Source organism: Ochotona curzoniae, unplaced genomic scaffold (assembly GCF_017591425.1).
Source record: "Ochotona curzoniae isolate NIBS_2020 unplaced genomic scaffold, NIBS_Ocur_1.0 scaffold_3835, whole genome shotgun sequence".
In the NCBI taxonomy this organism is placed as follows: Eukaryota; Metazoa; Chordata; class Mammalia; order Lagomorpha; family Ochotonidae; genus Ochotona; species Ochotona curzoniae.
Genome location: NW_024467114.1, coordinates 33,672,175 through 33,744,263, shown reverse-complemented (window position 1 = coordinate 33,744,263; position 72,089 = coordinate 33,672,175). Strand labels below are relative to the sequence as shown.

Here is a 72,089-nt window from a genome sequence, read left to right as displayed (position 1 = left end):
GAGGGCTCACTTAGAGATTGTGCCTTGCCCTGAAGTTATAAATGCAAGCTACCTTTTCTGAATTCAATGCATAAAACAGAGACAAGCACTTAAACACATAATTACAATACAGGGTTTTTTTTTTTTTTAAGGATTGATTGATTTAGATGAAAGGCAGAGATATAGAGGCACAGGAAGAGACACACAGAGAGAGATTCCCTCCACTGGCTCCCTCACCAAATGGCTGCAACAGCCAACATCTGGCTGGGTCTCCTACGTGAGTGGCAACCAAGCCATCTTTGGTTGCTCTCCCAGGCACGTGAGCAGGAAGCTACGTCGGAAGTGGAACGGACAGAACTTGAAACCAGTGTTCAAGGCAACAGTTTCACAGAGTGCACAGCAATGCCAGCCCCACAGTATAAGTTTTTAAGGAAATGCACAACACAGAAAGAATAATAGGATTCAAAGTTCCTAGTGGAAGTTATAAAAAAAAAAATTCAAGTGGAGTGAATGCCGAGCTGTGCTTTGGGGACAGACAGTGGCAATAGGTGACAAAGACTAGAAGGTGGTGTGTGGGAGAGAGAGGCACCAAGTCTGGAGGAGGTGAATCTGAAAATAGCACTGCAGGGGGTGGGAAAAAAGGTAGGAGTTGGAGCCACTCTTCCTGTGGGTCAGAACTTCTGAAAAGAAACAGAGGGAGGAGGGTGGGACATGTATTTGGCCTAACGCTAAAGACACATACATCCCTCTTCAGAGTGCCCACGCTGGAGCACCCATCTTTGGCCTCTGCTAATGAAAACCCTGGGTGGCAGTGACGATGGAAGTGACTGAGGTCCTGCTATGCATTGGACCACCTGGAGTGAATGCCTTCAGCCCAGTCCCAAGCATTACAAGCACTGGGGAGTGAAGCAATGGATGGGGTAGTTCTCTCTCTCTCTCTGTCTCTCTTTCTCCCTCTCTCCTTCTCAAACAAATAAAGAAAACTTAAGATGGAACTAAGAAGAAGGAATAAAAATAGACAAAAGTGAAGATGGGAATGGAGGATCCAGGAGAGAAGAAAAGCCACAGAGGGTCAGGATACCAGGGCGCCGGGAGCCACATCTGCTCTATCTGGGACCCCATGAGAAGTGGAGTGGGCCAGGGAGGACCCCAGACATCTCATGCTTTTTCCTCAGAACAGAACTGATGGACTCTGTTGGTTTACAGCCCTGATTATGCTGCCTTTGTGGCTCTGTCTAGTCCTCCTAGACAGAGGAGCGCACAGGAGCAGGAGCTAGCTCAAGAGCAAAGCTGCAGCCCAAACCCAGTCACCCCCCATGGGGAACAGGCACCCCACAGGGTGTCCTAACTGCTACGCCAGCTATCCACCTTCATATTGTATACATTTTGAAAGATTTGTTTATTTTATTGGGTAGTCAGACTTACAGATAGAGAATAGACAAAAGGCTGCATTAGGCAGAGCTGAGCTGATCTGAAACCAGGAGCCAGGTGCTTTTTCCCCGGATCTCCCATGTGGGTGCAGGCACCCAAGGTCTTGGGCCAACCTCTGCTGCTTTCCAAGCCGGAAGCAGGAGCTAGCTGGGAAGAGGAGCAGCTGAAATGCCAACTGGCACCCAAATGGAATGCCAGTGCCACAGGCTGAGGATTAGCCTGCTGCATGCTTTTGAAATGGAATAAATATTTATCAAGAATGTTTTAACTGTCCTGCAACTGACCGTAGTAGTAGCATCTTACACTTTTTTCAGCTATTTTGGTGTTGGCTGCTAATCATGCCATCTGCCCATAATGATAACAGTATTTCTTCCTATCCAATATTTACATTTTTTGTATTGTATATTGTTATTTATTTTTCCACCAATGTACAATTTCAGCCATGGTTGTAATTAATCTGATACTGCTCTGACAGGAGTTTAGGATCTGATGTATAACCAGGATGTCTGTCATTGTCTTACACAGACCCTCTGGTTTTCTCTCATCCCTTGACATCTTAGATGAGACTGGAGTGGATGTGGCTCTCTTATTGCACTTTTCTTAATGTGGATCCAGTGATGACCCCAGCCATCATGTCAGTAGGAACTCATTCGCAATGTGAACTCACTTAGGCCCAACAGGAGCAACCTGAAAATATGGAGAGATCCAGGCTGTTGACTGTCAAGGTCTGGGGCTGTGGAGTGTTGAAAGAGTCGTCCCCTGGTGACCCAGTTACCTCCTGCTGGGACTCACCCATGCTGTCTCGGATCACAGTCCCAAGTAAAATGCCCACACTTAAGCCTTTCTCTTAGACTCTACCCTTGGCTAAACATCTCTGCTTTTCACATGAAAGGTTCATCTACTTCCATGGGCATTTATGATGAATCCATAGATCTTGTGGTTGCTGGCTAGGTTTATAAGAGCTGCTCCTATGGCTAGGGCACCTAAATATGTATGTTGCTTTTAGTTCTTTGTAAGCAATTTTCTTATTTTCTTTGTTACATAAAGTACATTTGGAATACTATTCAAGCTAGTGGCCTTATAGCCACATACACTTTTAAAATAAAGTCTGCCAAACTTCTAGTCTTTTCCCACTGATTGTGTCCTTTAAAATTTCAGCGTTTCAGGAGAATCCTAGATGAAGAAGAAACGAATCCTGTTTCCCCATTTCTTCACACATATTATGAATTCTGATTAATTAGCCAAACATCAGCAGATGCAAAGACCTACTACTGAGCAGAAGCAGTTGGTTTTTTCTTGGTTTCCCACTTGGACTCAGAGCGTTTGTGTCATGTGCCACCCAGAGGCTTGCCGAAGACTAGTGGATCATGAATATTGGGGGCTTATCTTCATCCCAGGAACTTACATCAGAAAGGCAATCCACTTCCCCTTGTGCATGCTTTGGTCAACACAAAATTCTCCATGTTTTACTTAAAATTTCAAAACAATCTTATCTTTCAAAAATTAGAGCAATGTATGGCTACCTTGGGAGGATTTTAGCTATGTCTATACACGGAGTAGGATTCAACCCGGGTGAACCTATCTATGTCCTCCTCAAACAAGTAACATTTTTTCTTGCTGAAAACATTCACAATCCTCTCACCTGGGTTTTGCTTTCCAGGAAAAAACAAATGCACAAGATATCAGCATTATGCTGTCACCTACCGCGCAACAGAATCCCAGAACTCCTTAGTCCTGATCTGTTACAGCTAAGTACTTGTTGCAAATTCCCCAACTCCCCAGACTGGTAACCACCATTATACTCTTAATTTCAGTGACATCTTTTTTTAACAAAGTTATTTTGTAACCAACCTGTTTATTAGCAAGGCCACAGGCATGTGAGGGTGGGCTGTAGAGCACGGCATCCTGGGCTTGGCGAATGATGCTGCTGCTGCCTGCATCTTCCCAGCAGCTCAGCATGTAAGTGAACTTGCTCCTGGTCTCTGTGTCTATGTGCCCAAGAAGCTGTTGTCTGGTCTCCAGATCTGTACCATCATCTCTGAGTTTTCAATCCATGCCCATAGCAGCACTGACAGGAACCCCAGAGGCTTTTAAAAACGTGTTCATACTCAACAGGGCAGCAGTTCCCTTCTCGCTATCCCCTTTTCTCACAAATGGGTTGTCTTATCTTGTTTGTTCACCTTCACAGTTGCGCTTTATTGCTTTTTATGAAGATGTATTTATATATCTAAAAGGCACAATTAGGAAGAGAGAGATAGAGAGAGGTCTTCCATCTGCTGGTTCACATTCCAAGGGACCATAACAGTCGCGGTTGGGCCTGGCTGAAGCTACGTGTCAAAAACTGCACCTGTCCAACTGTCTCCATGTAAGTGTCCGAGCCAAGCATTTGGGCCATCTTCTGCTGCTATAAAAAAATAGTAAATTTCTTTATCCCAGAAACTTCCTGGCACTCTTCTATAGGCAATTACCTTTCACTGAGGCTACCGGGATTCCAATTTTTCTCACTGTTGATTGGTTTTGCTTGTTCTTGATAATTATATATACATATAAAATTTTACATAGATAATCTTACTAATATCCTCATTGGGGCCTGACTTCTCTCACCAAATATGTTGCTAAGGCTCCTTCCTGTTGCTGCGTATGTCTTCAGCGTATCTTATATCACACTTATTAGCAATCTCCTGCATGAATATCCTATAATTTATCCAATCTACTGTACATAAACATGTGAATTGTTTCCACTTTGATTTATTATTAATAAATCTGCTTTAAAACTTAAAAAATAAGATCCAGTCATCTCATCCACTCAGGGTTAAGCCCACTCCACCACTGCCAGCAGGCATGGCTGGGACACAGCTGCCTTGCATCCCACATCCCCCGCTTCTCTCTATTCCAACAGGGGTCCCTAACAACCTCCAGAAGGTTCTAAATTCCACCACAGTTCTTCCTTCCGGAGATCGGTATGTAACCAGGTTAATGGGTATAGTGCACGCTCTATCCGTTACTTGGGTGCGGGGGGGGGGGGGAGGGGAACAACTTTTTTTTAAAGATTTGTTTATTTTTAGTTAAAAGGCAGATTTATAGGAAGAAGGAGAGACAGACAGAGAGAGAGATCTTTGTGCTGATTCACTTTCAAATGATCACAAAAGCCAGAGCTAAGCCAATGCAAGGCCAGGAGGCTAGAGCTGCCCCGGGTTTCCCACGCGGGGGCAGAGTCCCAAACACTTGGGCCATTCTCTGCTGCTTTCGCAGGTGATAAGCAGGTAGCTAGATTGAAACTGGAGCTGCCAGGACACCTATTAGCACCATATGGATGCTGGCACCACAGGCAAAGGATTAGTCTGTTACACCACCACATTGGACCCCAAAAATAACTTGTATCACTCAGTTGTTCCATTTAAGAAAATGAGATGTGTCTGACTTTCTTTGGATCTTATCTGTTTCTTAGCAAACTCCTCTTCATAGAGGGTTTACAGATTTCTTTTTTAAGGTTTTTCCCAAGGATTTTTTTTTTTTTGCAAGCACCAATTTCTCTATTCTTGTTCTGAAGTTAAGTGCTAGATAAAAAGTGTCAAAGTTATTGGTTATTTATTTATTTAGCAGGCAGAAAGAGAGAGGGAGAGAGAGGATTTTCATCTGCTATTTCATTCTCCCATGCCAGAGTCAGGAGCTGGGAATTCACTGCAGGTCTCCCCCATGGACAGCAGGAACCCAGCGACTTGACCCATCACTGCTGCCTCCCCAGGGTGCAGGGTGTGCAGCAGCAGCAAGCTGGAGTCAAACCCAACAATGGGGATGGAACTTACAGCCAAGGCATTCCAATATGGCTGCCTGATGTCAGTCAAATCCACCAGGCCAAATGCCAGCCCCAACATGATGTACTGAGTCACATATGCGTTATGAAGACAGTAAATCTAATCAGCAAATGTATTCCATTACATAGTTCCCATGTGTGTGACAACACCATTCATGCTTCCTGTATATTTTTAACACAGTAGTCTCATTAACCATCATCAGCATGGTGGATTTATTCTTCCTACTTAGCTATAATTCTCTGTCCTTCTTCTGTTTATGAGATTTGTAATGCCAAATATATTGTATGCATAAGTTATTGGGATAATCTGATGGCAAGATAGTTTACACACCAAAGTTAAGATGTTTCAAAACTTAAACAAATCTTGTTCTCAAGAATAAGATGCAAACAAAAAAAAATGAGATTGATAGTGAACTTTAAGACAAATTGGTATGTGTCACGATGACCTTCAGCACTAGTGGCTTTGCCGGGAAACACTTTTGTGGTACTCCTTTGGCTATCACAATACGTGGGGATGAAGTTGATGATGATCTCAAGAAGGTCCTTGTCAACCAGCTAGGCAATGCTTCCCTGTCCAACTGGCTTCCTAGAATAATGCAGAAAGCTTAAGCTCTTGTAAATTTTTCCAGCAATCATTTTTGAGCTCTAGGATATGATATGATATCCTCTATCAAATGACTTTTTCTCTAGGCTCTTTATGCTTAACGGGACAAGGATGCAAATATTTATTTGTTACTGTATTTGAGAGACAGAATCACGGAGTGAGATCTCCAACTCGCCACTTCACCCCTTCCACCCCACTCCCAAGATGCCCTCAATGGCTAGAGTTGGGGCAGACCAAAGATGGGAGCCAGAAACTCAGTTCAGATTTCCCATGTGGGTGGCATAAGCCCAGCCATTTGAGTCCTCATCACGGTCTCCCAGAGGATCCCCCTCATCCCCAGAAGGTGGGAGGCCCCTGGTCTCCTTCAACACATTCCTTTTCCGTTTCATGTCTAGTGGATTCTATTCGATGCAGCTGAGTACAATGATGAAAAGTTAAAGCTTCCAGGCTCCGGCTCCATGCCAGCATGTATTCTCATGATGGGGGAGCAAATACTGTGAGGAAACCTAAGGTTTATGATCAGACCAATTGTCTGCACTCCAGAGCCAGGATGCCAACCAAGTAATCTGACTCCAACCCTGGAGCCGCATTTCATTAATGTTTGTTCTTCTAAACACTGTTGATCCCTATGGCAAGAACTTGATGAAATTCTAAACAGGCGCTATGCCAGCCAAACAAATAGCCATTGTTAGACTCCAATACAGTCCATGTCTAAATCAAGCATTGTTGCCGAAAATGCAATTCTCAGTCGTGGAAGAGCCAATAAACTGTCTGATGAGAACCACACGGGTGGCGCTCAGAAATGTCCGATGACTTCCACGTCTCAAGATTGGTCATGCCTGCATTTCATAGCCCTGGCATGTGATTGCACTGACTGGGAAAAGGGGGAAAGCCGGGCGATTTTTGAGACACACCCTTATTGCTGTCCCCCAGGGATGACAACAGAGTTTGACTGTCAGTGTGCTCTAGCTGTGGCTGCTCTTGGTCACACACATGTCTGGGTAGGGTAAGCATTTTGCAAAGATAGCTGATTGTGGAGACACCTTCCAAACAAATGAAAGCTGAGAAAGGTCAAAGTTGATGATGAGAATCCGGTGCTTGCACGTTATCTAGCTGTAGGAAGTTTATCTTTCAGCCATAAATCTCTGAGTCTGTAAATCATTTGACACAGGGACATGCGTTGGCTCAAGTTTTAGATGGGTTCAAACTTTGCTAATATAAAGTAACTGACCTCAGCTATAGGCACCTGCCTAGGTTGCTTTGTACCTAGACAAGTGTTACACTGCTGGGAGAAAAGCCACCAGGAACTGATAGGCATTTTGTGCCTAGTTAATGTCAGTATAGTTGCTTATACTGCTCTTTTTCTACGTGGGAAAGGGGGGAACTCTGAGGCAAACACACTATCCCAACCTCAAGTTGGAGGGCCTGAAGATGGTCCATGGAGGAGGGTTAAAGTGGGAGCAGCTTAGGGCATGTTTGACAGGGGAGGAATGACTTCTGAAGTCTTCCACAGAACGGGCCACTGTACTCACTTGTAGGCAAGAGAGTGGAGGTGGACTGGTTTAAAAAGGGAAAAGCTGAGGACATGTCTGGGTCTAGCCAAGGAACCCATCCACATGGGAGACATGGCTGGACTAAATAGCATTGTCCACTGCCTGCGGGTGTGTACAAAGTCTGGGGATGGGTGCACACATGACTGAGATAGGCTTTAGCACCTGCTCATAAGTGTTAGAACATGAAGTGGGCCACGTCATGGGCCATGGCACCCATCAAAATGCAGGAGAACCATTCTGGGGGCAAATTCTGTAGGGACTTGTGGACTTGCCCTCTGTGGGACTGCAGTAGTTTGTACAGAAAAATAGGGTGGTCCACAAGTCCCTACAGAATTTGCCCCCAGAATGGTTGTGCAAAGGCTGGGTTTGGGAGAAGTTTGGGCAGAACTAAGTCATAGCATCCATGGGTGTTGATGGAAACCAGATTGGATGTGTGCTGGGCCAGGCTGGGCAGCAGCAGAGGCTGACATGCACAAAAATCTGGACTGGAGTTAGGCCTGATAAAGGTTATCGGAGTTTGCCCCAACTAAGCCGTGGAACCTGCTGGTGTTCATTAGGACCAGGTCTGTGGTGAGCTGGCTGGGCTGAACCACAGCACCCATCAGTTTGTGTGCGATACAGGGCTGGGGCGGAACTGACCAAGCAGTTGCATCTACCAATATGTACATTGGCTCGTGGAGGTGACAGATCAATCCTGACCCTGCACTGGTTGGCACACACAAGAGTCAAGTCTGAGGTCATCCCAAATGAGTTTTCTTGGGGAACTTACCAACTAAACCACTGGGCTTGGACCTTGGACACAGGGAATTCATAAGGTGTGTTGGACAGTTTGGGACTGGTCTCCCTCAGCTGCTGAGGCCTGCTGCAGTAGACAGCATGCTGAGATGCACACAGCCAGCTCATGTAGGCCAGTTGAAGATGTCAAGTGCCTCATGAGAGAATGGAAAGCAGAACAGGTTAGGCTACTCTCCTGGCCAACCTTTGCAACGTGTTTCTGGGCCTGTGGATGCACTATGGTGACTTGATCAGCCAATAGACTTTGGAACGATTATCTCAATCCTGGTATAATGAAGCTGACAAACATCTCAGAACTATCAAAAGCTGGAAAAGCAGCAGAGGATATTCAAATCCTGGACCCCTGCACCCAGAGAAGAGACCCAGAGGAATCTATCTCCATCTCCTGGCTCCTGTTTTTTTTTTTAAGATTTATTTTATTTTTATTGGAAAGGTGGATATACAGAGAGGAAAGACAGAGAGGAAGATCTTACGTCCGATTCACTCCCCAGGCGGCTGCAGCAGTTGGAGCTGAGCCAATCCGAAGCCAGGAGCCTCTTCCGGGTCTCCTGCGCAGGTGCAGGGTCCCAAAGCTTTGGGCCGTTCTTGACTGCTTTTCCGGGCCACAGGCAGGGAGCTGGAAGGGAAGCGGGGCTGCTGGGATTAGAACCGGCGCCCATATGGGATCCCGGGCGTGCAAGGTGAGGACCTTAACCACTGTGCCGTCGCGCCGGGCCCTGGCTCCTGGTTTTGTATCGGCTCAGTTCAAGCCAGGAATAAACCAGAGGATGGAGGATCTCTGTCTGTGTGTCTTTCTCTCAATGTAAAATCCACTTTTCAAATAAAAATAAATATATTTTTTAAAATCCTGCATATACTTTAGATGAGAAAAATTGGATACTCACTCCACTGATTATTTTGAGTAACCTTTACCTATTGGACTGTGGTCATTCAACTTTGCACTTGTTGAATTCTTTAATCAATCTCTGACTACCATGTAAATGAAAATGTGTGATCTCAGACAAACAGCAAGCAAAACATGTCTTACATGGAACAACAGACCTGTCCCACTATTTTTGAAAAGACAGGCAATGTGGGTTACAACGGGCAAGTTAAAACATTACAAAGCAGCGAGGTAAGAATTGCCGGGCAGCTACTTCGTTATTAACTACAAGTGTGCTGGGCCGTTTATGGCTGACTCTACCTTAACAAAACAACCCCAAACAATGCAGCACTTCTCTGTGCCTTATGAATATAAATGAAGCCAGTTCATGACAGAACAAGTCACTGGCTGTGGCTGTCAAACAGCCAGAAGGGAATGATTGATTGCTCCACAGGGTCTAAAAGTGCTTGAGCCTGATAAAACGCGAGACATACACTCACCATGTTAACCCAGGACCAGGGGCCCTGGAGAGCCACTCTTCAGCTGTCCTAACTTAAGCAGTACTTGGAATACTTCCTTTAAAGACCCATTCCTAAACTATATAGACTAGAAACTAAATTGGATGAGCTTTACAAGCCAGCACGTGATGGCTTTCATGAGTTTGTTTTGTTGTTGCTGTTGTTGTTGTTTTACGATTAAGTTGATGAAAGCAAAGGGTTTATTTTGTTTATAGTCAATTAGGAAGATGTTCTCCCCTCCCAGAGTGAGTTGACTAGTTTTTCTTATTTATTTAGATTCTAAAACGAGAAGTTCTCATAAATAAGTCACTTTATTACTGTGAGCCCATTTGCTGAATTTGTAGCTCGTTAGAATTATTTTGGAGGAATGAGGTTACTGACACTTTTTTGGTTTTGGGTTCCCCCAGAAGTTGGGCACAGCTTCTGTGACAGGCTTGGCCTCATGGCATTTGCACAGAAGGCAGGGCCAGACCAGGTGGTGGGGGGGGGGCATGGGAGGTGTGGTTGGCTGCTCTAGACAAGGTGTCCATGCAGCCAGGCCTTCCCACACTCAGCGCCCTCATCCTGCACTCAGAATTCAGATGCTCACCACCATTCCTCTCCAGAAAATAGTAGCAGGGGACAGGGACCCCCCACACACACAAAACACATGTGCATTCGCAAGTAGGGCAGGTCCCGTGGCCCCCAAGAAAGCCCTGGGGCAGAAAATCAAAACTCAATCTTGTGCTTCACCAGGCAGAACACCCAAGTGCATGCACACTTTGGCTTCTGCGTAACACTCCTATTGCCCTAAGAGACTACCACATCACCTCCCCATAAATAGTCTTTTTAGGGGAGTGGTGTTTGGCCTAGTGATTACAACACCCACATCCCACGTCTGAGGGTTTCCTTGGAAAGATGCAAAGACATACAGGATGTTGCTTTGGAATGCACACACCATCATGTCCACACTGTTGTTGGCCACACGAGGCTGGGTCACAAAGGCATGAATACCAGGAGGGGCCATGTTGGATCCAGCGCAGAATCTGAGTGTCCAATAAGCAATTACAGTTAGGGTGCCTATAGCACTGAACACTGTGAGAGGGCTCCAAAACTTGAGCACACACACAAATTGAAATCTGTGCAATTTCTTTGTAATATGCGCTGTCTCTGAACTGTTGGAAGTATCTTCACACAGATAAGAGCCTTTTTTGTTCTGTTTTGTTTGTTTTTTTCCAAAAGAGCTCAAGTTGGTCTTTGCTTCCTGTTTCAACACAGGGGGAAATGCTACCTTATCGTCATGCCCTATCCTTGGAGGTAATGGGTGAAACAGAGATGTAAGCGGGCAGTCCTCAAGCAGAATGGTGCTCCAGATCCCATCCCAGAAGGGCTGCTATGCGTGTTTAACCAGAGTGCAGGTGCAGCCTTGAGGAGAGCACTGGTTCCCCACCTCACCACCCCCTTCCCACCGTCTCTAGTCCCACACGTTGAAGGCCACCTGCCTGACACCCAAGGCCATGGTCATTCCTGCCTCAAAGAAGCTGAGTGAAAAAGGGGAGAGGGTCCAGGGAGAGAGATCTTGAAGCACACGCACTGGGCGGTCCCACTTCGCTGTCCAGGATCCCACAGGATCACACAAAGGTCTTGGCCGTATGGCAAAAGCTGGTTAGCATCGGGCAAGTGAGGGGAGTTAAAAAACACAAATGCAAGAAAGTGGAAACTCCATCTCAGGAGGTCTTTCGAAGCAGAAATGATTCTAATCTGCCTGGAAAAAATTTAGGTGTGGTTTCTCTGGAGGGTAAATGAGTTGGTGTATTTAATGTCTCAGTTTCCTCTGAGTCTTTTGAAACCCACCCACCGTCCCATCCTTCCAGGGGAAAGCTGTCCCTTTTCCCGGAGCCCTGCACACTGAGGGCCCCTTAGGTGTAGAGCAGATCTCGCCTGTATCTTGTGGGAAGTGGGAGCCCACCCACACTGAGCAGTGATCTGCACATCTACATACTTGGCTTGCTGGAAATTGCCTGTCATTACATTTTCCCATTGGTCAAGTTATTTTCAAAGTCTGATCATTAGTACTAGGTCTTTTTTTTTTTTAATTTTCCATTATTATTTTGTATCTCTTCTCCAAATAAGTATTCCCCATGCCAAAAGAGTATAATTATCTTTTTAAAATATCCAACAATATATGTATATTTTAAAAGCGTAACCCATTGAAGGAAAGGAGAAAAAGGCCTCTGTAATTTATGCTTTCTCCAAGCCTCGTCACTTGCAATGTGTGTGTTCTCATGTGAAGAAATCCAATGCTTCCAACATAGTCTTTGAATGTTATGTTTTCTTTTCTAAGCAAACAATGTGATGATCAATTTCAATCTTGTGCCCACTTCTATACAAGTGTGTTTCCCATTAGAGTTCATCATAACTTTTCCAAATGCGTTTTCTAAACAAATCAAGAGTCTTTTTATCCCTACGTAGTTAAAAAGCCTTGATTTAATTTGAGAAAAATGTCACACAGCAAAGGTCAAGTCTGAATGCCCCTGTGAAAAATCTGATGGCACTAACGGAAAGATAGAACACACAGGCCCTACATACACACAATCTACCAAGTTCCTAGCTCTGAGTTTCCCTTTGAGGTGCTCTAACAGCCTATGTGTTTACCCAGCAAATCTCAATTTTTAAAACTATGTTGTCTAGGTCTTTTGGGGGGAATCAGTTTTCGCAGTAAGATTGAAAACAATTAGCCAGTCTTAGTCTGATAAACGTAAAACTATCGTCCCTACCTCCAGAGCCTGACATACAGTCCATCCTGTTATGTTACCTGTGTGTCCCTTCAGATATCTTGTCTGTTTATATGAGCTTTATATTCTGTGCATGAGATTACAAAGGTACCAGATTTTAAAATAATAACCACAGGACTGGCACAATCGTTCAGCTGGCTAATCCTCCACCTTGCAAGTACCAGCATCTCATATGGGCACTGGTTCACATCCCGGCTGCTCTGCTTTCCATCCAGCTCTCCTGATTATGGCCAGGGAAAGCACAGAGGACTGCCCAAGGCCATGCTCCCACATGGGAGACCCAGAAGAAGCTCCTGGCTCCTGCCTCCAGCTCAGTTCAGCTCAGTTCTGGCCATTGTGTCTGTGTGGGGAGTGAATCAGCAGATAGAAGATCTTCCTCTCTGGAAGTCAGCCATTCCGATGAAAAAAATCAATAAATCTTTAAAACATAATACTAATAGCGACAACAATGGATTAGAACATGCCACACATGAGGGAATGCTTGCATTCCCAACAAAACTTTAACAGAAATGTATTGGTCACCCTCAGAGGTTTCAAGTAGCAACTTCCTCGCCTTGTATCCACCCGTTTCCCATATGGGCACTGCTTCATAATGTTGGCTGCTCCACTTCCCATCCAGCTCTCCGCTTGTGGCCTGGGAAAGCAGTGCAGGATGGCCCAAAGCCTTGGGACCCTGCACCCACATGGGAGACCCAGAGGAAGCTCCTGGCTCCTGGCTTCAGATTGCCTGAGCTCTGGCTGTTGTAGCCACTTGGGGAGTGGACCAGTGGATGGAAGATCTTTCTCTCTGTATCTCCTCTTTGTAAATCTCTATTTCCCATAATAAATAAATCCTTAACAACTAAAAGACTCCTGTCCCCTCTCAAAAATTGCACTAAGTCAAAACTGAAAACACACAGAAAAATACAGACAATAGAAGCACATGAGAAATGGTACCACAAGGAAGCAATCCACTAAGCGCATTGAGGGGGTACCATGTAGGACCAATCAATTGGCTTATTCAACTGCTAAAGGATATTACTATGGTATCTGGTGCCCTGGCATAGCAGGTTAAGTCTTTCCCTGTAGTACCAACATCCTGTATGGGTACACATTTGAGTCCCAGCTGCTCAACTTCCAATTCAGCTTCCTAATGATTACCTGGAAAAGCAATGATAGAAGGCCCAAGATCTTGGACCCCTGCTGCCAGGAGACCTGGAAGAAGCTCCTGGCTCTAGGCTTTGGACCAGCTCAGTTCTTGCCATTGTAGTTCATGGCTGCCATGCAGGAGGGTTCTGGGCTTATTTCAGACCAGACACATCACTCCAGCCTCAGCCCAGAAATGGAAAGGGTCACAGGAACCAGACACGTGATTGGACTAGCAGGGCTCCAGCCAGCCAATGATGAGCCTAGGCCACATCCCTTAGCTTAATAGGGTTCAAGCAGAGTCTGTGCCAACACCCAGGTCAAGACCGGTCTAAAACCCTCACCCGCACCATTCTGCCGGCCTTCTCTCCACACCTTTCTCGGGGACTGAGATGGGGCCTCAATAAAAATCTCTGTACATCTTTTTTACAACCTGCTGATGCTTTCTTTCCGCAGTAGGCATTTGTAGAGTGAACCAGCAGATGAAAGTGCTCTCCTGTTCTAACACTGACTTTCAAATAAAAACAAATCTTATTTTAAATGCAAACTACGTAATTCTATAGTGTTCCTTTTCTCTCTCTCACCCACAGGTTGCAAATTAACATTTAATGGGTGAAGAAAAAAATAAAATAGGCCAAGGGTAGAGAGGTGAAAGTTACTGGGATACCCAAGGGCGATAACAAACAGAGGGAAGAGGGGACCTCAACAACCTCCTCTCCCCGAAGCCCCAGAAGTGATAGCTCCCCGGGCAGATTCTGCCTGTTGCTGAGGCGGGCAGAGCAGGAGAAGCTGGGAGGGTGCAGAGCCAATGCTCTCCCCTGGAGCGCACAGCCCTCCGCCAGGTCCAGGCCGGCACATGGGCGGCCCCACCAGCCTCCCGAGACGAGCTGGCGCTCTCCAGGCGCGGAGGCCTCCGGGGATTGACGTCCTGGGAACGCAAGCCACAGCTTCCCTGAGGAAGCCACCAAGTCCCCCGGGAAATTTGGCAAGGACCTCGGCTTCGCAGGGGGTCTCGGGGAGGCAGCAGGGAAATGAGGTCACACGGTTTTAGGAAGAGGCAGGATTCAAGGCTGCTGAACAACAACAACAACAAAGAGGAGCCTGGCAAGAAAGCGTGGAACCAATGCGATGAATGGGGCAGAGGGAGGGTTGCCCGGTGTGCTGATCCCAGGGCGGGGAGGGGACGTGCCTGGGCAGGCAAGGTGCCTGGGACATGCTGAAAGGGAAGAGGAGCAAGCAGAGAAACACAGGAAAGTTGTGAACGGGTCAGAGGAGCAGACTGCGAAGATGCAAGCAGGTGCTGCTGAGTCTATGGAGTCCCTTCCTACATCTCTAATTGACCACCCACTCCCCACCAGTTAGGCTTTTTTTTTTTTGTAAAATTTTTATAGATTAATTTCATCAAGTTTCTCGTTTCCGTAGGTCACCACATTCTACCCAAAAGCATTTTTAAGAGTTATTTATTTTTATTTGAAAGGCATATTTACAAAGAAGAGAAACACAGAGAGGAAGATTCTTTAGCTTCTGGTTCATTTTCCAAAAGGCTACAGTGTCCGGAGCTGAAGTGACCTGAAGCCAGGAACCTCCTCCAGGTCTCCCAAGTGGGTGCAGGGGCCAAAGGACCTGGGCTATCCTTCACTACTTTACCACTGTATAAGCAGGAAGCTAGATGGGAAGTGAAGCAGCTGGGACACGAACTGGTTCCCATATGAGATGCCAGCATTTACAGGCAGAGGATTAACCTGTTGAATCACCATGTCAATCCCTCATAAATTTCTGTTATTTACGGAACAGCCAGGTTGTCTTAGGAAAATACTCAAGACCACTAACTTGCCCAATGGAGAATCTGCTGATAGAAGAATATAGGAGAAAAATACCAATGGGGCAGAATAGAAACCACAAAAGGAGCCCAAACATGTCAAGCTAACTCATCTTTGACAAGAGAACTGAAAATAATACATAGAAAAGGCTGATTTCTTCGACAAATGCTGTTGGGAAAATTGGACAACAGCCTGCAGAGGTAAGACGCAAGACCTCCTACATCTGTCATCTTGTAAAAAAAAAAATCAGCTTTAAATGGATCAAGGACTTAAATCTGCACCCAGAAACCATCCAACTATTAGAGGAAGAGATGGGAAGAAACGTTACCAAAAGCACAGTCAAAGCTAAAATAAACAATGGGGCTACATCGTGCTAAGAATCTCATGCAGTATGGGGGGAATCAGGAGCAATCCCAACAACCTCTTAACAGGAGGTCGTATGCACAAAGCGGGGGGTTGGGGGGGGGGTCCCAGAATGGAGCAGGCAGACAGGAAGAGGAATGTATCCCAACCCTGAAGACTCCTAGATCCTCACCAAGGACTATCACTACGAGGACTGCATGCCAACCGCCAAGGAGACCACGGGGAATTGGAGTGCCTTCAGAGGCCGAGAACTCTGAGGTCACCCACCTCCATTTGTATCTCCCACATGGGATGGAAGAAGCCCATATCCTGCCTTGCAGGATCCAAGGTCATCAGAACGACAACCAGGAACACTGAGCAGTGCGCAGAAACAAAACAGTAAACTTCCTTCGGGACTAGGGAGAGGAGCTTTCTCTGGTTCTTGCCTGGTTCTGACTTTGGGTCCCCACTCTCTTTCATAATGACCATCAGGATTGCTCCAGAAACCCTTCAAAACAAACTAACAAATAAACAAACAAAAAAACCTGGAATAGATGGAGAAAAGCAAGGAAAGCTTAGAAACAGGAAATGGGCAGTGGGGATGCACTTATAACTCACTGGGTGGGACACGAAGATTAGTTACTCCTCACTAGGGTATTGAAGATTTCTCTGCACACCCCTCCTAAAACCGCTCACCTAAACTGTTGACATATGTCTTGTTACAGTTATAGAGTTAGACTACCCGAAAAACAGCCAGGTTCTGCAGAATCATGCTTCAACGCTATGAACTGCTAAATACTAAAATTAAAATAGACATGAGACAGCAGAATAGTAATCTATAGTCATTTTAAGGTGTATAGAACCCAGCTGTATATAAACTAATAATTGTAATGTCAATGTCGAAGTCATAGGATGTGGTTCAGAATTTGCACTCTTTTTTGTTTGTTTGTTTGTTTGTTTTTTCTCTCTCTGTATTTTTGAATAGAAGGTGGACTGCCAATGAAACTGTTAAGTATATCTTGACAATAGGATGCTGGACTTTATACCGTTGTCTATACCTACACTGTCAGTATATATTTAAATAGAAGAATGATGGACTTGTGATTGTTGTTGAGGGACTATACTGTTGTTACAATATAGGGGGAAATAAAAACAGTGTGTGTAGGGGGAGAGGGGGCGGAAGGTGAAATCCCTGAGCCTAAGGAACTGTATATTGGTAACGACCATTCTGGGATGAAAAAAGGAGGTGGCCTGGGGCCTCTCCCACCCTGGGTTTCCTTTAGAGGTCAGGGTTGAGAACCATGGAAACTTGCCTCTCATAAGGTCCTAGGATTGTTCCAAGCACCTGGTGGATCTTGTGGAGCTATAGGATGGAACAGCTCTAGGAGCAGGCAGGAGGCAGCTGAGTCTTTCATCTGATCCCAGATTGGGCTTCACAGAAACTGTACCTGGCCACCATACCATTTGGGCACAGCAAGGAGGTCAGGGCAAGTGCTGCTCCTTGAGGACAAGGAATGCCATTTTGTTACCGGTATGAACAAAAACGTCATCAGCACACGGAAGCTTTACCCTGCTGGCCTGAGGGCTGTCTCTTACAGGGTCAGAACATAACCTCAGCCTCTCCCTACAAGTTACATGAGGTTTGAGGGTAGCAGCCAGCTGCCAGGTTGACCTTGAGTACTCTTTGCACCCCCAGCATCACTCACAGCTTCCTTGGGCAAGCTTCCTTGAACATCTTTGGAAATTATTTGAAACAAAATCAGGTCGGGTTGTTCTGAGTTGATCAGTCGTGTCTGAAGGCTGAGCAGTCCAAAGCATCCCTGAGAATTTTGGAGCTCTTTGAGCTGTTGCTTCTACGGAAGGGCCCTCCACAGAGCTAAGCTCTGCCCAGCATGGCCTGTGACTAATACATTTTCTCTCCTCTGTGATTACTTCCTAGTTTTCTCCTGCTAGTGATGACACCTTAAGGTGGGCGGTTGGCTTGCTAGTTAAGATGCACATGTCTCATAGCAGTACATTTGGCTTTGATGCCAGCTCAGGCTCTTGGCTCCAGCTTCCTGCTAATGCAGGCCTTGGGAGGTGGTGGTAATGGCCCAAACAGTCAGGATCCTGTCACTCTTTTAGGAGACCAGCATTCCCTTCCTGGCAGCCAGTTTCAGCTGACCTTGCTCCAGTTGTGGGCATTTGGGGGCGTGAATTAGTGGATAAAAACTGCCTGTTTCTCTTGCATTCTGTCTTTCTCCTTCTCTTGCTTTTCCTTTCCATATCTCTCTCCTTCCTTCTCTTTCTATCATACCCTACCCAAAAAAGGCATAAACAGTGCAATCGTTTTTAGTCAAGGTCATCACACACTGTGAAAGATAAGAACAAGTGAACCAGGCCAGATAGGGTAGACCCTTTCTGTCCCTCCGACAAGCTATGTGACTCTGGGCCAGGTACTTAACTCTCTGGACACCAGTTTTGTGCTGTGTAACACGGGCCTGCTGTGGAAAGTTTTCTGGCAATACCTCAACACAGACAAGAACAATGCAGTTAAGGAAAGCACTCAACAGAAGTCTCTTGGCATTAACTCCTAAATATCTACCTATTCCATTGCAAAGTCATTTTCAGCAAAAGAGGTCCAGTTCTCAAAAGAGGTTCATAGTTGGAAAAAGTGAAGAAGTCACTTCAAACTGTTAGCGTTGATTCCTGTTACTTGAGATGTTGGTGGTGGCGATGGGGAAGGGTGGTACATATTCTCTGGTTTATGAAAACTACGCCAATCAGCTATACTGTGTGTTGCAGCAGGAGGCTGCTATACCCATCCTGGTGCTTGATTCTAACAACCCCCCCATTCATGTCCTGAGTGGAAAGCACTCTCTCTTGCTTTGCACACAATGTTTTCCCTATCAGCTTGCTTCTGAGAATAAACTGTCATAAAGATTGCATCAAGTAGTTTTAACTCTTGATGGAGCAGACAAGACTGCCACTCAGGAAAACAGTCTCTGGGCTGAAGAGGCACCAAGGATAACAGAGCCCGACGTGGGTGCACACGGTATCCATACAGACCGTGAGGGCATCTGGTGACTCAGGACCTGAACACAGAGCAGGGAGCAGGCTCTTGGAGAATGAACTTGGCCCAGGGAGCAGGCCCTAGCAGAAGGTGGTGTTGCAGCTCCTGCAGTGGGAAGAGGGCATCCCAAGGGGATATGGCAGACAGGAACAGACTGTCTCCAGGTTCAGTGTGGGGAGCATCCACCTGCTAGACACCTGCAGGAAATACTGGCACCTGTGCAGCATGCAGAGAGCATGCCTCCCAGCAGGAGGCCCATCGTGGTATCTGAAAATGTTCTATCTATTCCAACCCTCCCCCCAAACCTCTCCAGTTGGGCTAAAGACCATGCTGGATCCTGAGGGTCAACTTAATTTGCAAAGCCAGTCTGAGCTGACCCAGTCCTGTCTCCAGGTGACCTTGGAAAAGGCCCTTTCTGTGTGTAAATAAATAGCCCAAGCTGATTAAGATAGCAGTCCTGGAAACATTACAGCACATCACCCATGGAGATGATATGGTGAAACAGCTGTTAGTCACTGTTTGTGACATCAACATTCCATATGGGCACTGGTTAATGGTCCAGGTCCTCCACTTCTGCTCCCACTCCCTGCTAAAGGTCTAGGAAAAACAGCAGAAGATGGCTCAGGCACTTGTGTTGTGGACTAGGCTTGGGCCTAATTTTTATTTCAAGCTTCTTGCCTCTTACTTAAAAAGCACTTTGAGTACAGGCACCAATACACCTCCCAAGGTGATGAGGTTTATTTAAATGGTGAGGAAGTCACAGTCAAACGAGGGCCATGTTCACGGATAGAGTGGACCAGGAAGGGAAAGGTGGTGGAGAAAATGGTATCCCCTTTCTGTCTGCTATGTCTGCTATGTCTGCAGAGAGAGCGCACACTTTCCTGGCTTCTTATGAACTTGGAAAGGGTCACAGATGAGGAAAAGTACTTCCTGGGGAAAGGGTTGCAAGTGGATAGTGTCACCGAGAACAGGAGAGGTTGAAGCTTACAGCTCACGAAACCAAACTGGCAAGCCCATATCACTTGGGCCTCTACTACCCATGTGGAAGACCCAGAAGAAGCTCCTAGCTCCTGACTTTGGCTGGACTCAGCCTCTGCTCTGATAGTTTTGCCCAGCTGGGGAATGAGCTGAGCCAGTGGGTGCCTCTTGCCTCTCTATATAACTGACTTCCATATAAATGAATAAAAATCTCAAAAAAAAAAAAAAAAAAGGAACCCAAAGAAGTAGAGTTGTAGAGTTCTCTGGCTCTGTTCTTGAATTTCACAAAGAGCAAGGACTTGAGAAAGCAAACAATCCTTCCGCTCAGTCTATAAGGACTGGTGAAAAATGCATGTCGGAGACCTGGCAGGGATAGGAAGGACTGCAAAAGTCCATCTCTGTCACTGCTGTGCAGTAGAATACAGTGCAAGGCAGTGGCTTGAAGATCGGTCATCTTTTCCCACCAACATCAATTCCAATTATGTACTTTCTTCTCCTCCCAAATGGAATCCTCTCCTCTTTGCACAGTGGCCTCACAACCTGTCCAGACCACGTAACTGCAGGAAAATGAGTCGTGGTTGCCTACAGATTAGAACCATGCCATTCCTCCGGCAATATAGTCTCTCCTTTTCCTCTCAATGGTGGCGTGTCCATTTTGAAAGTTGGAAAATTGCCATTGTTGTCTTATAACGGCAACCCAAAAGGATGTCAACTTACAGGAGAAAAGACTTAAAGCTAGGAGAGGTTTGCAAGTTGTAGCCCTGATTGTCTGAAATATAAGTCCATTCTCTCCCAAAACTGTTCTCCCTTTTTGGCTTCTTGTTAATCCAGGTGAGAGAATCCAACCCCCCTGCCTCCACCCCACCACCACCAAAATTGTTTAGAAAAGTTCTCGGTGTCTGGAGATTGTAGTGGAAGACAGACCCTGAGTGGGAACAACACTTTGACTCTCAGGTTAGCACATATCTCTGCTAGTGACTTAATGCACAACAAAATCAGAGGGATTTAGAGCTTGGGCTTTTGCAGAATGAAACAACTATGTTAAAGTCAGTCTTCATAGCATCCAGTGCTTAGAAGTTGCCAAAGTTGTCACCAGACAGCGTGATTTCCCACCGGGTCTCGTGGGGCAGTGCAGACAGAAGCCCCAGGGTCACTCCACCAGTTAAATGAGGCTTCTTAAATGTGCATAATTAATACAAAGCATGAACTTGTTATGTGGCCATAGCTGCCACAGTTTAAGGTTGCCTAAATCTATGTAACAACCTGAAGCTAATAAAAAGAAATCGCTTATTCAAGTAAGAGTCCTATGTGAAAGTATGATGTGGAAGGAAACATACCTGTAGGGGAAGAAGAATTTAACCTGTGAAAGCTAAAATTTCTCAGCAAAGAGACTGTCAAGCTTGCTAACTTGATGGCATTCTTGTTGAATTCTCTCGTCAAGGGACTTCCGACAGTCAATTCCTGAACTGTAAGGGAAAAAAAAAATCTAAGAATACCAAGAGCTCATGTCAGAGAATAAAATCATTTTGCTAGTGAAAGTCTTGGGCCACACCAAGACAAACAGCTGTGGAAATGCACGTGTAATACTGAGTCATTCATTTGCAAATGACAACGATAGGAAATAAGGGATTTTCTTTACCCAAAAGACATCCTAGCTACTAAAGCTATAATACAAAATCCGACTAAAGTCAACAAAGGGAAATCGCAAAGGAACGCGTGTGACTACAGGATGTGCGACATTTCACCACCTCGCATTACAATAGGTACACGGATTAGCTAATTATACAACCTGCTTTAGAAGATACAGAAAAGATGGTTGAAAATAATGCCCTATGCAAGGGCTTAGCCGACTTCCTTCTGTTGACTGGAATTCACCCATTAATGACAGTATTTCCAAAGTTTATGAGTAAAAGTAGGAATGCAGTCAAATAGCTTCTAGACCACCTACATCTAGCATACACTAAATTATAGAACGCATTCCTTTTAGTAAATGCTCTTTTTAAAGCATTTATCCTAGTTGCTGATAGAAACGCAAACAAGGTATTTAATTAATTCACAAAATGTAGCTGTACTCCAAGTTCTTGGCTGCTATCCAGTCACTTTAGTGGAGAGCTGTTTAAAAGAGAGAGAAAGAACAAAATAACTCCCACAGAAATCATTGCGATGTTAGTTTTTAACTTGGTGGGGTATGCCAACAGATGCAAGCTCTGGGCAAGTAATACAGCAACAACCAGGATAAATGTAGGCAGAATATAGACTCCAAAAATGATGTGTAGATGTAGGAAAAGCCAGAATAGCAATAATAGCCATAAGATAATACAGCAGACTCTTGACTTTAAGTGGGAAAATTGAAAGTAAGTAAGCTTACCCCAAAGGGAGATACGTTGGTTTGTGTAGACATGCTACAGTGAAATGAAGTCCAGAGCCACCTAGAACCAAGGACTCAGACACCACTAGACTTGGTTTTCCTTGTTCTGAGTGTCGGTTTTATTCCCTTCTAACGGCCAATTCACTTTTTTTTTTTTTTTTCAGGAAAAAGCATAACTGACTATAGGTTCTAGATTGTTTCACTAATAGCTTAGTGACGAGACAGTGACAAGTTTTGAGGAAGGTTTCTTATTGATCTGACTTCTATGATTGAAGTTCAGGTTAAAGTTAAGGTTAAGGTTAAAGTTAAGGTTCCTACTCTTAAACCAAAAACTGTGATCAGAGAAGCAGGTCCTATAGTTTAGTCATCATAACCTCTTGTTATGCGCAAAGTGGAAAAGTGTAAGTAAGTATAGCAGAAATCATAGCTGGAGTTATTAAAGGAAGTAAAAAAAAAAACAATGTGTACAAAATGACCAGATTCTAAAAGGTATCCTAGAGCTGTCATAGAAAATTTACAAAGTGCATAATTGAGAAGGCCTAGTGCCGGAGTCCAGCTCCAGCTGAGTTCGGAACTCGTGAAGGGTGCGTGGATGAGGCGTAAAGAGGAAAGAAAGAGACGGACCACTAGGACTTCATGATCATAATGGACAATGCGGGAAAGCTGTCCGCTTTATTTATACAAAATCAGTCAAATTCTGGCTCAGACTTTTTACGTCATGAACAAATGGATATTTCTAAGGATAATTCTGCCATTAGTTTTACTTAGAAACAATAGAAGTTCCTGCTAGGATTCTTATCCTACAACTCAATCTTGTATCACAAAGAAAAGGAGAACTTAAAGGTCAAGGAAAGAATGAAAGCCTAAATACAGGTCCCTAGATTAGCATAGGTTCAATGGGGACAGTTAAGATAATAGGAATGACAAAAGGCCCCATTTGCAAGACATTGACCTCCAAGTTCAGGCTGAGCAAAAGGTTAACCTCGCAGTAGCAAATGTCAGGATGGATTAGAATTCTTCCGCAGGGCGGTCCAGTGTCCATGCAAAAGAAGGTGGAGTTGCATTCAGGTGGTTGTAGAGACATCCGCTGGATGGGCCCCGCCCGATCAGCGGGAAGTTCCTCGCGGCCCTGCCTGCAATGGAACACTCTTCACCCCCTCATGTTCCCCACATCTACTGCACGGACCCCAGCATCCTAGCATTCCACAAATATGAAGGATCCCTACAGTTCCACAACTAAGTCAAAACAACCCAATATTTAGAAAATGGTGAAAGTCTTAAATCAGTGCTTCTCCAAAGAAGATATGTAAACGGCCAAGAGAATGAAAAAAAAAGATGCTCAATATGGTTATTGGGAAATATAAATCAAAACCGTAGTGCGTGTTGGCAAGGATTGGAGCAAACGGAGGTCCTTTACAATGCTGATTCGCATACTCCCATTGCAGTCCCTGTAAGAGACAGTGTGATGGCTACTCAAAATGTGAAACACAGAATAACACATCACCCAGCAACTCTACTCTGTGATATGGACCTCCCCAAACCCAAAGCAGGTGTTCAAACACAGACTTCCACTATGGTAACAGCCATAACTGATAGCAGTCCAAATGGCTGTGGACAGAGGAGGGATGAACGGAGCATAATCTAACCAGCCAGTGGAATATTGTTCAGCTGCAAAAAGAGTGTGTGTGCACAGCTGAAAAACATTTAACTAAGTGAAGGAAGTGGGACATAAAAGGCCACATAAGTTATGCCTTCCTTTATAGAAAATTCTCAGAATAAATCTACAGAGACAGAAAGCAAATCGTAGGACTGGATCACAGGAGCTATGAGAAGCAACTGCTTAAAGTGCATGGGCTCTTCTGGAGAAATGATGACATAGAGCGGGTGCACGCATTGTGGAGGTTCTAGGGGACAACAAGCTGTACACTGGAGATGGTTAATTTTAAGTAAATTTCACCTCAATAAAAATATTTGAACATGGTTATCAGGTTACGGACATTAAGATGCTCTCATTTTCTGTATAGAAAAACCATACATTCTGAAGAAGAAATTCAGCACTTTAAGCATATGTGCTACTTGAAAATCAGTTGATAATGATTTCTGTAAATGTTAATTTTTTCAAGGGGAAGATTTTTAGGAGAGCATTGTCTTCATTAACCACTGGACAATGAGACTTACTATGTTGACATTTCCCTACCTTTACTCTGCCTTCCTAAAAGACGGAAGTCACATTGTTACACACTTATCGGATGAAGGGATGCTAACTTTCAGCCAAACAACAACAGCCAACGGTCCCTGGCTTCATCGAGCAAGCCCAGAGTAATGGCTAGGTGTTCTCCATTCTGTCTTGACCATGTTCAGCGTCTCTTTCATGCTTTTTGTTCTTTTTTCATTTTATTTTATGATACAATTCCATAGGCTCCAGGATTTCCCTTACCCCTCCTTTAAAATCCCTCCCTCCCACTGATTTACCCTGTATTATTACTATAGGAGAGCATTTCATAAGCAGTTGTAAGCCCATCATTCTGCTATTTAAGTGTGTCCTGATACTGTGCGTACAGACAATGGCAGACACTCAAGCATTCTATTGTCAAGAAATATTTAACAGTTTCATTGGGAGTCTATTTTGATTTAAAAGTAGAGATGCCTACTTCATTATTTCTTCACATCTGGATGTGATAGTCTCTATTACACGGTTACTATACATCCCCTTAAATGAGAAGCCATAAAGCAAAATTAACAGCAGAAATAAAGTAAAAAAAAAAATCACAGCACTATGAAGTTAAAGAACATGCTATTGAATGACCGATGTGTTGATGAAGAAATGAAAAAGAAAACAAAAACCTTCTTGGAGAAAATGATGCTACTGTGTGAGCTATGAATCAGTGAAGAATTTAATAAGAGAAAAGAAACTTTTGAAAAAGTGAAAATAAAAACAAAAATATCAGACCCCCATGAGTTGCAGCAAAAACAGCATTGAAAGAAAGGGCTATTTTTCTTATAGTTTGCATGAAGGCTGCCATGTTTTCTATTCTTTTCTTTACCGCCTCCTTTGCTACCTGGATCCCTTAAACTCTGTATGTCATGGAAAGAAGCCCTAATCACACTGGCAGAAGTAAAAACGGGACTTGCAGAGGAAACGGTAGAAAAAGCAGAGCCTCGGGGGTGATTGGAGCCAGGCATTCTGTCTCCTGAGTTTCCCTCCCTGCCACTCCCAACCCTACCTCTCCTTGTGCACTGACTCCATGCCAGCTTGTTAACAAAGCCGGAACACATACTGGGAACCCCACGATTCCAGCACTTCACTCTCACCCCATAAACCAAGAAGGAGGGCGCCCACCCTAGGGTCTGGAGCCGTCCTGACACCTGACACTGGACACAGGAGACTGATGGAGCTCACTAGTCACCCACATGCGCAGAAAAGACCCAGCATACCCTGAAACCACACCCAGGTTGCACCCAGGCACACACAAGGGTCCCAGGAAGAGCTGCAGGTGGCCCTTGGTGGCAGCGAGAGAGTAGGGTGGCCCTAGCTGCTATAGCAGAATGCTCATGTCTGGCAGGGTACAAAAGCCTGCCACTCATGCGTAAACAGATACTACATTTGCTCTGGCTCCCAATGAGGCTGGTTTGACCCGGAAGCCTTACAGATGGTGGGAAAAAGAACTTTGGGTTGAACCACGGGGACCTTGTCAATTCCAGGTGTCAGGTGTGAGCTTCACACTGCACGGCCTCCTCACAGCAGTGGTCTTCCTTCCCAACTTGAAAACCTGGTGAATGACAATGAGAATGGATGTGTTCAGGCTGGCTTGGCTCATGAGCCCCACCCTTCAGGCCAAGAGTGTAGTGAGCCATGCTGAGCCATAGGACTGGGAACGTCTCCGCGTCCCCAAAGACCTTCTCTCCTCAGAAGACAGGGATGATCAGAATGAAACAGCGTTCCTCACTCGGATCTGGCCCCACTTGCCGGCTCACCTTCCTCTCTCTTCCACCCCCTCTTCGCCCCTTCCCCTGCTTTCTTGGTTTCTCTCCCTTTCACTGTCCTCCCCTCCCCTCTCCTCCACTCTTTTCCTTCCCTCTTAGTACCTCTCCTTTTCTGTCTATCTCTCTTCCCTCCCTTTTCTCCTTTCTCTTCCTTCCTGCTCTGTTTTCTACCACTCACTTTTTTTTTCACTACACCCGGACCCACATTGGGCAGTCCGTGCCTCCAAAAGCCATCTCAACTGTGAGAGATCTGGTGGCCTTCATCTTGAACTCTTCTTGCTGCATTGTCCAGATCACAAGGGGACCGGGCAGAGCAAATATACAATCTACAAAAAAATTGCCAAGTTTCTTGGCAAACAAATCCCCATTGTGAAAACCAGAGGGTTTTTTTTTTCCCACTCTTTGTTATAACCACAAATGAATCCACAGAACAAAAACTATTTTCTGAACTTTGGAAGTCTTACACACTTGAAAAGTAAAAAGCTTTCAATGCTTCTGCACTTTTTATTAAAATGATTTCTTTTGAACTACTTTCCATCATGCACTGCCTCTCATTCAAAAGGTGATAGAACTTTACTGGGCTATTTGCTTTGTGTGAAAAGGTGGTAATGAAAGCACCAATAGCAGGAATCCAGAACTCCCCATAAAGTCCATGAGGAGGACTCTGTGGATGGGAGGAGCAGAATGGTTGGGGATTAAGCACGTAGGCTCCAAGGAGCAATCGTAACATCTGCAATGATCCATTTCATTGCTAGTCAATAGCAAGCAGAACAAACACAATTAAAGTGGGCTTAAAGCGAGGGCTACTGAGGAGGCTATGAGCTTTCTAACCTCCTTTCCTTGGAGGGTTTTCACATTAGGGATTCAGCTCATCCCACTGCTTGCCTGAATAAATGAATCCATGAAGAGGACCGGATTATCTAGAACAATCAAGAAGAGCATGGGTTGGATGCCTCATGTTTGGTCACTTGTGGAGAGTCACGGGTCTGGTCTCCGTCTCTTCCTGCCAGTGTGGCAGCAACCGAGAACCCCGCCCCAGCCAAACCCACAAGGGAAATGACTTCCAGGCTGAGGCTCCTTGCAGAAATGTACCTAAGAGATCATGGAAGAATAAAGAAAATCCCGGTGTCCTCTGATGCTGGTATTTAACAGCATCTTCGAGAAATCTGTGTGTTGATAATGAAACCCGCATGTGGAGAGTGCTGCCGGATCACATCCCAGATTGGACATGATGACCACACTTTCTACTGAATCTGTCTAACTATATAGAACATTGGGAAAAAAGCATTTCATAAAAAATATATTTATTAACTCAGAAAGATATTTATTAACTCAGTACCTGGATACACCCTGGAAAATAAGTTGTTTAAGGCAATGCTCAATTTAGGGTGCCATGGCTGAATAGAAATGTTTTTGAATTTAACCTCAGGGGCAGTGGTAGGCACAGCAGCTAAGACGCAGTTGGGGACAGCTGTGTCCCGGCTTGGGTGTGTCAGTGTCAGCTTCCCCCTAAGCCACACCTGGGAGGCACTGTGACGGCTCACGCAACCTGGGTCCTTGCACTCACATCAAAGGCTTGGATGGAATTCCAGGCTCACAGCTTCAGCATGGCCCAGCCTGGCTATTGCAGGCACATGAGCCAGCACATTGAAGATTTCTATCTGTTTTTCTCCATCTTTAAAAGGAATGTCAATTGTTTTAACATTTTCCAATTAGTGTCTCATATGGCAAAAATTTTACATTCATTCATATGGTTACATGTAGATAACAACCCAAGAACGAATCTGCCAGTCCAGATTTACATATATTCTGGAAACTATCACAATGAGAAATTCTAAATTACTATTATATCTGGGGACAGGATTGAGAAGAACTTAGTTTGACCAAATGCTTTTTTCTTTCTTTTTTTTTTAAAGATTTATTTATTTTTATTGGAAAGGCAGAACAGAGAGAAGGAGATACAGAGAAAGATCTTCCATCTACTGATTCACTCCCCAAGCAGCAGTAATGGTCAGAGCTGAGCCAATCCGAAACCAAGAGCCAGGAACTTCCTCCAGGTCTCCCATTCACACACTGGGGCCCAAGGCTTTGAGCCTTCCTCTACTATTTTTCCATGCCACCATCAGGGAGCCAGATGAGAAGTACCTCAGCCAGGACACGAATTGACACCCATATGAGATCCTGGCACATACAAGAACTTTGGCTACCAGGCTACACTCTGAGCCCAAAGAAATGTCCTTTTCATAAGTTGTGCCTCCAACTGATATTTGATACGTGACATACACATATTATATATTAATAAATATGTATAGTCCTATCAAATGAGTTCTTTTTTGCTGTACAGAAAATTAGCATGAACGACAGCAGTTTAAAGATCAAAGTTGTTATCTCCCTTTCTGTGTGTCGGAATCCTGGGGACAGTTTAACTGGGGGCATAGGTGAGCCCCCAGCAAGGCTGTCATCGTTGCCAGGCCAGTTCGTGTCAAGGCTGTCCTGGCAGACAATCCCTTTCCAAACCGTCTCCCAGGGCTCTGTGCAGCCTGCAGCCCTCTCTGACTATGGGCAGGCGACAGCAGTGCTTGGCCGGGTGGGCTCTGTGTCTAAAGAGCTCACCTCGTGGCCACCAAGTAACCTGACACTGGGCTGGAGAGAAAGAAGAGTGCTCAGGAGGACAGCAGTCCTTGTGTCACCTGCTCTCAGAAGCTGTGGTCAACCCAGGCATTCTGTGTGTTGGAAGTGGGTCCCTAAGTCAGGCATGGGTGCAAGAGGGGGCTCATCCAGCAAAGGAAGCCAGGAGGTGAGGCTTACAGAGGGGTTTGTCAAGGTGGCCTGCTGTGTGTGTGTGTGTCCATGTCTGTATGTGCAAACATGTCATGTGTGAAGCACACATACATGAATACACACAAACACATATGTATGTGTGTCAGTGTCCATATATTTACACATTTATAAAGAGAGGGCTTGGTGCCTGGAGTGCCTGACACTGTGTATTAATTGTGTTACAAGATGACTTCCTGTCAGCATTAGCAAGACTCCTCTGAATTTCAGAAGAAATTTCTCTACTCTGTGACGAATTCTCACCAGGTCTAAACTGAGTAAAGAGAGGCAAGAGTAACCCCAGGGATTTTTGTGCGTGGAGATCTTATCACGGAAATTTATTTCTATAAATTGGGTGACTTTTCCACCCCGTACCTTCCTCGCTTTCCAGCCCTGACCTTCTCTCCTTGGCTCCCTGCTTCAGAAGCCCCAGGCCAGTCCTCCTCATAAAACTTGCACCCTGTGGATCGATAGAAGTGCCCTACTGATGTTCTTACCCCTTATTTTTCACTGTCTTAAACCAGAATCCCAAAATGACAGGCAAGCCCCTGGACTCAATTAGATAAGCCAAGTTAAAGGAGATTGATGTCTTCCTATAGAGAAAGTGGCACAACGCATGGATCATTCAACAATATCATCAAGGAATTTCAATGCTGAGGTACTAATCTCACACACACAAGGACATTGATTATAAAGAGACATTTGGTGCAGAGGTCACATAGCTGCTTGGGCTGTCTACATTCTGTGTTAGAGTGCCCAGCTCAAGTTCTAGCTACCCCATATCCAATCCAGCTTCCTGTTAATGAGCACCCTGGGAGGCAGCAGGCAATGACTCAAGGACCTGCATCCCTGCCTCCCACATGGCAATTCAATTCTGGACTCCTGGTTTTGCCTGGCCCATCCCTGGTTATTGTGGCCATTTGAGGAATGATCCAGAAAAATGGAAGTCTCTCTGAAGTAAAGTGAAAATAAATAAATTTATTTTAAGCATTCATTATAGCAGAAGGCTAAACAATATAATGCCTTTCAGTAGAGTAGTAAGTCATTGAATCCTAAGATACATTAGAAAAGAACATAATGCAGCAATTTCATTCAGTAGCTCTGAGCAATGATTTAAAAAGATTGAGGTCTGAGGGCTGGTGCGTTGGTTCAACTGGCTAGTCCTCCATCTTCAAATGCAGACACTGGTTCATGTCCTGGCTGCTCCACTTCCCATCCAGCTCCTTGTTAATGGACTGGGAAAGCAGTGATGGATAGCCCAAAGCCTTGGGACCTTCCATGCACGTGGGAGACCCCAAGAAAGCTCCTGGCTTAGATTGGCTCCTGGCTTAGTTCTGGCCATTGTAGTCATTTGAGGAGTGAGCCAGTGGAAGATCTTATTCTCTGTCTCTCCTCTCTGTAAACTCGCCTTTTCAATGTAGTAAACAAATATATCATAGAAAAAAAAGATGCAAGTTCACAGGATAGTAGAGAAATGCAAGCACTGAAGCAAAAATTACATCATTTGCTCACGTTTAAAACAAACAAATCTGTGCAAGTAGAAGCAAAAACCAGCCTGCCAGTTTTATTAGTGCTGGCAGAAGTCAAGATTTCCAGATCACAGACCAAGGACAGTTCATCATTCACAGCAACAGCAAGCAAACCAGTTCTCTGAGCTGCACTTCCCAGAGGGCAACACAAAACGGGCCAAGTGATGGAGCCATGGGGTTGCAGCTCGAAATACACAGCTTAGGAACCCAAACCTCTCATCTTGGCAGTAGGCCTGCCTGAGGAGGGAAGTGGAGCTGCGGGGACACAAACTGGCACGTTCTGGGACATGCAAGGCAAGGATTCAACCATTGAACCATCGTACCGAGCCTGGAAATATAATTCTTAACAAAAACAATCAGTGCCTTTCTTCTTTTGCCATAACAGAAGGTAGACTCATAGAGAATTATCATCTTCCAAGATTGTCACGTGTGCACTTTACCCAAATGTGTAATAATGACAATATGCTCATATCATCATACAACAAATACAACACAAGATACATCTTTTTTAATACTTCTATTTTTTAGGGGCCTGTATGATTGGGGGCCTGTTCAATTGTTTAATCCCCTACCTTCAAGTGCCAGCATCCCTTGTGGGTGCTGGTTCATGTCCCCACTGCTACAATTCTCATACAACTGTCAGGGAAAGCAGAGGTGGAAGCCCCAAAGTCTTGGTATCCTAAACCTGCATGGGAGATCTGGAAGAGGTTGCTGGTTCCTGACTTTGGATCAGCTCAGCTGAGCTGTTGCAGCCATCTGGGTAGTGAACCAGAAAATGGAAGATCCTTCTGTCTTTCTTTCTCTCTGTAAGTCTGCCTTTCCAGTAAAAATAACTAAATCTTCCAAAAAAAGTACTAAAAACTAAACTGAAAATGAATACAGAAGGAGGAAATTTCTAAAAATACAAAAGATCTCTTGTCTTATTTATTTGAAACTCAAAGTTGTAGGAAAGAGAGAGAGAGATCATACATTCTTAAACATCCTCTGGTCACTTTCCAAATGGCTGCCATGGCTTGGGGCAGGGCCAGACCGAAGCCAGGAGCTTCCTGCAGGTCTCCCATGTGGGTAGCAGGGCCCAAGGACTTGGAGCATATTCCACTGCTTCTCCCGGGCCATTAGCAGAGAACTGGATGGGAAATGGAGCAACCAGGTCTCAAACAAGAACTTATAGAGGTTTACACGTAAGAATGCTTACTAAGCATTCATAATTATGGTGCAGTTTCACTTCCAATTCAGTTCCTGTTAATGACCTAGGAAAAGTGGTGGAAGGTGATCTAAGTGCTTGGGCCTTGCATCCGCTAGGAGACCTGGAAAAAGCTTCTGGCTGCTGGCATTTAGTCCAGCCCAGCCCCAGGCTTTGTAACCATCTAGAGAGTAAACCAGATTATGAAAGATATTCTCTCTCTCTCCTTCTTTTGTAAATTTTTCAAATAAATAAATTTCAAAAAGAAATGTTTATTGAAACTAATATAGTGTACTCATTCACTGTGGTAGAAAATGAATGATAATTATTTTACTAATAAGTATTTCTCATTTCACTTGGAAAAAAACAATATTCCCACTGACCGCAATAATTATTGAAGACAAAACCAGGAAGAGTTTTTTAAATCATGAAGCCTTAATGACAACCATTACACAAATTACTTTTTATTTGAAAAGCAAAGGGGCAGAACAACAGATACAGTCCATCAGCTCTTTGCAGCTCCCCATTGCCTATGGCAGCTAGGACTGAGTTATAGCAAAGCCAGGAGGCAGGAGCTTCACCAAGGTCTTCCACACAGACACAGGATCCCAAGGTCAGGGCCATCATTGACCACCTTTCAGGTGTATTAGAAGGAAGCCGCACTGGGAGCACGGAGTGGCTGGGACTCAACCCTGGCACGCTGATGTGGAATTCCAGCATCCCATGTGGGAGCTTTACCCACTGTTCCACAGCACCCACCCCGACCATCTTTCTCATACATTCTTCATTGGAAGCTTACTGTTAAAAAGAAAAAAAAAAACAACTATTGTTTGTCAACAGTTCAACAAGAATCATTTATCCTGGAAACAATGCATATTGCTTGTGAAGGAGAGTATAAATAAGTAATAGGTTTTTTGGGTTTTTTTTTTTTTTTTTAGTTTTGGATTTTTAATGAACTTATTTCTTACTTTTCTAAGAGATCATGAGAGCACTTCTATACACTGATTTACTTCCCAAATGCCTGCCACAGCTAGAGCCGAGCTGGGGCTGGGAGTCAGGAATTCAGTCTAGGTCTCCCATGTGAGTGGCAGGAGCCCAGGACACTAGAATTGGGAGGGTGGGGGAAGCCAGGACTCAGGCACCCAAACACTCCAAAATGGGATGCTGGTGTCCTAAACATCCGCTTCTACATACTAGATTTTTTAAAAAAAAAATTCCTAACTTCTTCACTATATGGCTGAAGAAACTGAGAGCCAGCACATTAAGAGACTCGAGGCTGGCCAGCAGCTAGTTAAAGTCAGAGCCGAGAGCGAGGCCACATGCCCAGACTTGGAGCCAGCTCTCTTTCTTCTCATGCAAAGCCACATACGTGATAGGAGAGGGCTTTCAAACCGGGGTATGCACACGGCTGCAGGCGATGGCAGCGTGCCAGCACGGGAATGTCTCCGGAGAACCACAGGCCTTCTTGCTTCACTGTAAATACACCTTAGAGATTTGAGGAGAGTTAGTGGAGCCACTTTAATTTTGATATCAAGGCAAGATTGATTGCAACGAAGAATGCACATGTCCACATGAGTGTCTTGCATTTCAGCTTGGTTCCACAGGATGCCATTCCACCCTGGCGAGGTGAGAATGTCCCTGCCGACTCCCAGGAGGATGCTTCTGATATAAAACCCTGTGGCACCCACAGGACAACCCCTGAGGAGGAGCCTGTGTCCAAAAACTGGCTTTGTAATCTTCTGCACTTGACATTCCTGTACTAACTTTGCATTCTTTCAATCATCAGGATCAATTAGCTTGCAAATTTTTTAAGGGGATCAAATTAAGATATTAGAGTAAATAAATGTCTAGGGTGCGAATGTTGGCAGGTTAATTCACCCTCAAAGACACTGGCAGCCCATATGGGCACTGGTTCAAATCCTAGTTGCTCCACTTCAGATTCAACTCCCTGTTAGACAGCCCAAGTACTCAAGCCCCTGCAACTCACATGGGAGGCCTGAGCAAAGATCCAGGCCCCCAGCTTTGGCCTGGTCCAGGCATTGTGGCCATCTGGGGACTCAACTAGTAGAAGGAAACATCTTGCTCTCTGTCTCTCCTCACCTCTCCGTAACACTGCCTTTTACATAAATAAATAAATTTTTAAAACATAATGATACTTTTTTTTTAAATTGGAAATGCTGCAAGATATACTAACAGCAAAAACAGGAAACAAGAGGTTGAATACCATACTGTATTCATATTCTCAGTAAGCCAGTTTTCTCTTTCGATTTTGAATCCTTAGGTGCTTACTGTCTCCCCGGCCCCCGTGCTCGCTGTCTCAGTGCGTATCCAACTTCTCTACAGAGACATTTTTCGCTGTTCTTCGCCAGCACCATTCTTTTACATTTGATGCTTGGGTGCCTCGGGTTCAAACCTGAAGCCAAAACAAAACAAAACAAATTCCATTCGATCTGTGCTTAGTAGGTGTACTGGGTTAGGTCTAGGTCACGACAGTGGGGGCTCAGCGAGACTCCTACCTCCACAGTTCCAGGAGCTGGCACTGAGCCTGTACCAGTTCCCCATACATTGAAGGAAAATGCTGGCTTAAAAAAAAAAAGAAAAAGAAAAAAAAAATCAAGGCCCAGAGTGATGACTTAGTGGACAAATCTTTATTTGCAAGTGCTGGGATCCCAAATAGGTGCCAGTTGGTGTCCTGGCTGCTCCATCTCCTCGTGCAGCTATCTGTTTAAAGCATCGGAAAGAAGTAGAGGGTGGCTCAAAAGCCTTGGGACCCTGCAGCCGCTTGGAGGACCTGGAGGAGGCTCCTGGCTCCTGGCTTCAGATCAGCTGAGTTCTGGCTGATGTAGCCACTTGAGGAGTCAACCAGGGGATGGGAAGGTTTTTTTTTTTTTGTCTCTTTTCTCTCTATAAATCTGCCTTTCTAATAAAAAATAAATAAATTCTTTTTTAGAAATCAAAATGAAAAGAGGCTGGCCAGATAATGTCTCAGTTTACCCACCTCCTATTAGAGGAGAGATTACGTTGCTACTAGACCAGTCTGCACATGTTGGTGGGCAGCAAATTCAGCAGAGTTCCTTTGGTCTGCACACCTGGACCGTGGGGGTAGGGCAGGGTTTAACACTGCCAGCTCCAGCTGCATCCCACATCCGGGTCTACAAGAAGAAAGGGCTGTCCTGGCTCTCCTGTAAGACAGAAGGACTGCACCAGATACCCACCATCCAAAATAAACAGCTCTGGGCTGGGTTGTTTCTTTTAACAAAAACGCACCAGAGATGAACAAGCATGCTAGATATTTTCAACACACACATTCCCCCTTGTGTGGGTGCTTTTCTGCTCTTGGGAAACCCTACCCTGGGAACTGCTGACCGCTCCTTTCCCCACCAAGAGGTGACATATGACGTCTGCTTTTCTGAAACTTGCCAGTTTCAGGATTTCGACTCAAAACCATGAATGACCTGTGCGGCAGCAGCTCATGTTGGGGAGTCCCAAGCTCAACCCCACAACGCGGGACAGATGCGGGCGTTGGGGCAGAGCCGCAGGCACACACGTCACAGAAGTCAGCTCCAGGCTACAAAACCCTGGATGCAGGGTCATGGCGGTCACTTAGGCGTAACGGGACAATGAGCCGGTGGCCGGGCCAAGTCAGTCCTAGAGCCAGGCGGCTTCCCTGCATCCTTGCCGCGGGGACGCCCAGCCCTCCGGCCCTTGCCTTCCCAAGTTCCGGCATGCAGAAGGCGTCCTCGGTCCCCCTGCACAGCAGTCACCAGGTAAGCGGCAGAATCCCATCCAACCCCTCCACCTGGGCTGTCCCTTGCCCACCTCGACCAACTAAGCTGTCCTTTACCCTCCCCTAACCGCGGGCTGCGCCAGGAGTTTGTGCTGTGTAGAGCTCGCCCTCCAAGGTAGAATCCCGCACCGCAGCCGGTGCACCCACAGCTCTGATGACCTCTGCAGCGAGCAGACATTGCTTGGCCAGCTGGTTTTGCAGGCCAAGGACTTGATCTGGTACATCACGATATTGGCCTCACATCCTACGGTCTCGTAATTCTCCTACTAACAGGTTTGATTCGAGTGAGGCCTCTTACTCGACTCTCTGCCACAATGACCAACCAATCACAGACAACCTTCATCATAGCCTGAACTAAGTCCTCAGGAATTCAAGGGGAGCATATCTGAACTTACCATTGAGAGAATGTTCATCTTCACCAGGTTTTGACACTGGGAAACAATATGGCAGTTGGTCATATAAGAGATGGAAGTCCCAGATGATCCAGCAGTTCCATTTCTAGACATCTCCTCAAGTGAAGGGAAGAGCAAAAACACAAAGGCACATTTGCACATCCAAGTTCATGGCAGCCTTATCCACAATCACCCAAAGGTAGAAGCAACGCAGATGTCCACTGGCAGGTGAATGGGTACAGACCACGAGGCCCAGTGAGACAATGGAGTATTATTCAGCCTTCAAAATGAAAGACAATTTCACAACATAGGTAAACCTTGAGGACACTGTGCTAAATGAAATGAGCCCATCATAAAAGCACAGTTCCTGCAGAATTCACATACAGGTGGTCCTTATCGGAGAACAGCAATGACCGGGAGCAGCCAGGGTGGGGGAGGGAGACAGCCTACCAACGGGGACAGATGAGTGTGATCAGGACGTGGGTGATGGGGATGGTTACCCCTGTGAGTGCAAGGCACCTGCCTGCAGTAACCACCACAGGATTGCGCACTCAGTGATGGCTACACAGTAAAGGCAACGGGATCCACATGTCAGGCTTCTACGGAGGAGGGCAAGTGGCGGCAGGGAAGGGGAGCTGGGACTGCTGGGACTGCTGAGACTCAGATATGTTGGTGCTAATGTATACATTGTACCAGATTCGCACAAAATTGTCAGATAGGAAAAAACATACACGCTAAAATGTTGTGCAAATCAGTCATTGAAATACTGGTGTTTGCCTTTTCGGCTGATACTTTCAACTTTCCCTTTATACTTGTTTCTGTATTTTTTTAAGCCTATTTGATATTTTTTTGACAGAGTTACAGAGAGAGAAAAGAGAAAGAAATATTGCATCAGCTGGTTTACTCCCCAGATAACCGCATCAGCCAATGTTAGGAGCCAGGAGCCAGGGATTTCATCCAGGTCTCCCAGTGGGTAGCAGTCGCCCAAGCACTTGGTTCATCCTCTACTGATTTCCTAGGTCATTACTAGGGAGGTAGATTGGAAGTGAGGTCATCTGGACTGGTGCCCATATAGGATGCCAATGTGGTGGACCATGGCTTGACCTGCTATGTCACACTGCCAGCCCCATATTTCTTTAAATTTGATTTCAATCCTTAACTCTTTTTGCATGGCTATCATTTTCAAAAGCATGTGTTACTTTCTGATTACCAAGTAAAACTGTACTGAGAGAAATTTAAAACATTATTTTTTAAAAGTATCACCTAGGAAGTAAAAATCACTGTAATTCCAAGTAACTACTTTTGCAGAAACTTTGGAGTGTGTGTATTCCACATGCACATAAATATTACTTTTCGCAAAATGTTATTATACATATGCAAAATTCACTGCAAATTTCATTCATTACACATGAATTCTAGATATTCTTTTGTTTTAGCCAGGAAAGCAGTCAGGAAGATATATTGAGACAGAGAGAGAGGAATTAGAAGGGACAATGTCAACCTCAGGGCCAAAGAGCCTGTTAGCATAGTCCCGGGCCATGCTGGGAAGGCCAAGGATGGAGACGCCCAGGTCCAAGGTCAAAGGAAGAGGGATGGCATGACTGCAGAACAGATGTTTGCCCTGACACTGCCTTTCTGTATCATTGGGTCCTCTAGGCTCTACAGGCTGCCACCCCTGCAGATGAGGGTCGTTTATCTCCTCAGAGCAGCCCCTCAAGTGTCACATGACTCTGGAAGTGTCCTCACAGACACACCCAGAACTAGTGTTCTACTTAGCCCCCTGGCATCTGCTAGCCCTGCCAGGTTAATACACACAAGGGATGTTTGCACCTTCTCTGCAGAAGCTACTGCGCATCATTCTCCAGTGAGGGCACATCTTCAGGGCGTTCACAACCTGTTCACCAGCAGAGACAGTGTGTACAAAGAGAAGCTGTGGAACGCACACCTTCTTGCTCAAATGCACTCAATAGGGCATTTATAATCCTGCTTTGACTTTTAACCAAATACTTGCATAGCTGTAGTTGTGGGGGTCCAGTACGGTAGACTAGTGTCCAAAGTCCTCAACTTGCATGCATCAGGATCCCATATGGCCTCCAATTCTAATCCCGGCAGCCCCACTTCCCATCCAGCTCCCTGCTTGTGGTTTGGGAAAGCAGTCGAGGACAGCCCAAAGCCCTGGGACCCTGTATCTGCATGGGAGACCCAGAAGAAGTTTCTGGCTCCTGGCTTCGGACCAACCGAGCTCCAGCCGTTGTGGCTACTTGGGGAGTAAATCACCAAATGAAACATTCTCCTCTCTGTTTCTCCTCCTCTATTTACATTTAACTTTCCAATAAAAAAATATAAATCTTTTTTAAAAGCTGTAGTTGTACATAGCAGAAATGGATGCCTTAAGCATTTGCATTTAAAATGCAGAAGAGGCCTAAAGCAATAGATTTTCTAAGTCCTCGTTATCAGCTTCTATGACATATGGATTCAGCTTGCTTAACAAGGAGACAAAATGTGGGTTTATATATTTGCAGCTGCTCCTTAAATACTTATTCATGCCCCAAAATTTAACTCTCATCAAAGTCCTCCATCAAATTTGCAATCTCACCATCCACAACAAATCCCTCTTGAAATTTGCTGCCAGCTTCGACTCCCTAGTCATTAGCATTTTGGTCAGATTCCAGAATTGCCACAATTACACTTTTCATTTTATTGTGTTGAGAAGTAGAACATTACAAATATGCTCACTGATTTCTCTGTATTGTTTTTGATTGTATGTCATTTTGTAATTGTGCAAAAAAACTTAAGTGGAGAAAGGCAAGCATTCAGAGTACAGTTGCTTGATTTGCGTTTCCCAAACAAAATCTATGGGAATCAAATTTGCTTCTTCTCCATCCCAAATTCTCACAATGGGAGACTGTTAGTCACTCAGGAAAATCAAAGACATCAATGCTTGCCAAACAGGGCAAAATATATGTATTCATTTATGCAGAGAAAATGACTTTTGTTCATACATTCACTCATTGATTTAAGGGACATTTGTTAAGAACTTCCTGGGTGTCACATATCATGTGATGGACACAAAAAGGAATCCTCACTCCATCTGCCTCCAACCCCGATCCATGTCTCCTGCAAACATGGGAAGATGATCAAATACTAACCCCACATGTTGGAAGGAACATTGAAGAATATTTCTAAAACATTTTAAGAATAAATTTAGGAACATTCAAGAATAAATTACCCTCCCTCATACAGAATCAAAAGCTTTTTTTGGCACATATATGTTCACATGTGCACTTTTTATTTCTGATGAAAAATTATTGATGCATCCATACCCAGCAGGATTCAAGGTAAAGGAATTCCAGCACGAAAGTAAGTAAATAATATATAATTGTGGTGTTGGAATTTATCAATTTAGAAGCGTTGCCTCCATGCTCACCTTTCTTTTGATCTCCGTGTAGATGTTATGGTTTCTAACTGCGAACGCCTCAGTATTTTTGCTCTTTGGAATGTGGCTTGACACATTAATTATATGTTCTCAGGCAGTGGAAGATCAGCTAAAGATATGTGGCTACAGGAGGGACGCTGATGTCTTTGAGCTCTTCCTTTCTCAAAAGTAAGTGAAATCTATGTCCTTGGTGTCAGCCCGTAGGAGCGTGTCGTGGGATAACGCTTCCTAGAGCCACAAGCTCTTTGCACTTGTCCTTCCTGCACGACGGAGCTGGCAACCACCCTTCCCCATTCCTTCCCTACGCGTCTGCTGGAGAAGCAAAGAAGCTGAAGAGCACAAAAGCAAGGACCATGACACCAGACTGAACTTGAATCCCAGCTTGCTTTCAACTGGAGTCTCCCACAACCCGTTGGGATCACCAGGCTGAGCCAGTGGAACCAGAGCACATCCAGTTACATTTGAATGTCCTGGAGAAATAGTAGACATCGTGTAGTGTTGGAAACACTTGTTTCTCTAACACTCAATTGTACCTGTGTAACCTGTGTTAATGTTAGGGCAGTGCCCTATTCGCAGGCTGTTGTGAAGCTGCAGTGGGCTATTAGTAGTTAGAGGAGGGCCTGGGACCCAGCTGACATTCCAGATATCATTAGCCTGGTTAATATGGTTGCTGTCATTAGGAATATAGACTCACTTTATCCCTCTGCTATAATAATAACTGCTGTCATGCCATGACCAGTGACAACTTCTACTCTGGCTTTCTTGGGAAGCAAGAAGAGCCCTCTTTTACATCAACAGCTTCCTTTGCCTCCTCTTGAACTTCCCAAGGTGGCAGAGGATAAAGTGACTTTTTCCATAGAGCGATGCCGGTGCAGGAGTCAGAACCCAGTAGAAAGGAAGAGAAAGCAAAAGGGAAGACTGGGCTCAGACCCTACAGTTCTCACTAGCCAACAGCCAGCACTCCGCAGCCACACTGTGCGTTTCAGCAGCCATGACCAAGCTCTACTCTGTGTCTTCCGGAGTTTCGGGGTTAAAAACTTCACCCCACTGCAAGTGTTGAGGGTCGTGAACTTTAAGAGGCAACTGGGACATGACGGAGGCTGGGGAAGAAAATGAGTGACAGGAAGATGGGGCAGGGAAGAGGGCAGATGATATCTACAAAAGAACACCAGCCAATCAATTGAAATGAAACACTTAAGAAAAGCATCACTGGCACTGGCAATCTGACACAGTCAACTAAGCCCACGCTCGCAATGCTGGTATGTCGTATTTGAGCAGTGCATTTGGTCCTGATTACCCTACTTCCAGTCCACCTGCCTGCTCTTGAACCTAGGAGCGCAGTAGAAGATGGCCGAAGCGCTTGGACCCCCTGTCACCCATGTGGGAGACCCAGATGGAATTTCTGGCTCCCAGCTTTGATCTGTCTCTCCTTTTCTCTGTGTCATTTTTAGAAAGGCAAGATGTCACTTTCTAAACACAAATTTGCAAGTAAGGATTGTCACTGAAGTAAGGTCATTGAGTAAATAGGTGTTGGAGACCCAGATGTGCAGCCTGAGTTTTGCCCTTCATACAATGGAGAGACCTGGCAGCTACCAGCCTATCCAGCTGACTATCTTCATTCATTCATTTCTTCCCTCCCCCACCAAGAGTGGGACAAGCCAGTATCATTTACCATGTGCTACCAGGTACTAATTGCCACCACTGCATACGAGATGACTGTCTTGAATTTAATCATCAGGAACCTGACTTGAACCCTTAAAAAACTCATTGTTAAGGGGAAAAAGGAGGGAAAATGTTCAAAAGATTAAATTCACTCCACGCCTGAATGTTGATGAGATTCAGGATTTAACCAAACCACAAAGAAATGTAGGGTCCCACCAACAGATTTGAATGTGAATGATTTATTAAATGATATTACTAAATGAAACACGATCTTCTGAAGTGTGATAATGATACGTGGTTATGCAGGAAGATGTCCTAATTTAGGGAAATGTGCACGCTGAGTTATTTAGGATGGAAAAGACTGCAGTATAATCCGGCAACGTGCCTGCAAGTGATTTTTCATGAAAATTATCACCCAGTAAGGATATAGATTAAATACAAGGGCAAATCATGGTAACGTATTTGAAATTATGAAGGCCTCACAAGTGTCCATTGTACTGTTCCACTTCCCTTACTCTTGAAAATTTTCAGTATTAAAAACTTGATGGAAAAGATTGATTTTCCTGCATGCTTTAAACATGCTTTTCATTTACAATAATAACAATTACATATATATATATGATAATTCTAGTCCTCTCAGATTCAAAGATTAAAAAATCAATGAGAAGGTATTATTAGTGTACATGTGTAAATTAGTGTACATGTGTAAGAATAATTAGCATTAATATTTCTAAGTGCTTAAATAAATGCCTAAAGTAAGCATACTTCAAAAACTTAGGAAAATTGAAAACATGTGTTTTTATTTTGGTGTAAAATGTTTTCAAAGTTGCATACTTTTTCCTAAGCCTGTTTTGTCATGAATGTCTGAAGTTCCCTCATATGCATCCATACATTTTTACAAGTACCTGCATTTATGCTCTGTGTAAGGGTTTGACAGCTATCGGCACATAAGCATACAGGCTTAGCATGCTAAGATTTTACCTTGAGAAATACAAGATCTGAGACAAACAGCAGATTCTCCCCCAGGCTTGGGCTTTTCTATTGACAGTCCCTTCCCAAGCTGGGTCAGCCCCTCTGTTGAGTGGGCAGCATCTGCAGTAAGGACCCAGGTATCCATAGCTAGAGTCCCACACAGTTCATGACAGCTGGAGCACACCTGGATCCTTCGACTAACCCACAGCAAAGGGACAACAAGGCCCTTCACTCAGCCTCTGCCCTTGCCACCTCCTGTGGTTCCCATCTGGCCAAGATAAGAACCAAGAGCAAAAGCAGCCTCCAGCACACAACACTGACGCAGCAGGTGTTTCTCGCAGCTCCCTGAATGTTCTCTACTGACTTTTCCCATCCGGATGCCCTCGGTCAACTCTGCTTTTAATTTGAAGATGGAATAAATTCAGTCGTAAGGAGGTGCGTTTTTCTGCGTTACCAGTAAAATGCTTTCCTTTAAACTAAAGCTCATGAGGATATAACGGTGGAATTTCTAATAAAACAGGTGAATCATGCTGATAACTGAATAAAGAACAGACCTATCTATTCCCTGACTCCCAAATACAACCACGTAACCAGCCCTGCCCTCCCCCAGGAGACTGACCATGGCCAATGTCAGTCCTGGTTGATATTCACCTTGTTTTCTTCTTTCTTTTTCAGGGACTTGACAGAGGTCATTGATCTTTCCAGGTTTAAAAATTTAAAATACTTATGGCTTCATCACAACAAGGTAGTACCACCTTTCATTTCTAAATCACTGATATTGTTATCTTCATTTTATGTTTTCTTACGGAGCTAATCTTTAAATCCATTCATGTTTTAAGCTTAAAATTTAAATCTAGGTATGAAATCTAAATAGTATGTACAATATTCAAAGTAGTTACGGAAAGTGCATGCTATGAAAAAAAATCCTTGCCCAAATTTTAAGACATTTATACTGAAAAACTAAACTAATATTTTAATAAAATTTTGAAGCACCCTATATTAGGCATATATATATACACTCATATGCTACACATATATGCTACACATTCTGTGATATGCTATCAGCCTCAGGTTTTCCTTCTGTCTCCCCCACCCTTTCATAGCCATTCAGTGGAAATTATTTTTTCCCAGGTTCCTGGAAGAAAATTTGGCAGTCTCGTGGCTTTTTTCCTCTCTTAATTCACATACCATCTTGTAGTCCACTTGAGTAAGTCCCTGACCACATATGGACCTGACCATCATTCTTCACTCATCAATGAGTTGCTCTCCGCTGCTGATGCAGCTAGGGCTGAAGCCGCCATCTGGCAGAAGTAGGAAGGCGTGGGCAGTTGCTCTCTTTCCCCTCCCTCCAACCTGGCTTTCTGTAAGCTTGGTCTGCAGTGAGGCAGTGTGGAAGAGGAGGAAAAGCAAGCGGGCCTGCCTTCCACTTCTAGGACCCACACGGTCCTGGATTCTTACCTCCCAGGCTGGAAGCATCAGATGTCAGGCCACATGTTCCCGGTTGCAGGGTAGGGACCTCGGTGTCGTGTACCGTGTGTGTCCCTGGAAGCTCCTCTTCAAAGCCAGGGTTTGGAGACAGTGGCCCTCCACCTTTTGTCCACCATGGGGGTTAAAGTGTGGGACTCCGGGCTGCCACAGAGCACCAAAATCAGACTGAACTTCATGAGACTCCAACACAGGCAACTGTCATAGTTTGTCAGTTGAGATTTTTTTTCAACTTTTTCCCCACCGCTTGTATTTTGTTCATGGTGCATTCATACAGTTAATTTTGTATTCTGAATTTTGACTCTCAAATACCCACTGATGAAGTTAACTTGAGTTTCTGGCAGGAATCTGCCTGTTAAGCAGTAACCCAGATTCACAGCACTGAAGAGTGAAAGAGCCACGTCAGTGAACACATTTCAATATTTCACTGCATTTTGCATCTTTATTTTTAACCAACTGAGCGAAAAATGGATGTGCTTTTGGAATTAACTGAAAACAAAAGACTAATAAGCTTGAAGCCATTTCTAAGAGAACAAACACAAATACCTTAGAGGCTCAGGCAGTAATAACTGCAATGGAAGGTGTCTGGACCACTTGAGGGCACGCAAGTTCAAAGCCATTTTAAGCAGTCTGTCTGTCCAAAATTAGCCCAGATCACAACATTTGACTTTGGATTGAAAAACAATGGAAATGACCAGGGAGAGCAGAATTGACCTGTCTCTCATTGTGTGTGTCTTGTGGTGTCCGGGTGTGAAGGGAAGAATACATAAAATGCTTGCATTGTATTTAAAATGGATGTGACTGGGGAACTGTAAGATGCTTCTACTTTCTGGGAGTAGATAATCCTGTGCCTTCATCGAGTTTCTGCACAGTGGGCTTGCAGGTGCACCATGGGCAGAGAAGGGGATTATGGGCATTATCAGCTGTCTTGCTTTCTTTCATTTTCAATGGAGGCGCAGAGAGAGAGAGATAAGAGACTGTATTATATTGCACTTGCTAACTTATATGCAATAAGCCCTATTATTTCCAGAATCATCATCACTTACTTTACCCTTGAAAACAGAGTTGCTGAAGCCACAGAATAAGGAAAGATTATCAGGGCTGCAACATGCATGATGTGGTCATAGGATCAATGAATCAGCTATTGCACATTTTTTATTGATCAATAATTGACAGGGTGTGAAGGTGCTTGAATATTTGTACTGCTTCAAAATTTCAAGTCTGATTCCGATTACAAAGTCAAACAGATACATCAGATGTTGGCATACCTCATCAAAGTCTCTGTATACAATTTTCATCACTATCTGTGATTAAAATCTAGATTACATTAGATTAGACCCTGAAGATACTATGCAGCTCCTATAGCAGTGGTATGGAGAATTGTAATGAAAAAGGAATTGACACGAGAGAAATATTTAGGACTGTGATATATTGTTAAGAATAATGTGAATTTATCATCAGTATCATTCTTATTGCAGTGAATATCTTCAATTACGCTCTATTTAGGGAAAATAAGGCACTAAAACAAAGCAACACATCTTTTTGTTTGCTCACTTAGTCAATGCACAATACTTACTGAGACCTGCAAAGACATTGGCTGTGTACTCAATGTCCATTCTCTTTCCTTCCCTGCCTATCCAGCAGAATGTGGGTTTGGGAGTGGTATACCATGGTCTTGCTCCATTTCACTCAAGAAGGTCCTCCCAGCCAGTTCCAAGGGTGATCTAGAACTGTCTAAGCCAGCGTGACTGATCTCACTCTCCCCAGGAAGCCACTCGGCAAATGGAACCAAACCCCATCTGTAACAGAGACATGAGGGCGACACTGCTGGATGCTTCTGGAAAAGTCTTCCTTATCCCCAAGAGACAGTACTAGAATGGCCATCCTCAGGAGGTTCTCTTACTGGATATTAGGCCAAGAGCACTCCTCCCAACTACCAGGGCTGGGCAGAGATCATAGGAACTCATGAAGGTGCCAGAACCAAGGCTCTTGCAGCACCTAGTGTGTGAGATAGAAATGTTCTCACTCTCTGTGCCAGTAGGAGTGCAGTTTGGAAGTTACTGAAGCTCAAAGCATCCTACTTGACTGATTTCGTGCTTGCAATCAAGCTAGTAAACCATGGCAAACGATGCGGGGGCATCTACTCTGGTGACAAAATGAGGACAGGCAATGAGAGCCAGTGCTCCCGATGGGGACATGGCCTTGGACAGTGTCTGGGAGGCAGTGACTGTCACTGAGTTAGTCTGGAGCCTCTCACGCCATAGGGTGCACAGCATGGAAGGACACATCCATGTGACTGCTTCTGCTTCTGCTCAGAGTCTAATCATGAGCCATGTATTCAGGATATGGGCACCACAGTGTAAGTCTCCTTTGCTGTCTGGGAGTACAGCAGTACTTTTTGTAGTCCATTCTTTTTTTATTTTAATCAAAGATTGATTTGTTTTTATTGGAAAGACAGAGTTATAGATCAGAGAAGAAATAGAAACATCTTCCTTCTGCTGGTTCACTCCCCACATGGCTGCAATGGCCAGAGCTGGACCAATTCAAAGCCAGAAGTCTGGGGCTTCTTCCAGGTCTCCCACGCATGCACAGGGTCCCAAGGTTTTGCACCTTCCTCCACTGCTTTCCAGGCCACAAGCAGGGAGCTGGATGAGAAGTAGGGCAGCAGGGGCATGGACCAGTGCCCATATTGGATCCTGGTGCTTGAAGAAGGAGGATTAGCCAATTCAGATATCGTGCCAGTCCCAGGAGTCGTTGTGTCTCAGATGAGGATATGCATTTGTTAAGAACCTGTGGAATCCCTTAACACACAAACAGCTAAAAAGCCAAAGAACTGACTGTTTTTATGAGCTCCATTTAAATTAAAATTTGAAAAGCCTCTGATAGGGTTTATCTAAAGAATGAAACAGTTATAATAACACTGATGGGGTGGGCATTTGGCATAGTGGTGAAGAGGCTCCTTGGGATGCCCAGCTTGCACATCGGAGGCCAGGCTTGAGCCCAGGCTCCTGTCCTGAGTCCATCTTCCTGCCAGCGAGCCTCCACAGAGGCAGCAATGATGGCTCAAGGACTTAGCTCCCTGCCACCCATGTGGGAGATCTTCAGCTGCTCCCTGCTCAGTTAATTATGAGTATCTGGTGAATGACTCAGGGAAAGATTCTATTTCTTCCTTAAAAAATGTATTTGTTTGTTTATTTTTAAAATCAGAGATACAGAGAGAGAGAGAGATCTTCTGTCTGTTGCTTTATTCCTCAAATGGCCAGAGCTGTGCCAGACCAAAGCTAAGAGCCAGATGTTTTATTAGGATCTCTCACATGATTGGCAAGGGTCTAAGCACTTTGGCTATCTTCCATTGCTTTTCCAGACTCTCAGCAGGGAGCAGGATCAGAAGCAGAGCAACCAGGACACAAGTCAGCAGCAGCACTCCCCCACTTTTATGATTAATGGAACACAGGCACTGGGATATCACTACTGCTGACTTCATCACAGAGGCAGCGACTCAATGATTATTGAGAGGGTAGTATACCTGGTGTGGAACCGCCAGACAGAGGGATGACTCACATTCCAAGTAAGACAGAGCAGGACTGCATGAAGCTTCTTCATGTTATTGGAATCACACTTGGTTTAAAGCTTATAAGCTGTGTATTTCTGGCATTTTCTATTGAGTATTTTCAGACCCTGGCTAACCAAGGTCATGGATAGGGAAGGCACCAACATAAGGATGGGGAGGTAGGTAGCTTTACAGCAGGCCCTGGCTCAAGGAATCTTAGTGGCTCCTTCAATCAGATCTATCTGTGCATAAGCATGTTTGATATGTTTTCATTTATTTGTGCACATATTTTTTTTTAGAAAATGATTTAGAGAGAGTAAGGGCTGAGGGAGGACAAAACAAATGAGCATGCATTCCACATCCTTGGGCCTGTTAGATATGCCTATTGCCTCTGGCAGCGTTAATTATATCCCCGTGTCAACTTTGTTGAATTACACTTTGCCAAATATTTGAAACCTCCTCAAAAAAAAAAAAGACAATCAACATAAATTAGCCTAAATAAGCCTTCACTGCATGGTTGGGAAATTTACAGATACATGCAGTGAAAGACTCAGCCATCATTTTAGATGATTTAACAAAGAAATACAATCCATTTTTGGAAGGACATATTCAAAAATTCAGTAACTTGGAAGTGAGATGGGAAAACATTAGGATAAAGATATGTTTGCATTAGATACATACAATTATTTTAAACATTGTTGAAGTGCCAGTTTTAATCAGAGACAGACATTTAGTGGGTAAGAACATCAAACAATAAATTTTGGAATACTGAAGTTAAACCAAAATGTTCCGTTTTTGTCTTTCTTGTATAATTCAGCTTATATCAGGAATATTCTCCCAACTAATATTTGAAGTTCTGTGCCAGTTCAAGAAGTACTCTGATCTTAATGCTCAAACATACAACAATCTACTGCTTTTTCTTGAAATGGATCTACCTATTCAATAGGCAAAACAACAGAGTGCTGTTTGACCTGAGGCTGCACAGCCCAGGGCCCTCAACAGGAGCCTGTCCAAGTGTCCGCATCCACAGGATGGCTGCCTGGACCAACCTCCCTGAGACACAGCACTTCCCGCCTCGTGCAGCCTCAGTGGCCAGCTTCTAAAGAGTGAAACCTCCACCCACTTCCACCGTGATGCGTACTTTATAAAGCATGTTTACATCAGGCTTTCCCACAGTGGCAAAGGCCAAGTTTTTTTGTCTTTCTCATCTGTTTGCAGTTATAACCTCAGAACTTAGCACAGATTCCTGCTCGGAGCGGTTGGTTAGCAATTGTTCATTGACGGGAAGTCAAAAAAATTCTAATATTTCCGCATAAATACAGTGTTTCTATTTAGTCAGTGAATCACAAACGACAAGTGATTGGTCACTGGTTACAAAGTTGAGGTTTATGATATTTGGCTTAGCATTTCCCCTTTTTCCATTCAAATCTGTCAACTTCTGTTCATTTGACATTACAGCTAGGAGCTTTCCTTCACAGGCATATGCGTTAAGGTGACAAGTTCACTTGACCAACACATCCTTCTTTAAATCTACCAATGAGTTATTGAAAAGCTCTTGGGTGAGTGCTATGGAGCTTGAGAATAAAGTTCATGCCCAGCATTTTGGCAAAACAGGTTAAGCCACTGTCTGTAATGCTAGCATCCCATCTGAACACTGGTTCAAGTTCTCACTATTCCACTTTTGATCCTGCTCCCTGCTACTGTGCCTGAGAAAGCAGAAGTTGACGGTCTAAGTACTTGAACTCCAAACCTGGCTTTTGCACACATTTAGGGGGTGATCCAGCAGGTGAGAGATCCTTCTTGATTTCTCATTCTCTTTCAAATAAATCAACACACACAAAAACCCTAGAAGCCCTGCATGGTGCTGAACACACCATTACCCCTGCCGCTATTTACACTGCTAGAGGAAACAGATACTCTGCCCGCCCCACCACCTCTGCCATTACCAGCGATCACCCAGCCTTCCCCACGTCTCGGTGTTACTGGGTTTTGATTCGGCATTCAGGATGGACACGCTGGATCAGCTTGGCCTCAGTCCTGCCTCCACACCCTGCCGGCTGCAAGTCTCTCACAGGCAGTAGATGCTGGTTCCCAAGCATCATGACTCATCAGACAGGGAATTCCTTAAAGTAAAAGGAGGAGGTTTGAATGCTGAGAAGCCAAAAGATTGTGACAAGCGTCTGCTACATCTCATTGAATCATGCTAGAAAGTTGGAAATGAAAGAAAACGCATCAGCAATTGCAAGGACCATCCCTGTCCGAGTGCCTGTGGTCATTTAACTAATGGCGGTGGAACTGCTAGCACAGGTGCAGTTAGTCCTGTCACTAAGACAAGTGCTGAATGGTACAGTCGCTCTAGAGCTTTCCCCTTGAATGGGATATGGGGTACATATTCTTTAAGAATTCTCATGAAAATACTCAGGAGATATGTGAAATCCTCATCAAGGAAGCTCACACACAATTGTCAATGAATAAGTACTGGGGCAATGGAGCCGGTGCAGTGACATGTCAGGCTAATCTACCTGCAAGCACCAATATCCCTTATGGGTGCTGGTTCACGTCCTACCTGCTCCACTTCCAACCCAGCTCTCTGCTTATGACATGGGAAGGTAGTGGAGGGTGGCCCAAATCCCTGGGTCTCTCCACTCACCTGGGAGACCCCAAGGAAGTTCCTGGCTTCAGATCAGCCCCAGTTTCTGTTGTAGTCACTTGGGGAATGCTTCTCCTTCTGTAAAATCTCTTTCAAATAAAAATGAATGCCAAAAAAATAAATAGGATAATTATAAAAATAATAGGAAATTAGGACAAGCACCTCCTCATTCCTTAAAACCATCTAGTGTATGGCCGAAGTGCACAGACCACTGCCTGCCTGGGAGATCCAGCTGAAGCGCCTGGCTCAGAGCTTTGGCCTGGTCCAGCCCTAACCATTGTGGCCAATCCAGGGGAGAATCTCCGTAAGAGTCTCTTCTCTGTCACTCCCTCCCTCTCTGTAATTGTGACTTTAAAAAATAAACGTAAGTCTTTTTAAAAGTAAATCAACAACTGGCACTGTGGTGTTTCCGTGCTGGCATCCCCTATGGACGCTAGTTCGAGTTCCAGCTGCTCCACTTCTGATTCAGTTCCCTGTTCATATGCAGAGGAGGATGGTCCAAGTTCTTAGACTCCTGCACCCTCGGAGGTGACCCGGAAGAAGCTCCCACGCCCTTGACTTTGCACCAGCCCAGCTCTGGCCACGGAGTGTGTGAACCCACAGATTCAAGATCTCTCTCTCTGTCTCTCCTCTCTGTAAATCTGTCTTTCAAATAGAAATAAATAAATCTTCCAAAAAAAAAAAAAGTAGAACAAGTGAAATCAGCTACCTTTAGAAACCCAGCTGTGCTTGAAGTGAGAGAATACAGTAATCTCACCAGATGGCAAACTCCACACACCTAGCCCCAACCGAGACCATGACGCCCAGCTCTTTCAGGGGTGTTTTTCTGTTTATCAGACCTTCTCTGGATCATACTCTGCTATTGCTGCTGCTCCATGATTGTTCTCTCACAGACAATGGCCGCTCAGTTCCTACTGCGGAAGACGAAGCCGTGGTTCTTTCTCTTTCTTACGCCTACTTTGCCACACACACACAAGCTTTCCGTTCCCTGGTCTCCTGATGTGGTTGTGTTGTAACTTGGGCTAAATCAATATTCACTGGTTGCATTGTTATGACAAAGCCTGCGCTTCAGAAATAAGCCACGTATTCAACTCCATTTTTCCCTTTATTGTACTTATTCCAATTCCCTGGAGGGAAAAGTCTTTATTTTTTAATTTGCCTTTTGTTCTGGGATGATTGGCTCCCTCCAGATTCACATGTGAAAGCTCCAACCCTTGACACCTCGGCCTAAGACTGCATTTGGAGATAGGACATTTTATGAGAAAATGACATTAAGCTAAGATCATTGAGGTGAGTGGTGTGTTTACAAGAAGGGGACACTAGAAAGCAGACTTTGGCATAGCAGTTGAGATGCCACCTGTGAAAAGTCACATCCCTTTTCTGACTGCCTGGGTTCAAATCCCAGCTCTGCTTCCGATTCCAGCTTCCTGCTAATGCATACCCTGGAAGGTAGCAGGAAGAGGGCCACCTGTAAGTCAAGGAGAGGGGCCACAAAAGGAAGCATAATCCTACTGACACCTTAATCTTGAACTCCTAGCCTCTATTTTTTTTTATTTTTAAGATTTATCTCATTTTTATTTGAGAGGCAAATTTTGTACACAGAGAGAACAAGAGACAGAGAGGTTGATCTTCCATCTGCTGGCTCACTCCCCAAATGGCCACCACAGTCAGAACTGAGCCAGGAGCTTCATCCACATGATGGCAAGGGTTCAGGCTTTGGACAATCTTCTCCTTTCCCAGGTCTTAAGCAGGCAGCTGGATCCGAAGTGGACCAGCCAGGACATGAACAGGTACCCTTGTGGGACGCTGGCACCACAGGCAGAGGATTAACCTGTTATGCCACTCTGCTGACCCCCAAGCCTCCACACTTTTAAAGGAAAAGATTCCTGCTACTTAAACAAATCCATCTCTTGTTATTTGTTATAGCAGTCTCATCAAACTAACACACATTTGAATGTTATTGTCATGTATTGAACCAAATTCTTTGCAAGGTAGAGCAAATATATTGGGTTTCTTATGAGTTTTATTGTTCTTGAAGCTCAGTCTATCCTGCTGGGTGTATGCCAGTACATGACTGGAAATCTCTCTAGTCACCAGCCGGGAGATCTCTTTGCGTTGTTTCTTGTTCCTGTGTTGCAAGCCAGGTTGGGCCTAATGTTGCTTTCCTAGGTTCTCACCTCTTCAGAAGTATTTTAAGTGCAGATACCAGTGTAGCTTATGAAGCGATTAGGCTTAGTGTAAACAGTTCCCAGATGCACATGGGCCATATGTAGGGATAGAGTGGGCCAGGAAGGGAAAAGGTGAGGGATGGGGAGCATGGAGAGAGGCTACCTTCTGTTCGCTTGTCTGCAGGGAGAGAGAGAGAGCGAGCGCCTCCTCCTATGGGCTTTCATGGAGCCCACAGGGGTGTGGTTGCAGACCACTGGTCCAGGGCCCAAGTAGGGGGAAGTACTTCCTGTGGAGGGGGTTATTTGATTGATAAGTAGGTGGATATGATTAAGTAGGGAGGGGAGGGGTGACTTCCCCTAAGCTAGCTAGCTACCTAACCAGTTTCTCCCGTCCATGTGGTTCTCCAGTGGATTCCTGGATGAAGGTCGTTACTTTGTCGCTGCCTGCAGTTGTCATTATTCTGGTGTTGGACAGGGATGGAATCTTGGCTTGCTGCACTGATGGACTTGTTTGCATTGGCGTCTCACAGTGTGGCTGTTAGGGAGGGTGGAGCCACACTGAGTCCTGTTCCTCACGCGTGGCATGCTTGAGTGCACGTGTGTGTGTGCATGTCCTGTCTGAAGACCAATGAATCCTTGGACCTTCATGATCTGACACTTTGTCCAGATGCGCGCGCGTGTGTGCGGATCTGTTTGAATCCATTGCACTGAGATTGGGGACATTTCAGCTGAGAATGTCTTTCAGCGTCAGGGCACTTTTTTGAGCTATTTTTGAGCTCCATATTCATTGTTCTCTCTTTCTGGCACTTGCACTGTGTGTATGTCAGACTACTATGTCTAAGTCCAATTGTCTGCTGTTTCTCCTGGGTTCTATTTTATATTCTTTATTATTTATCTCTACTTTCTAGGGATATCCTCAATTTTCTCTTTCAGCTCTCTTACTGTCTACCTCAGTATTTTTAAGTTCAAAGGGCTCTTTTTGATGAGCTTCGCACATGAGTCTGTCCAACAGTTTGTGAAAATCGGAATACAAAAAAAAATTTATTCACCAAAGTATTTGAAATCTATGCACAATTTTTTTTCATTATACACATTTTCCATAAACTTTAAAGATACTTTTAGACATGGATTTTATTTTTTCTTTTGCACTAAAATAAACTTATCTCTTTTTTCTTAAAGATCTATTTATTTTTATTGGAAAGCCAGATACACAGAGAGAAGAAGAGACAGAAAGATCTTCCATCCATTGATACAATTCCCAAGCAGCTGCAATGGCCAGAACTAAGCTGATCCGAAGCCAGCAGCCAGGGGCTTCTTCCGGGTGCAGGGTTCCAAAGGCCGTCCTCGACTGCTTTCCCAGGCCACAGGCAGGGAACTGGAGCAGCCAGGATACAAACCAGTGCCCATGTGGGATTCTAGAACATGCAAGACTTTAGACACTAGGCTACTGTGCCGGACTCTAAATGTATCTTTTAATTCAATTTTCCCCCAAACTTTTTGGAATAATTTTGGAGTAGTTGTATAATTATAAGCAAGTTGCCTAAACTTCCTGTACTTCCATTTCATCCTCTTAACACAAGACAGTAGCAAGTGTCCTACTGTGGAGTGAAGGTTAAATAAGTTGAATAAATACACATAGGCACACAAACACTTGCTTGGCTTGTACCAAACTTTAATTCTATTTATTATTGTACTTTGGAAGACTTCAGGGTTTACTATATTTCTCTTTTCTTTCTTCATATTTCAAAGCAAGCACTTTTGGATGCATTTAGACATGTTTTGGGATTATTACTTTTAAGCAATAACAGAGCATAAAAGAAATGAGAGTATTTTCCATTACTCAAGCTAATGAACTGATTTACTTCCAAATATTAGCAAATTAATGTCTTCTGGATGGTTTATATAGAAATGTCCCCCCAAATTAGGGAGCCCTATTGTGATGTAATATACACTGATTTTGGGTTTGGGAGTATACCAGACATGAGTATGAATATTTCGGATTTTAAGGAAGCTGAAAACTTCTTTTCATTTTTTTTTTGAAAGAAAGATTTATTTATTTTTATTGGAAAGGTAGATGAGATTTACAGAGAGAAAGCGAGATAGAGGGAAAGATCCACCCACCAGTTCACTCTCCCACTGGCCACACTGGCTGGAGCTGAGCCAATCTGAAGCCAAGAGCTTCTTCCAGGTTTCCAATATGGATGCAGGATCCCAAGGCTTTGGGCCATCTTCTACTGCTTTCCCAGGCCATAAGCAGGCCACATGTGGAGCAGCTGAGACATGAACCAGCGCCCATATGGGATCCTGGCTCTTGCAAAATAAGGATCATTTTATTTCTCTGAAATGCAGAGTGACAGAGAGAGAAAGGAGATCGTCTACCTCACTCCTCACATGGCAGCAACAGCCAGTAGCGAGCCAGGCCAGAATCAGCAGCCAGGAACCTCGTCAGGGTCCCCCACTTGGCCAGTACCAAGTTCCTTTAGGAGGAACTCAGTGGCTTGAAAGCAAACATTCCTGACCTTGCAAAAATAACAGAAGCAGTTCAGTAAATAATAACAGCATTTCTTGAGCACTTGCTACATAGCTTTGGGCTAAGCTATACAACCGTGAAATGTCACATTTGCTATAAATATTATGGCACCCTTTATTAGTATCAATCATGTTGATTTTTCTAAATAGACCAATAATTGTTTGCTCTAATGATGGCTTGAATATCAGCACAATGAGCGGGTCTTCTAATTTCTGTTTCTGACTTTAGCCATGTACTGCACCATCAAATCTGCTGAGCTCTGAATCCCCGTCCTTCCAGAGCTCTCTCCTCCCACGGCCCCTGTTCCGCAGACCTTGTCCTTCCTCATCTCCTGCTGTCACCTTAGAATCCTTGATTTTTTTTCCTGCCTCTGCCCAGCAACCCTCCTCTGCCTGGATTATTGCAGTAGTTCTCTAAGGGTCTTACAAGCTGGCTTTGTCTCCTTCGCCTCCGCTGCTCCTTATCCCCTCACCTCTGCAAGCAGTACAAGTTTAACAGCTTCACACTTGTCACAGCTGTGGTCCATGATGGTAATGCTCTTGGGAGAACTATGATTCTATAACCCAGATGAACCTTGGGGCATTCAATAGCATCCTTCTGCTAATCAGTGATGCAGACAAATCAGCCTCAACTGACCAGCAATGTTCTATTACTGCTGGGTGGTTGGCAGGTGACTGGGAAGGGAAAGCCAGGGTCTCCACTAGTTCCACTCCTAAGGTCAAGAGTGCTGGGACAGGTGGGAGGAAGAGCAGAAGGCAATGAATGATTTCTGGGGACTAGAAGGACAGGAAGGGTTGGGAAGCCGATGGGGACCCTGACTTCCTGCCTTACCTGGCTTCTCCTACCAGAGGGCAACGCCCCTCTTGCTACGCAACGCCCCTTGCAGCCGGGATAAAGTTAGCTCCCACGTGAGCACAGGCGTGATTTGTTAGACATGAATCTCCATGACATGACACTCAGTATACATGCCTTTCTGTTGCTAGTTTAGGGGAGTGTGTATCTATATATCTATATATCTATCTATATATAGAGAGAGATTCATATATATAATCAACAAAGAAAATGGTTTTCAAACTCTGCATATACCACTAAAATGGCTTTTCTAAGATGTGAGCAAACATCTCAATAAACCTTCACTGTCAAGTGGGCTGGCCTCTACTTATCTGAATCTATTCATCAATGGCCAAACAGTTCTATTTACTGCACGATCATATTGGGAGTTCCTGCTTTAGGTAACTCTAACAAGATGAATTTTCAACCATGAGCATTTATTGCTGTATCTATAAAGAACTAAGCACTGAACTGAAAACCAGTCTCTCCCCTCTAGATCTCATATTATGTAGTAAAAATTTCGCTTAAATTAACTTGCCTGCTCCAAGTAGGATATATGCCATCTCTCCTCTGTTTCACCCTCACTGTCCAAATACATGAAAGGCAAAGGAAAAACCTAGCTCACAGTGAAGCAGACGGCCTTGACCCAAGGAGAGAGTCCTGGGCTCACGGTAATGTCAGATAGGGGAGTAGTGGAGATGTGCCACACACAGGAGTCAGATGGTGATGTGCGGCCAGACCAATGAGTCTGCAGGACACAACTAGAAAAAGTACTTCCGCAGCGAAAGGTCCCAGCCAGAGGAGAAAGACTGAAAGCTGGGTGAGGGCGGTTGAGACGAATTCAGAGAGCTATCCTGTAGCGGAGAGCAACTTTCTTATCACACAGCCTTCCTGAAGGAGGAGGGAGAGCAACCCGGGGATAACTCACGACACAGGCCCAAAGGGAATCGTCTGTGGGCTTGCTGCAATTCCAGAGCTATACAGAATTGCTGACAAAACTGTACCGTTTTCTCTCATTTTCAGCTCCACGGGATAGCGTTTCTCACTAGAAACTATTGTCTGACAGAGCTATATCTGAACAACAATGCCATCTTTGAGATAGAAGGTAGGTGTTAAAAAAGTTTTTTTTTTTTTAAGATTTATTTATTTTTTGGAAAGTCAGATATACAGAGAAGAGAAGAGACAGAGAGGAAGATCTTCTGTCCAATGATTCACTCCCCAAGTGAGTGCAACGGCCGATGCTATGCTGATCCAAAGTCAGGAGCCAGAAACTTCCTCCAGGTCTCCCACGAGGGTGCAGGATCCCAAAGCTTTGGGCTGTCTTCGACTGCTTTCCCAGGCCACAAGCAGGGAGCTGGATGGGAAGTGGAGCTGCCGGGATTAGAACCAGCGTCCATATGGGATCCTGGCATATTCAAGGTGAGGACTTTAGCTGCTAGGCCACGCCGCCAGGCCCACCTGCATTTGATCTTAAGGAATGTGCTTTTCATTGTCTTCAAAACGTAAAAGAATCTTTTTTAACATCAGAAATTTTCCAGGCTACTTCACAGTTGGACACAAATTATACATTGTGAGAGCGAATTTTAGCGATCTTTGGGAACATTAGCAAGCCCAAGAACTTGAGAGTCTTCACTGGCTCTTCTTTTTACCAACCAAATTCCTGTTTCCAATCTGAGTTAATTTCATATGCTCAACAATCTCTAAACCAGAAATTAGAAGCCAGATATCAAACTATGTAATATGATCATGAAATACAAACAAGTGTAATGCAGAACACTTCTCTGACGCCACGCACCACAGAGTCAAAATGCAAGATTTTAACACTAAGAAGCAAAATCTTGCCGGTGAAATTATGATGTGGTTAACACAGAGACACCCCACTTTCATTCAAGGTAAAAGTGTGAAAAAAACACATGCATTTCAGAATCAACAAAAATTATTTGAATATTTAACTCATTATATAAAGAAAATATTTAACTTAGTGCTTTGGAGGAATGGTTGAATTATTACATTGACTGACTTCATAAAATATAAGCAACAGTTCCTCCCCACAAAAGATAAGAAAGAAAATAGTCCCTTCAAATCCTTAACCAAACAGATAAAATCATTTCTGTAGAAAAAGATCAAAACAAAGGAGAAAAATCAAATTCATTGACATCATATTTCCAAATCACAACCAATGGTTGGGTTCCTTGGCTTTGTTTTATTCTTAATGATAATTCATAAGATTATGAGTAGATATTATTTTCTTGTGCTACGTTAGCTTGTCTGATTGGCATTTATCACGGTGATTTTCATCTCTCAATTTCAAAAGCAAATCTAAGACGGAAAAGTGTCTCAGAAGGCATCGTTTGTTTCCTGCAGGTTTGCACCACTTGCCCTCATTGCAAGTTCTCTTGCTTCAACACAATGAATTAACCAAGCTTGAGGCCACCGTGAAGGAGCTCAAGGGGATGATCCACCTGAAGATCCTAAGTAACGAGTTGCACTTTTATGGGATCCTAAGTTACCACAGCAATTGTATGCTTTTTATATTTCAAACTGCAAAGTCAGAAGACAATGACTAGAACTGAAACACCTAGATGTTTCTGAGAATAAGCTCTTATTTTTGTAATAAGACTTGTTTTTAAAGAAAGATGTAGAAAACGTTCTTTGTGGCATCCTAGGGCGTTCTGGGGTCAAAAATGACAAAACAAAAGAGGATCTGCATATTCAAATCTGGAGGTTTTTTTTTTTTAAGAAATGTATTTATTTTGCTTGAAATAGTTGTAGAGAAGTTGAGACATGGAGAGAAATCTTTGATCCGTTGATTCACTCCCCAATAGCCAAATGCTGGTGAGCTGCACAGGGCTGAAAATAGCTTAAAGATGCCTGAATTGTACAATTGAAATGGATGAGCTGTGTAGTACATTAAGTGTATTGAAAAAGTAAAGAAAAAAAAAATGACCTTAAGGCTGTAATTAGTGGAGCAGCTTCATACATTTTGAATCACACCCAGCAAGACCATGACCTTGGTGTTGGAAAGAGGGATGAGATGGTTACAAATTACAGGGGGGCTCAGCTGTGAGCTTGGTCCTTGGGCAAATGGACATGGGTTCAGCCACAAGATGAGACAAAGAACTCGAATCCAGCAGGAGGAAGGAGTCTGAGAGCCCGGATCTCTCCACATAATATCATAAAACGAATTTTCCTCTTTCCAGTTCATGTTCCAGCATTGTCTGAGACGGTGTTTCAGAGACGTGCAGAGCTGTGCTGCCGGTAGAGGTTATGATGAGCTCAGCAGAGAGAGCAAAGTTCCACCTGCTCACTCACATCTACCGTACCAAGAGGCGGAGTCTTTCAAGCCGGATATTGAAATCGCAGTCATGGCAAGTTCATGGCCACCCCCTAGTTAATTAGGAGACGCATAGTGTTGCCTCCTGTTGGTCGCTTTTCACAGCTTCCTGGTCTGTGTGTGACAGACCCGGGATGGGCCAGTGACTTGCCCTTCCTATGCACAGGTTTGCGGGATGAGAAGAGTCCCTAAGCTGGATCCAGAACTCCTCCCTGTGCGTGTTTCTCTAAAATAGGCTAACAGCAGGATCTTTTCAGATAACTATGCAAAACACTGAGAAAAAATGTCTCACCACTCATGTTCATTGGAAGCAAAAAAAACCAAAAATGCGTTTGGTTGTGAAGTATGTAAATCAGGTGATGAATTAAGATGTATAAACTCAGGAAGTCCTGTTCAGGAGTGGACAAACTCAAGGAAACAGGCCTGACGTTTAAATGATGATCATTGTAGGAACATGTTTAAGAAAATGATTTCTTATCACATTGACATTTAAAGCCAACGATCCTAAAACATGTATAGAATTATTCCCGGTTCGATGTGGGAACGCAGGCTTAGATTTCACCAGATTCAAACCCCTGCCTTGTATCACTGATCATTCATTCAGTTGCTGTTTTAGCATTTATTCCCCCATTCAAGAAATGTCTTCACTGTGTGACACCCAATGAAATAACAGGACATAAATGAACAAGAAACACCCCAACTAGACCTTTATGGAGTTTACAACTGTCTTAACTCGCAGCTTAAATATTTGCTTTGAAGGGGCTTGAGGCAAAACTGGGCAATTTGTTACATGTAAAAACTTAATAATTTAAGCCAAGTGATGCGAACTAACAACATTTGGGGAACTGTAAGCAAGGTGGCCCACTCATAGTAAACGGGATTATACGCTGAGCCAATGCGCCTGGCCACTTGTGCCTTCCTGGTCCAGGGTGCATGTGAGCCCAGAACTGTGGCAGCCGAGGGATGCTCAGGGAGAACATCCCAGTTCTGTACAGTTCTGTAACATCTGTATCGTTATCATCACCCTGGATCAAGGGACTTCTACTAAAAATTGTATCAATATGGGGCCCGGTGCGGTGGTCTAGGGGCTGGGTTCCTTACCTTGCACACACCGCCAGGATCCCGTGTGGCACCGGTTCTAGTCCCAGTGGCACCACTTCCCATCCAGCTCCCTGCTTGTGACGTGGGAGGACAGTCAAGGATGGCCCAAAGCCTTGGGGCCCTGAAGGAGGCTCCTAGCTCCTGGCTTCAGATTGGCTCAGTTCTGGCCATTATGGCCACTTGGGGAATGAACCATCAGACGGAGGATCTTCCTCTCTATCTCTCCTCCTCTCTGTATATTTGATTTTGCAATAAAAAATAAAGCTTAAGAAAAAGCATGCAAATAACTCAAGTTATATACTTCTCGTAATTGACCCAACTGAGAAAGTTGTCTCAGATTTTCTTTGTAAGATTTATTTAAGGGCTAGTACTTTGGCATGGTAAATTCACATGACAGCTGCATTGCCAGCATTCCTTATGGGCACCAGCTCAAGTCCCAGTTACCCCACCACTTCTCATCCAGGTCTCTGCTAATGCGATTGGGACAGCAGTGGAGGATAGCCCAAGTGGTTGGGCCCTTGCACCCCTGTGGGAAACCAGGAAGAAGTTCCTAGCTCCTGGCTTCAGCTATCCTCCACTGATTGCAAATGGAGCAGCCAGGACACGAATTTGCACCCATACGGGATGACAGTACCTGCAAGGGGGCGGATTCCTCAGTTGAGTCATTGTGCAAGGTTCCTAACTCTACCTTTCAAGTAAATACAATTTTTTTTTAAGTTGACTTATTGTATCACAGAGAGAGGAGGAGAGACACAGAGGAAGAGATATCTTCCATCCACTATTTCACTCTCGCCGAAGGCCACAACAGCCAGGATAGAGCTGGGCTGCAGTCAGAAACCAGGCCCTTTCTCAGGGCCTCACCCATGGGTGCAGGGGCCCAAACATGAGGGAGCCATCCTCTGCTGCCTTTCCAAGGCCACCAGCAGGGAGCTGGATAAAAGGGGAGCACCCAGGATTCGAACTCGTGCCCATACAGGATGTTTGCGTTAACCCCACTACACCACAGTGCTGGCTCCTTTTTTTCCTTTTTTCCAAGCAAAGAAAATGTTATGTGTGACTGTCTCCTCCCTTATAACCAACTTTCCATAAAATCTCTTCTTAGAAAATTCTTGGTAGCAGATATTCACATTTTGCACCTATGTCCCATTTTGGTTAACGATTATTCTTTGGAGAAAATATGTGTATTTTCTAGAGTAATCAACGTTCCCTTGGGCAGGTTCTGGGCCATCACAGAGCAGCAGTTCAACTCATTCACTGACAGAGCAATCCATGTGATTCACACAGGTTGCACTGCGTGGTCTTTTCAAATTCGGAAGCAGGCTTTAAACTCTCTAGGCAGGTAGGATTCTTCTTCAGTTACTTCTGAGGAAGAAGAGCCTGTAGGGCCAGAGTTTGCGCTCCCACTGGCGTTCAGGAGAAGAACTGCCAGGCCCCAGCCAGGCGGGCGACGCAGGAGTGCCCGAGGCAGGAGTGCCCCGCGCCAGCTGCAGTGTGAGGTCCCCCTGCCTGGAATGCCTGGCTTCCGGGCGGGCGGAGTCGGGGCTCACCCCTTCTCCCCAGGCGGTCTACCTGTGCACGCCCTCCCTCCCTTCCTCCGCGCGCTTCCCGGAGCCCCATCCAAGCAGAGCCCCACATCCTTGCCTCCTGGCTTCCGTGCTCCAGGTCTGTTTTCTACAGCTCCGCCCTTGGGAAAGATACATCCTTGCCTGCACTCACCAGAGGCTCCTGGCGCACCCCCGGGGTGCTGGCTCCCCAACACCTTGGGTGGCAACCCTGCTCTGCTCACCCCCCACCATCTCCCTCTCCCCCCCCCGCCCCAGCAAATGGAGAGGCGGCTGGGATCTCCAAGTGTGTCCGTTTGGGGACACTCCAGGTAGGGCCACTTGTTAAAGACAAACATCCAGCAAATATGTAGGGGAGATGATAATAAGTAACAACGGAGTGGCTGACCCCTAGGTGAGCTGCACCCTTCAAACGCCTGGGCCTGACCACTGCCATCCACAAGCTGCTAATGCAGGCTGTAACCTCTGCCCTGGCCCCAGCTTGCAAATGCAGATGTGTCCCTTAGGTGTCCACCTGCTTTCCTCAAAGATAGCCTTCAGAATCTCAGCTTTCTTTGAAATAGTTTTTAATTCTGCTTTAGAGTTTTTAAAAAGCGGGGGAGCCAATTGTAGTGATGATTATCTGGGGGTTTTTCCCCCTTCCTCTTGTCTGTTTCAATGCAGAGCAGCTTCACACATGGAACTTAGGAACTCAGCACGTGTGGTAAGATCCTACAGACATTTTGATAGATGGTTAATGTAAATGTAAATTTCTCACAGAACCCCAGTTTAAGATAAGCAAGACAGCGCTGGCGCCACGGAGGTGTGCTAAGTAGCCTGGAGGGCGGGTGGATTAAATGGTATTACCCTGCTGAAAGTGAAAGTGTGCGTGATTTTGCTTTGTGATTCCTGGAGGAATGTGCATGGCCACGCACCAGCACCACAGGCTTTGGGAACATTCAGACACAGGAAACGAATCTTGTTTCTCTGAAACACTTGGTCATTCGTACCAACTTCAACCCAAAACTGCGGAGTCCAGACTGTTCAGATGTTTAATCGTATGGAAGGGGAAAGAAAAGGAGAGTTGCAAAGAAAATCACTTCCTTTCAAATCTTAAAGACTAGGACAACGCGCAGGATCCTAGAAATGAAACGCCTTTCAAATGACTGAACTCACTGTACTTTTCTGTAAAGTGAATCGAAGCAGCATCCAGGCTGACAGCGGAGGGCTCTGGCTTCCCATCCGTCGGATTTCGCTGTAGCACTGGGCACACCGCAAGTTGCTACACGCACAGAAAGATTGTGGCACGGAGACACCTTGTCAGAAGCCATGCAACGCCAAGTGTGCTGTTTGATTCAGCTGAAGCCAGACTTTGGAAACATACCTAAAGCTGTTACTTAGCTCCAGATCAGGAGGGGGAAAAAAAAACGTGAAGAGGAATGAAATAGCGGTGCTGTCAGAGCGAGCAGTGAAGAGGTGGGCGTACCAGCAGGAAATGTCAGGAGAGCTGTGGGGACATTTTCCATGAGCGTCACATGTCTGGGGGCGGACCCCGCCTCCGACTGTTGTCCTATGCCGCAAGGTTTGGGGCTGTCACACGCAATTCCCCAAGACAGGAGCCACACGGCCAAATTGGGCACCGATGCAATTTGTGACTTTTTTTTTTTTCATCTCCCGAAATCCTCATTAAAGCTGTTGTGCTTCGCTTTTGTGTCCTGAACGGTGTCCTCCCCCTGACTTTCTCTGGCTTAGTCTACAGTGCCTGGTCCCCGAGGATCTCCTGAAGTCTGCCCGTAACTGCTGCCTTCACGGCCATTCGTTCTGGTCCCTGTCCTGCAGCTGAAAGGTCTCACCACTTGACATCCCTCCTCTTTTCCAGAGCTGAAATTCAAAGCAGGCTTGCCATTTAATCCATCTGGAAACCTTGTAGCCTCTTTGTCCTCCTCTCCCACCCCCGTTTCCCTCTTTCCACATGGATTGTCTGTTTCCTAAATTCCTTTGTTGCTCCCGGCTCTGCATCTTTTTCCATGCCTTTCTCTTTCCTACCTACCACTTTTGCTCATGATGCACCAAGGCATCATCGATGGCCACGCTAGGTCCCTTCCAAGCCCATGTTTTCCACAGGGAAACCTAAATGGCTCTATAGAATGATTCTGTTAGCAGGGGCGGGGTGAGAGGAGGGGAATGTGTTTATATAACACACATCAGAATGTTTTATTACCTACAGAAGAAAACCACCCCGATGATTGACTTTTTCCATTTCTAACCAGTTTGGTGGTGGTTGTTGTTTAAGCCTGCTGCTTAACCCCAGCAATTCCTAGGCTGTACTTTTCTTTACCGGCTTTATTCAGCTTTTTTCAGAGTGTTTAATGCTTAATATTTCCATGCCTTCATCAAATCTCTTTGTCTCTTAGGAGTGAGCTACAGCTGGAGCCCCATTTGTGGGGAATTCGTTGCGTTTCTGTGCAGTAGCTGCAGCACTTTCTGCTACTGCCATCTAGTGGTTTCCCTCATTATAAACATGTTTTTCAAAAGCACTTTGTAGAAAGGATAGCGAAGTTCCAATTGCTGCAGGTGCCCAAACGGAAATCATACAAGCTTCATTTCACATCGTACCTAGATAACTGCTTAATACTATCTATGTATGGGTAGGAAATAGACTTTTCACTGAAAATAAAAATCTGGGGCCAGTACAGTGGCTGTATTGGCTAATCCTCCTCCTGCAATGCTGGCATCACATATGGGTATTGGTTCATGTCCCAGATGCTCCAACTTCACACCCGCTCCCTGTTTATGGACTGGGAAAGCAGCAGAGGATGGATCAAATCCTTGCGACCTTGCACCCACATGGGAGACCAAGGAGAAGTTCCTGGCTCCTGGCTTTGGATAAGCTTAGCTCCAGTTGTGTGGCCATTTTGGGAATGAGCCAGCTGATGGAAGACCTTTGTATGTCTCTCTTTCCCTCTCTGTAGGGGGAAAAAAAAGACTGCTTTCCAACAAAAATAAAGCAAATCTTTTTCAAAAATAAAGTCCTACAACCTCAAGTTGACGACTTTAAAAAATGTACCTACATGCTGATTTGAAATATATATATATATATATTTTATTTGAAAGGCAAAGAGCGAGCAAGAAAATGGTCAAAAAGCCAAGGCTGGGTCAGACCCAGCCCAGGAGTTAGGCGCGCCATCCAGGTAGCCCTGCTTGAACTGTGTTCTGTGTCTCTTCCCATCTTTGGGACATTTGGGACTAGACAAGAGTCCCAGGATTTTACCGGAAGTGTGGGAGACCTGGAAGCAGCTCTAGGCTTCTGGCTTTGGCCGAGGCTCAGCTCCAGCTGTTGTGGCTACTTGGGGAATGAAGTGGTGGATAGGAGATTGCTCTCTCTCTCTTCCTCCCTCTGTTTCTCTCCCCCAGCCCTCACTCACTCTGGAACTCTTTCAGAATAAATAAATAGAAATAAACAAAAACAATAAAATAGCCTTAAGACCCCCTCTGGAGGTATCACTTGCTTTACTAGTTTATTATGAAAATGTTGAACTTGGCCTCATTTGTGGTAGACTTGGGCCAATGATATGTACCCAGCACCTAGCACGGTTCCTACTAGACGGTAAATACTCAGCAAATATTTGGGGGAACAGATGGGCTGAACAGCTAGGGAAACTAAGTATGGACTGAATTAGGAAGGGAACCTTAAGGCTATTGCTTTGCTAAGAAACAGAGCTTCAGGCGCCGGCACGATGGTGCAGCGGTTAAGGTCCACGCCTTGCACGCCCCGGGATCCCATATGGGCGCCGGTTCTAATCCTGGCAGTCCCACTTCCCTTCCAGCTCCCTGCCTGTGGCCCCGGGAAAGCAGTTGCGGATGGCCCAAAGCTTTGGGACCCTGCACCCGTGTGGGAGACCCGGAAGAGGCTCCTGGCTTCGGATCGGCATAGCATCGGCCGTTGAGCTCACTTGGGGAGTGAATCATCGGACAGAGGATCTTCCTCTCTGTCTCTCCTCTCTGTATATCTGCCTTTCCAATAAAAATAACTCTTTAAAAAAAAAAGAAAAAAAAAAAACCAGAGCTTCGCAAGTCCTATATTTTTGCTGAATCCTCCAATATTTAGGATTTTGCTAAATGATACATGCAACTGACTTTGAAATGTGACAGCTTGTTTTGGGTTCTTTCATCCTACAGGTCTATACCAAAACCCTCTGTGTCAATATAACCTGTACCGTTTGTACGTCATATACCATCTTCCAAGGGTGGAACTGCTGGACCGAAAACGTAAGCCCCACTCCTCTTGGACAAAGACAGAGCTCAGAAGCTGATTTTAAATCTCTGTCATTGAATCCGACAAAATATCTTTGAAAATCCATCTTGGGAAAAGGATGGTGGTGTTTGTAAAGTTTGTAAATTGCATTTTTCCATCAGTATCCAAGTGGGTTTGCTTCCAGAAAGTGTGCACTCCCAGCCTCTGCCCCAAGCCCCAAGTAGCTCCATTTCTTCAGTGAGAAGGGTACCAGATTTGCACAGGAGCTGCACTCAGCACCTGTTACCCGTGAAAAGCTACTGTGTTAGACTGTCTAATGAATAATGACAAGGGAAAGTCTGTCAATGTTTAAAACTCATATGGTGTTTCCTCTGAGTACATTTGATTCATAGTTGATTGAATGCAAACATAGAACCTGTGGACGTGTAGAGCTGAGGCCATTTATTTATTTATTTATTTGGTAAAATGTGTGCTCCCTGAATTTGTCCTAGTTGATTCTGAAGTGCTCCTTCTGGTCCTGTTTTTGACACCAACAGGTAGCTTTTGAGATGCCACATCATGTGTTTATTGTCTCATGCCTTGGCTTGTTAGAGAATTGGGCTGGATCAGGCAGCTTCCAGTTACTATAAGAAAATACTTGAAAGAAGCTACTTATGAAGGAAGGGGGTTTATTTTGATTCCCAGTTTTGGAGGTTCACAAACCAAGATCCAGCCAGTCCCACACTCTCAACCTCAATGCCCCAGCCAGCGGGGTCTTCAACAGAGACCTGGGGAAAGAACCGACGATTGGGGGGGACAGGAGACACGAAGAATGGGAGCAAGACAGGAAGTCTGATCAAGCTCCGAAAACTTTATTTTCTCAGGCAGTATTTAAGCACTGGGTAAGGGCTGGGGGGTAGGGAGGAGTTTTACAGCAGGATGTGGGCCAGATAGGGCAGAGGTCACCATGACAACTGTTATCTTGGGTGAACAATTACAGGTGAAAGGTTACAAGGAAACTAGGTGAAGGATAACTGAATCTTGCATTCCAAGACCATTACATAGTAAGGAAATAACAAAATGGAGTCACACCTGCTGTTCGGCAGTTCTCTGGTTCCTGGCACCTCAACACATTTTTTAAAGATATTTATTTATTTTTAGTGGAAAGTAATATACACACAGAGGAGGAAAGACAGAGAGGAAGATCTTCCATCTGTTGATTCACTCCCAAGTGGCCACACTGGCTGGAGCTGAGCAATCCGAAGCCAGGAGCCAGGAGCTCTTCCAGGTCTCCCATACGGGTGCAGGGTCCCAAGGCTCTGTGCTGTCCTTGACTGCTTTCCCAGGCCACAGGCAGGGAGCTGGATGGAAAGTAGGGCTGTTGGGATTGGAACCGACACCCATATGGGATATTGGTGCATGCAAGGCTAGGACTGTAACCGCTAGGGTACCACACTGGGCCCCAACCTCAATACATTTTTGTGGCACATTACACTCTCAAGTTCCTTTTCATGTCTGTCTTATCTGCTGCTCACCTTCCTTTTAATTCTTGGCCCACAACACTTTAGAAGAACGTTGCGGTTCTGGGTCCTCTGGAGGACAGGACAGGTGCAGGCATGACTCCAGCCAGTCACAGTGACGCATGAGAAAACGGGACGCCTTGGACTGCAGCACTGAGGTCTGCCTCGTAGCATGCGGGGCGCGTGCTGAGTGCTTGTATGGCCACAGAAAGAACTGGCCACCGCTTTACAAACCAGAGCTCACCTGTAGCAGTTTAGACAAGCTTTCACAAGTATCCGATTCAACTTTGAATCATTCGACCTAACGACGGATAATGCTACTGACTAACATGGCTTTTTTTTTTTTTTTTTTTGCAACTATCAGATGTCACAGAAAAAGAAAGAAGGTCCATGATTACCATCTTTGACCACAGAAAGGCTCATGTCATTCAATCAATAGCATTTAGAGGGAAAGTCGATACCTCGTGGAACCCTAACCGACCCTTCAAGCAGAAGAGAACCCGGCGGCTACCTTCAGGTATGCTTATTCTGACAGTGATAATCCGGTATTGATACCCAAGTCACCTGCACGCTCACGCAGTGTCTAGCCACTCTCAACTGTCCCGCTGTCCAGCTTTTCATGACGTTAACCTAACGTGGCTGTGCAGTTCTCATGTTCATTCAGGCGCATGTCTAACTCAGCTCGTGTGCTAATGATGAGCTAATACCAGGGGTCTTCAAAACACCTCCTGGGAGATGAACATTATGAAAAAACTATGCATCAATTTTCATTTTTGCACTGAAATCGTGACTTTTTTATGTCATTTTCCATGAACTTTGGAAGTCCTTCCCTTGGTAACGGAACAGTGTCAGAGATTCAGCCGATCGGAGGTGATGACTGTACTCCATTTCTTGAATCACAACTGCGAGGTTTTGGCTACATAAGGAAAAATATTAAACATAAACAAGATTGCCTGCCACTTTGCAGCGTTCATATTTTGGTTCTCACTTGCAAGGTCATTAGATACAAATAGAATTCAAATAGTTTACGTGATGTTCCATTCAGTGAGTTTAATTCCTTCCAGGTAACAGAAATACAAACACACTGCGTCTCTCACACATTAAGAAGCACAAAGATAGGGAGTCTGGAGTTAAAGTTCCATGATGCTCTCTGTGTTGGCGTTTAGTGTGCCTCATGACTGCAAAGTGGCTGCTATGCCACCACAGGTCACATCTCCATCCCAGGAAGGAATGCATCAGGGGATAAAGAAACGTGCAAAGACAAAGTCCTCTTTCCCAAGAAACTTTGCCAAAGGGATGCTTGTTTAAAAAGAAACAACTTGTCTTTTCAGAAATGCAGGAGAAAACAAGGATCAAACTGTTTCAAAGTTATTACCTGGAATGTAATATAGAGAAAGAAAGAGATAAAAGATACTAAGTAGATACTGAGACAAAGAAATAGTAAGACAGAGAAGACCCAGCCAGCAGTTAGTACAACTCATGCAGAGGAAAATGATGGAAACTGAGCAGAAGGTAATCTTTGAAGTAGGATGACTATACATTTTCCAAAATCGACAAATTACATGAAACCTTCACTACACAAGGGAAAATAAATCCAAAGCCATAAAGTGTACACAGTAAGAAATCCCACACGAAAGATAAAATAATCCTAAAGCAATGAGAGAGAACCCGCCCATGGCTTAGAGCAGGTAGCCGTAAGTTCACACCGAACCCCGTGCTTTGCCACACTTGCAGCTGTGGGAGCTGTGGAAAAGGTCAAGGCCGGCCCAGAATTCTGTAAGCAGCTCAGTGACTGTTCAAGCATGAGCAAGAGGAAGAGGAAAGAAAGAGACAAACCAGGGCAAAGCTGAGACTTTTCCCCCAGAGTGTCTTTGGGACGTTTTTTGTTTAGTTGAAAGGCAGAGAGAGAAAGATCCTTCACTCAGCTCACTCCCCCGCTGCCCACAAGAGCCAGAGCAGGTTCAACGTGAGACCAGGGGCCAGGGGTTCTAGATCCTCCTCCCTGGGTGGGGACCTCAGCAGTTGCTGACATGAGAGGCAGGCGTCCCCCAGCAGCAGTGTGACCCACTGCACCATGACACCTGCCTTGTGACACCCCACTTCACTCTGAAATCCCTCTCCCAGGGCGGCATACGCACACTCAGACGGAGACCACGTGCACGGGGAGCAGCTTTCTCCTTGCAACATTAAAAAAAAATTATTATAGCAAAAGTAGAGAAATCATCCAAATGGCCATGCACACGGAAATGGGAAATGAATTCTGGCAAATCCGTTTAATGAAAACTCTCCTAACCTAGAAGTGACATCTTTGAGGCATTACAAAAACTCATTGCAGAGGAGTAAAATGCAGGGTGTGGGCAAGGGGGATGTTGGCCAAAGAGCCCCAAGTTTTTCTTATGGAAAATGGATGAATTCTGGAGATCTGATGAGATGGGAGTGTTGGTAGTTGAAAATGTTGGGTGCTTAAACTTGGCTGAAAGGGTAGATCCTATGTGTTCCAACACACACACGTGGAAAGAAGTATAGAAAGAAGGAAAAGAGGGAGGGAGGGAGGGAAAGGGCTAGTAACTGCTGTGTTGGATGCCTTGATTGGCTTAGTGTGCTAACAGTTTTACAATGTATATCAAAATATGCTGTAAAGCTTAAATATATGCCATTTTCAATAAATTTCAACAAATCCATAAAAATAGGAAAATGAAGTAGCTGGGAGTGAGGAATGCAAGGACACCCCTCTGCTCCCTCCCCCAGGGTGCCCTGTGAAAGGAGGGAGGCAGGGGTGAGCCCACCCAAGGCAGGGCCGCGTGCCCTCAGCGGCGGCCGGCTGCGCTCTGCCGCTGGCACCTTGGCAAGAGCCGGCTTGAGCGGCGCAACAGGTGCCGGTAAGCTGCAGCCCCAGCCTGGCAGCAGGCCTTCTGGAGAGAACTAAACAAGGCAACGGCGGTCTCTGGAAGATTCCCTGAGAAGTTTAGGCTTACAGCTCCAAAGCTGGGCAAGATAAGGGAATCTTGTGATCTGGGATGTGTGTGTTCTTTGAAGTGAATGCCAAGAATCCCAGGGGTTGAAACGGCCCGGGATGTTTCGGTTTCGTTGGCTTGTTCATCCATTTATAGACCTGTGTGCCTAGCAGAAGAAAACAGGTCCGTCTTCGCCTAGGAACCTCGGGATCTTAATCAGAACAGTTTCCACTGGCCTTGCTGGGGCCTAAGCTCATGAAGCTCTCAGCGCTTTTGGGATCTGAATTGTATTAGAGGATCTACCTTGGCAAAAGCCGCCATAACCAGTGGCATTTCCACTTTCCGGTTGGTTACGGGGCACTTTGGACGGACTGAACAATTTACGTAAAGGATTCTTTGAAAACAGCTGGGCTCTAGATGTTTCGTTTGTGGCTTTCTTCTATTCTTTTTTAGATACTTCAGAAACATTAAGACTGCATTTTATTTTTTTTTTAGATTTTGCATTTGCTGATAACGTGGACAAGTAAGTCGATTTCTTAAACTTTGACTTTTCTTATTAGAATTTCCTAGTGTTGTCCGGTTTCCTAAGATAGACTTTAGAAAAAAGTGAGTAGTTCTTCAATAGATTGAGAAACTTGGCTGTGTTTATGTGTGTTATAATTCTTACTATTGTAACTCATAGCAATGAAAAGGCAATTTGATGAATTAAAGAAAACTTGTTAAGAGTGATTATTAACTATGGCAAATGAGAGGTTTAACCTTCCCCATTTACTTTCCCCCTAAATACGTATAGTGAATGTAACTGCCATCGAGGTTACTATGGCATTTTCTAGATTGCATTTTCAGAAGCAAATATGTCATTAAAACTGTGAAGACAATTCAAACTCATGCATATTGATGGCTCTTTATCTCTGCACTTCTGAGTCATTTCTTTAGATTCAGTGTTGAAAAATATCTTCATGTGCATTTATAAAACACAGCACAATTCATAAGACCCATTTATGACCAAGCACGTGATATGTCAATGTGATTCGATGCTGTAACTTCATGCAGTTTTCAAACATGAACCCGTGAGTGTGTGAGACCTACAAATATCCCGAAATGGGCCGTTCCCTTAGGACAAGCCAATGCCATGTCGCTCAGCCTGAATGTCACTTGTCAGCCGAGCACACAAGAGGTCTGTTAGTGGCCTTGTGCAAGTAACACAGGGGAAGAACTTTGCATTCGTGGTTGAATTCTTTTTTCCGCGTGTTATCGCTTTGCTTGCAGAACCGTGTTTGAGGACCCTGAAGACGCTGTGTTTGTGAGGGGTTTGAAGCGGTCGGTCATGACTCTGAGCTCGATGAACTGGGACACGGTTCCAACGCGAGAGGAGAAGTACCTGCAGGAGAAGCGCCCGGAGTCTGCCCGGATGCTCTCCCTGACTCTAAGATGAGCCCGGGCCTCAGCTGGCTGCCCGTCTCCTACTGCATCCTGGGGAACCTTCCCAAAGATAAAAAGGAACTCCTATATATCTGTGTTTAAATTTTTTCCAACTTAATGCTTTACTCTGTTTTGAGATCACATTTTAAAATTCACATGATAATCAAAGGCTCAATGATTCCTATAAATAAAGAGTTGAAACAAAAAGTTAAAACAAAAGGCCATAGTCAAGTAGACAAGGGTTATAAGTGAGTGGAGAGAGACAGCTTTACTCAGGCATCTCAAAGCAGTCTCACAGATGTTACAACTCACTTTAGCATTTTCACTGCAGAGAAAAGCACATGGCGTTCTACTCCTAAGTCTTTTTTTTTTTTTTAGGTTTTTATATATATTTTTTATTGGAAAGTCTGTTATAGACAGAGGGGAGATAGAGAGGAAGATCTTCTGTAAGCTGATTCACTCCCCAGTGGCTGCAACAGCCCAAGATGAGCCGATCCACAGCCAGGAGCCTCTTCCGGGTCTCCCATACGGGTGCAGGGTCCCAAGGCTCTGGGCTGTCCTCGACTGCTTTCCCAGGCCACAGGCAGGGAGCTGGATGGGGAAACAGGGCCTCCAGGACACGAACGGGCACTATATGGGATCCCGGAGGCACGTGCAAGGCGAGGACGTTAGCTATGAGGCTGCAGTGCTGGGTCCCATACTTCTAAGTCTTATGCTCAGCCAGATTTCAGAAAAGGAACCTGATTGTTTACCTAGCATCCTTAATTGGGAAGCAGGACCAGGGCAGTACTCCACAGGTCCCTCCTTCCTTGCTGCTGCTGGCCACTGGTCCACACTGCAAGCAGCGTCCTGATTCCTAGACGATAAATCAGCCGGCTCTAGCTCTCAAGGGCATATATGTGGAATCTTGACAGGGGAGATATTTTGTGCCTGGCGTCTTTCACAGCACAGCAGCAGATCTGTCTGTGTAGCTGCGGGTAGCCATGGTTCCA

General features: G+C 44.9%; 1 protein-coding gene across 1 annotated transcript; it reads left to right on the top strand.

Moving 5' to 3' along the window:
• Positions 1–35,128: 35,128 nt before the first annotated feature.
• Positions 35,129–71,210, top strand: LRRC72 (leucine rich repeat containing 72). The gene is made up of 9 exons (XM_040964843.1): positions 35,129–35,295; positions 39,238–39,311; positions 42,453–42,522; positions 56,015–56,096; positions 57,356–57,466; positions 65,147–65,236; positions 67,086–67,238; positions 70,171–70,198; positions 70,945–71,210. The coding sequence occupies exons 1-9, from the start codon at positions 35,149–35,151 to the stop codon at positions 71,108–71,110; spliced, it is 921 nt and encodes a 306-aa protein (XP_040820777.1). The 5' UTR covers positions 35,129–35,148; the 3' UTR covers positions 71,111–71,210.
• Positions 71,211–72,089: the final 879 nt, after the last annotated feature.

What these genes read in the sequence shown, in the direction of transcription:
- LRRC72 (XM_040964843.1), top strand. Translation starts at nt 35,149, where the DNA reads ATGAGCCGGTGGCCGGGCCAAGTCAGTCCTAGAGCCAGGCGGCTTCCC. An exon ending in TATGGCTTCATCACAACAAG is followed by an intron (nt 42,523 to 56,014) that starts GTAGTACCACCT and finishes TCTCATTTTCAG; the next exon opens with CTCCACGGGATAGCGTTTCT. An exon ending in GGAACTGCTGGACCGAAAAC is followed by an intron (nt 65,237 to 67,085) that starts GTAAGCCCCACT and finishes TGCAACTATCAG; the next exon opens with ATGTCACAGAAAAAGAAAGA.